The sequence below is a fragment of the Emys orbicularis genome, chromosome 10, assembly GCF_028017835.1.
Source record: "Emys orbicularis isolate rEmyOrb1 chromosome 10, rEmyOrb1.hap1, whole genome shotgun sequence".
Classification (NCBI taxonomy): Eukaryota; Metazoa; Chordata; order Testudines; family Emydidae; genus Emys; species Emys orbicularis.
This window is the reverse complement of record NC_088692.1, coordinates 36,104,945-36,165,892: the sequence shown is the minus strand read 5'-3', so window position 1 is coordinate 36,165,892 and position 60,948 is coordinate 36,104,945. Positions and strand designations below refer to the sequence as shown.

Here is a 60,948-nt window from a genome sequence, read left to right as displayed (position 1 = left end):
ACCTCTTGCTTTGCAGGGGCACAGAGACTGAATGGTTGGTCTCAGGCCGAGCCCCAAATCGCTCGCTGTTAGATGCTGCGTGAGCACAGTGGTTTATTCATTCTACAGGCCTGGAGGTACTCACAAGCCAAAGCTCCCTATAAGCTGATGGAAGCGAGAGGTTTCCCGTTAGAGACCCACTAATGCAGGACACACCAACCATCCTGGAGCTTACTCCAGGGAATGTGGTGAACCTCGGGAGCAGAGATTTGCGTGGCCCTGCCATGTACAACCCCAATGGGATTAAATGGCCATACAGCCGGCAGGGCTGGGTAATAATGATAGGAGGGAAGCAGCTGCCTGGCGAGTTTCCGTGCAGTCCAGTCAAACTGTATAAAGAATTCTCAGCAGCTGGCTCTGCGGGGGTCTCTCCGTGGTGGGAGCTCTGGGTCTACCTGTGCATTGAGAGCCTCATGCTCACACACCGAGGTACACACAGCACCAGGCCCTACACACACCAGGCTGTGAGGTGGGGACATTCTGTCCTGGAGGGACGGGCTCAGCAGTAGCAGGGCAGGAGGGTTTCTCAGTTACAGGGATAAGTGAGGTGGGACTAAATTGCTGGCACTGTGTCCCTTCCATCCACATCCCCACCGCACCCGTCCTGCCTGCCTTTTAACAGTCACGGCTGCCGCAAGCTCATTCCTCAAGCCCGGCAGCCGTTGGAACAATGGTGCTGCTAAGAGAGACGCGTCCTTCTACACCTGCAGGAACAGCCTCAGCGGCAGCTTTCATTGCTGCCCCTAGGCCTCAGCACAGCTGGAGCGAGCGCCTCCATCACCCCACGCAGCACTCTGAGCCAGTCAGAGTCCACGGGGGCATTCCAGGCCCAGGAGGCCTCAATTGGCCGTGTGGGTCGAGCTGGGAAAGCGGCTCCCTGCGCTGCCACGCTCTGATGTGGGGAACCCGCCAGCTGAGCTGACCCGGCGCTGTCATTAAAGCGAGTCTCTGCACCATCCCCTGCCTGCTGCTGACTCGTGCTGGCCATTCCTGGTGCAGCTGGCCCTCACATCTCGACGATGCAGCGCGGAGAGTTTGTTCTGATGGCGTCAGCGATCACCTTGGCGCCGGACTGGCCGATGCGATTCCCCTGCAGACTGGGAGAGGACAAGGGACAGGCATGACCTCAGCGAGCGCACAGCTGCACTAGTTCCCAGCACGGTCTGCCCGGCTGGCAGGGGTATGGCCACACTGCGCACTAAGCCCCTGGCCGTGGGACTCGGTGTCCCCATGCCCACACTGCATTGTAAACCTGGGCTGACAACTGCTGGAGCCAGGTCTCACAGACGTGCTCCGTGGCCACCATGCAGGACCTCCTGGCTCGGGTCTGTGGGTTGAGCTGCATCCACACTGCAAACTGACAGGGCTCGACCACCCCCACCCCCCCCGCGCACGGTCCTGGGCCCTGGATCCTGAGCTCTTGCTGACCTGAGTCAGACTGATCTGTGTGGGGATGGAAGGTGCTTGGGCTTAAACCTGAGTCAGAGCCTGGGCTCAGTGTGCAGTGTAGACATGCCCCAGGGGGCTGGGAGACCCCGTCCCCATTGGCATGACCTCGCATATGCGGTGTGTGCAAGCTCACGCCATACATAGGCAGAGCAGCACCCTCTTCAAAACGGCGCCCCGTTTGTTACCAGCCCAAACCACGTCCGGCTTTGGCTCAGGACCAGATGGGGGACAGCTTGCAAAAGCAGGAGTGTCTGACGTAACAGCAGGTGAAGGGCCTATGGTTGGGGCTCCCACGGGGCAGGCGAGGTCGTCCAGTCCTGCAGGCACAAGGGCCCAGCGGGAGCAAGGGACGGTCAGGGAAGGAAAAGCGCTGCTCCCCACTTCTGCTGCCTTCAGCCTCCTGCTCCTCATCCTCCGCCCCCTCCTCCAGCCCCCCAAGTCAGCCCGCCCAGGGAAAATCGCCCTCCCCCACTGCCTCGGCCCAGAAACGACGTTCAGCCCACGTGTGCTGCGTGAACTTTCAGGCCAGGGCCCCTTCCTTGTCCCTAGAGGCCCACTGCCGACGCCAGGGGCCTGGCACAAGCTCCAGTTGGCCTGGGGAGCTTGCCCCCAATTCCAAGGCAGCTCTGGGCGCTGAGCCCACCCATCAGCTGGGAGGCTGGAGTCCGTGGCCCAGCATCTACCTGGGCATTGTTGGGGACACTGCCAAGGAGTAGCCAGTGAGGAGGCCAGCCCAGGCCACAAAGGAGCTGGAGGGACCCAGGGGTTGGCACAGCACAGCCCTGTGGGCGTCCTGGAGAAGGTTTGGCTTTCAGGAGGGTTCCACACCTTGGTGACCCCATTAGCCCCAGTGGTGTTTGGCAGGGACTTGGGGGCAGGGCTTCACGCCTCCTGTGGAGTTTGGGCGTTCCATTGTGAGGCAGCAGCCTGGGCCAGGTCTGGGGTGGAGGAGTGGGTCTCACAAGGGACGCTTTATGCTGCCCACAGAGGGACACTATAGCACAGCCGCCATGGTCCCAGAGGCTGGTGAGTTCACGCTCTTTCCCCACGTCTCCGTCCATCTGCCAACCACGCCCGCATGCACTGGGCACTCAGCTGCTACTCACTTGACGTAGGTGAGGCCATGGTTTCCGGTCAGAGCTGTGGCAATGCAGATAGCTCCATCCATGCCTAAGGAGTTCTCCTGGAGGCTGAAGGGGAGACAAAGACTCGTCAAGAAGTGAGGCCTGGAGAAAGCATCGGGCAGATCTGTCAGGGTGGACTGATTTAAATCAAAGCAATTCAAAACACCAGTTGTATTCATGGGTTTCAGTCAGCAAGCAGGAAACCTTGATTTAAATCATTGATTTTAACCTTGTTTTTTATTTGTGCTTTTTAGTTATTTTCCTAAAGAAAGTTTGAGTCTCATTGGTTGGTACCATTACAACTATTTTAATGTGCTAGATACATAAGAAAAAAACGATCAACATTTTGCAACTAAAACAAATTGATTTATTAAACATCTGAACTATTATCTGTAGTTAGTGAACAGAACTGATTGTTTCTGGTCAGTCTTGCAAGATTTTAGAACTAGCAGAGCTCGTCATTTTTATTCATAGATTGGAAAAAGAAAACAAGCTTTCCCACTTTTCTAACGTCCAATCACTTTCTTAACTTAGAATGAACTAGTCATTCAACCAAACTAGTTGACTAAACTGAAATGAAGAAAATGTTCTCTCTGCACCTGAAAAAAAGGCGACTGTTATCCAAAGCCGCTTTAGCATTGCATCAGCCTCTGGTTTCAGCTGCTTAGCCACTGTCTTTCAGTAGGTCGGTGATATGGCTTTCTTAAAGACTTCGGCAGCAAATATATACTGCTTAATATATTTTTTTATTTAATTTTAAATGATTTTAACAGAATAGAGTAAGTTTAGGCCTTAACACCGGTTTTCATAATTTCAAATTTAATTTTAAATAGGCTTATTGTTAAAAATAAACCTGTATTTAATTTAAAAATTAAAAAAGTCTGATTTATTTTATCGGTTAAACTCTCTATTTTTATCCATACTGGAATTTGTGTATTGACTTGGATTTCTTCCTTCATAGCTGGCCTCTTCTCCCTGCCCGATTCCATCCACGTCACAATAGAGGGTTAGTAACAATGATGTCACAATCCAGTGATTGTGACATCACAGCTGCTCCTTTGATGATGAAATGTGATAGAACAATCTATCACTAGCAGTCAGATCAAAGGAAGCCAGTTAGGGCCCAAGCTGCTGTTTAGATACAGAAAAGATACATGACAGTTTGGAAGCATTTTGGTGACTCATTGTAGACAGTGCTGGTGGCGACGCCTCTAGTTAAGGTTGCCTGACACTTTCCATTATAAGACTCCATTTTCAATTATAACTTTGACCATTTGGATTGATATTTCCCATGCTGGGCATCAGCCTCAGGCTGAATTTGTTTGGAACATTTCAGCAAACGCAGTTCAGCCATTTCCAAGACAGATTGAGGGGATTAGATCGGATGCACTGAATGAGGCAGGGGTCCAGTGGGGGAAAAAATAGTATGTGATCAGGTAATTAAAGCCTGTATCACGATGCATGTGCACAAGGGAGCCAAATTAAGATTGCACAGGGAACCTTCATTCTGGCACTTCCTAACTTTTGAGTGCTGGACTTTGCCACCTTTCCAGCCTTTTACTGTAGCTTTGGAATGCAGGGTTTTTTTTAGCGTTTGCTCCAGCATGGCAGCTACTTACTTCAGAACGCGGAGACTGCGGTTAACCTTCAGCGCGTTGGCCATAGCTTTGGCTCCAGCCACACCGATGGAGTTTCCTCTTAAGCTGCAGGGAAGCCAGGAAATACAGAAGGGCGATTAGGACAAAGAGCGCCGAAAGCTAATACAGGGATTCCATACAACCACAGAAGGCAGGTTGAGGGACAGTGGGGGACACAGAGCACATGCCAGCTGGCCTGGGGCTTAGACATGCTGGAACTGAGGGCTCCCAAAGGATTTCCAGCCTAATGAGCTGTTGGAGACTGGACGTGCTACAAGCTGATGGATTTGTCTCCCGGAGGGGCCCAAGGAGAGGTAAGTCGCAGGGACTGCTTGGAAAAGGGGCGCAGCTGGGGAACACTTACTCCAGAGTTGTGAGGGTTCTGTTAACAACTAGGGCCTCTGCCAGGGCTTTGGCCCCGCTCACCCCGATCGAAGCCACCTGGAGGCTGCAAGAGAACAAGGAACATTCAGTGCAATTCACAGCAAGCTATCCCAGCCGGCCTGCACCCAACAGATGCGCGTTATACTGAGCTGGCAAACCGGAGCCCAAGAAACCCAGGCTGCCGGGGCCGGCTTCACAAACCAACGCCGTTCTTCTCCGAGCACATTCATCCTGCGGAGGAGTGCGGCAGCCCGGGGAGACGGGGTCTGATGTGAGGGCATTGATCCAGCCAAGGATGTATTGATGAGCTGGGCAGATGGCAGCACATTCTCTATTAAAACACTCGCCCCACCGAGTGACTCGCAAATAAACAAAGAGGAAGCTGTGAATGGAGTCCAGCACAGACAGACACAACAGTCTCTGTGAGCTAATTGACTACAAAGCAGGGCTGGTTCCCTGCTGCCGGGCGGTCGGCTGGCTCTCTGCAGGACATGGTGCTGAAGTGCAGTGTGACGGGTACCTATAGCCATCCCCTAGCAGCAAAGGACTCCTGTCCAATGAATTAGCAGCCTGCGGGAGCCCCCCTTCCCGTAGGACCCTGAGGCAGACTTTATTAGCTCTGGCACATCACCTGGGGCAGGCCCAGCTAAACCCCCACTGTCTCTCTGCCTGTGACAATCCAACGGCAACAGAAGAGTGAGATTTCTAATGGTCTCAGCTCCCAGGAGACATGGCTCAACTATTCACCCCCAGGGAATAGCTCCCCTTTGCCTTCCCATGGCCACCCTCCCCTTCCCCATTCACAACACACCTCCCAGCTCAGCCTGGCACACGCATTACTGCCATTCTAATGAGCAGGATCTAATGTCACTCTACAACCTGGCCTGCCTCGACCAGCCGTGCACCCCCATACAGCATGGTGACCAGGGGGCATGGCCCCATCACTTTTTATTAGCTGCAAGGGCGAGCGATGTGAGGAAGGGGACAGAGAGGTGTGAGCAGGGCGTGGGGTCTTGGGAGAAAGAGGAAGGGCGGGGGCTCAGGGAGAAGGGGCAGCACAGGGGTGGGGATACAGTTCAGGCACTAGTGCTGCCCCCTTTAGGGAGCCCGTGCTCACTAGTCAGACTGGGAGCCCTTACCTAGCGGGACAGGTGCAACTGTCTAGTTACCAAACTCTCCAAAAGTCCAGCAATTGGAGGACTACAAGGGGCTGGGGAGCAGCAGATTCCGTTTGCCTGGAGGGTCTCGGACCAGATTGGCCAGCAGGCTGAATGCCCCTGCTCTGCACACCACTACACATTTCACATACGGGGCATATTCCCGCCCCCCCACGTGGACACTTACCAGAGGGTGGTGAGAGTGGTGTTCACCTTCAGAGCAGCAGCGAGGGCGATCATGCCTTCATCGCCAATAGCGTTCTCCTGCAAACTAAAACACAGCATGTGCCACGTGACGGCATATATGGCCCTTGTCCCCTAGAGCACATACATGGGGAAAGGGTCACGTGGGCGAGGGTTAATGGCTCCTCACAGGGTCGGGACACAAGCTGGCTCCCCTGAGTTGTATGCCCCAAAATGCTGCAGCTTCCAGGCGACCCACGTGGACCACTGCCCCATGGCGAGATAGGGGGGTGCTGTTAGCCCATGGAACTGCCCAGTGACGGAGTCCAGCCGCTTGGAAATCAGGTGTACATTTTTAAGTGAGGGTAATTAGCCACTGGGACAACTGACCAAGGGCTGTGGTGAATTCTCCGTCATTAGCCATTTTTATATCAAGATCGGATGTCTTGCTAAAAGCTCTGCTCTGGGAATTATTGTGGGGCAGGTCTCTGGCCTGTGGGATACAGGAGGTCGGCCTAGTTGATCCCATCCCTTCTGGCCCTGGAGGCAGAGTCGATGGAGCCCAGAGGGGCAATGAACAGGTCTCTCTCAATAGGGTGAAATTCAGAGGGTGCCAGGTAATGAGATATAAGGCAACAAAAATATCCAATACAGGGTGACCAGCTGTCCAGATATTAGGGGCTCTGTCTGTATATGCAAGTATCCCCCCTCCTTGATGCAACATTGTGGCATTACGACCCTTTCCTCCACCACCCAAGGGATGATGGCAGCCCCCCCCCCCAGCCAGAACACCGAGCAGGCCGAGTGGCCACGAAGGGGATGCTGCAGGACCTGACTGCGTGGGTCACGAGCGGTTTATTGGGGGGGGGGGGGGGTGATGCTCCAGGAGGGCAGACCCGGGGGTGAGAGGAGCTGGTTGAGGGAGGGAGTGGGTCCCTGGAGGGACCTGCAGAACAAGCGAGCTGGGGAACCACTAGTCTAGAGTGTGCTCAGCAGGGTCCCCTGCTGGCTCCAGCCGGTCAGAGGTAAGTGACTGGGACACAGCGAGATGGGAGCATGTCCTGAACAGAACCTCCTTTGCTGGGGGAGCGAAGGCGCAAGAGCCCCCAGAGAATCTTCCTCAGCAGACAGCTGAGCCCACGAAGGGTTGGTCCTTCTTGCTTGCCCCATTCCTGCGTGGCCTCCTGTCCTCCCCCAGTCCACAGCTCAGCCACACATGCCACATGTGGTCCCTGCCAGCGAGTCACTGAGCCAAGCAGGACGTGCTCCCTGAGACAGCTCTGTGATGCCCCCACGGTGCAGGGCTTTGGCATTGCTGGGGGGAAGTTAGGGGGTCCTGATCTGCTCCTCCAGCGCAAACTCCTAACTCCCCCCCGCAAACTGCTAACTCCCCCCCCGCCCTGGTGCCCTCGGGCCCTGAGCCAGCGATGCAGCCAGGCAGGGAGACGTGCTGCATCGTCACTTACTCGAGGCTGGTCAGGCTTGTGTTGGAGTGTAGTGCTTGGGCCAGCGCCTTGGCCGCCTTCGACTGGATGAAGTTCCACTGCAGGCTGTGCAAAGAGAGTGAGCAGTGAAGGATTACCACTGGGGGGTGGGGCGGGACTCTGCAAACAGGGAGAAGCCCCCGGACAAGGGGAACGGACCCGTCTCATCAGGGGACCAGCTGGAAGAGGGGATACCTCTCCGCAGGCTCTTCTGGAGTAGCTGCATCCCACCCAATGAAATCCCCCCGGGTTTGTACCAGACACAATAGCCATCTGCACATCCTGCCCGTAACTGTCGCTTATCAGCCTTGGACAGTGCTGAACAGCTGTTGCCTTTGACCCCAGAAGTAGCAGCATTGTGGTGGAAGGTGAAGGGCTGTGATCTCCAGGGGGATACATATCTAGTTTGTAATTCTGTAAACCCGCATATCTGAGGTTCCAAACACCGCTATGCAAATCCATCCCTCACACTACTGTGCACAATCCATTGGTAACGTGGTAGCTTTGATTAATCAGACATTAATAAAAGGGCCAGAGGAATTGTAGCACATATGGCTCTTCAGCCTTAAAAAATGACATGGTTGAAGGGCTGGTGAAAGTTGCCAGCCTGACAGTGCTGGAGAGAGAGGACGGGCTCCAGGCAAGAGGGGTTCAGCGCCTAGGGCCATTCAACTTTTGCCAGCAGTGGAAGGGGTCTGGGATTTCGACTCCTATTCACCATTTACAAAAACTATGTTGCTCTTCGCCAATATATTGTGTTTATCTATGTGTCTGATAATTCTGTTCTTTACTAAAGTTCCAACCAATTTGCCTGGTACTGAAGTTAGGTTTATCAGCTTATTGCCAGGATTGCCTCTGGAGCCTTTTTTAAAAATTGGCATCACGTTAGCTATCTTCCAGTCACCTGGTACAGAGGCTGATTTAAGCGATAGGTTACATATCACAGTTGTTAGTTCTGCAATTTCATATTTGAGTTCCTTCAGAACTCTTGGGTGATACCATCTGGTCCTGGTGGCTTATTACTGTTTAATTGAGCCATTTGTTCCAAAACCTCCTCTAATGACACCTCAATCTGAGACAGTTCCTCAGATTTGTCATCTGAAAAGAATGGTGCAGGTGTGGGAATCTCCCTCACATCTTCTGCAGTGAAGCCTGATGCAAAGAATTCATTTAGCTTCTCTGCAATGGCCTCATCTCTTTTAAGTGCTCCAGTAGCACTTCGATTATCCAGTGGCCCCTCTGATTGTTCGGCTTCATACTTCTAATGCACTCAATTTTTTTGCTGTTAGTTTTTGTGTCTTTTCCTAGTTGATCTTCAAATTCTTGTTTGGACTGCCTGATTATAGTTTTACACTTGACTTGTCAGAGTTTATTCACGTTTCTATTTTCCCCAATAGGATTTTACTTCCAATTTTTAAAGGATGTCTTTTTGTCTGTAACCACCTCTTACTCTGTTGTTCAGCTATGAGGGCATTTTTTGGTCTTTTTTTTTTTTATTATTTGGGGTATACATTTAGTTTGAGCCTCCATTATGGTGTTTTTCAAAAGTTTCCATGCAGTTTGCAGGCATTTCAGTCTTTTGACTGTTCCTTTTAATTTCCAGTTAACTAGCTTCCTCATTTTTGTAGTTTCCCTTTTTGAAGTTAAATGCTACTGTGGAGGGTTTCTTTGTTTTTTTCCCCCTTACAAGAATGTAAAATTTAATTACATTATGGTCGCTATTACTGAACAGCTTAGCTATATTCACCTCTTGGACCAGATCCTGTGCTCCATTTAGGACTAAAACAAGAATTGCCTCCCCCTTGTGGGTTCCAGGACTAGCTGCTCCAGGAAGCAGTCATTAATGGATTTATGGCTCATTACAACAATCTGTAACCCAGTAACCCCACATTTTTGTCATGATTGCAGCGGTGTTAACAGGCCACTTCACCTCTGAATGGTCTCTTAGAATACATGGAAACTATTTATGCTAAACTATCTGTTCCACCTTGTATTTGGCTCTGAGTATCTTTCCCACCCTGAAGAAGAGTTCTGTGTAGATTGAAGGCTTGTCACTCTCACCAACAGAAATTGGTTCAATAAAATATGTGACCTCCCCCACCCTGTCTCTCTAATATCCTAGGACCAACAGGGCACAATCATAAAGTAACAGTTTTCAGCCTCTACTGGCCTGGGCTGGATCCGAACCAGTGAGCTAGATGCAGACTGTACAGTGCTGCCCATGACGATAGAATTCTGCTGCTGATGCCATTGTGCATGGAGCCCTCCCCTCTCCACTCAGCTGGGACATGCTGAGAGGGACTGAGGCCCATGAAGGATGTTGCAGGCTGTTCACTCACTGCAGGGACAGAGCAGCTAAAAAGAAGGAACCAAAAATCAGGGCCAAGGTGAAACTCACTGCAGGGACATGAGCGCCTGGTTCTCTCTCATCGCCAGTGCAATGGCCTTGACGCCTTCATCATACAACAGATTCGCCGCTAGGCTAGAGGCAAAGTACAGAGAAATGAGTTAAACATGGTGTGATGCATTACACCTGCCTCTGGTGGGTTGAAGTGCAGTGAGACAAGTGCAAGGGGGGAGGGAGGGAGGGACGAGACAATAGGATGACATTAAAAGGCAATTAATGGGAAACAGAAAAAAGGAAATACACATGGTTTTTACACTGTAATGGGTGATTAATCTGTGGAACTCACTGCTGCAGGACATGGAGGCAAATACCTTCAAGGTTTCAAAATGGAACTAAACATTTTTAGGAACAAGAAGAGTGTCTGCACTGGTACTAGTCAGGATAATATTACAAGGGCTTGCTCCATCCTCATAATTCAGGGCATCTGCTATTCATTAGCTGGAGTAAGGAAGATTCTACCCCTTCTTCCCCTGCCCCCAATGGCAGGATATTCCACACTGGCTTATGTCTTCTTCTCAAGCACTCATTGGTAACTTCACTGGATGGATCGCTGTCTTATCTGCCGAGGCAAAGTGCTCCAGAGGGATCATTAGTCAGGTCCACACTGGTTATTCTGCATTCTGCTTTCCACAGAACTCCAAGTTACAAAATGATTAAGCCAAGCACAAGTTCTTTCGGTCTGCTTACATACGTGAACCACAGGATCATCAGGCTAGATCACGCCTAGCGAGAAACCCCAGGAGCTTAAACTAACAGAGCTCCTGGAGTATCATGTGGGTGGGGTTTGCCACTGGAAAACCTCCACCCTCCCCCATGCTCCCCAGCCTCCTGCCCCTCATGGCCTGCTCACCTGTGTTTGCGCCCAAACAAACCCTCCAAGAAATCTGCCAGGGCAGACCTGGAGTCTGCAGACATTGATGCTGGCCCTGGAGGGGGGATGGCGCTGTGGAGAGCAGCTGTCTTGCCCCGACTCCTCCCCACCCAAGTACAGCGCCCCCAAAAGCAGCAGAAGCTCAGCCACGCAGCGTGCAGATGGAGGAACGTCTGCAGAGCTGGAGGGAGGCGGGAGGATGCTGGTTTGGGGCAAATCCCTTCCCTCAAAGGGAAAACAATGGAGGTGATGATATGGCTCCAGAGATTTGGACCTAGAAAGGCTAACCCACCCCACCTCTGATGAGCCATCACAGCGCTGCTCCTTGTCACGCCTTCTCCTTGTCACGCTGCTCCTTGTCACGCCAAACTCACCTGATACCCAGCCTGAGTGTTCCCCATTGCCCCAAGGGACACACCCTTGGCCACGGGTATTCCACCAACCTGTCCTCCCGCACAGGAGCAGCCCCTCTGCACCTGCCTGAGGGCAGTACTGGTGCTGAGCGCACAGCGTAAGCTGGGGAGAGGATTTGGACTTTGAAAGCCGGCTGACTTACTCTAGGTTCCTCAGCGTGCAGTTAGCGCGCAGAGCGTTGGCTATCTCCGGCGCCCCCTCTTGGCCGATGGAATTCTCCCGAAGGCTAGGAAAAGACAAGAGATGGGACAGGTCACTGGGATTCCCTCCTTCCAGGGCGAGGAGTGGGAACAGCTCAGGACATTTCTCATTCTCTTCCGGGCACTTTTTGTATTATAGGGCAAACAAGACAAACCACCTGGTGGCTGGGCCAGCAGGGGGCGGTAGCATCTAGGCGAGGGCTCTCCAGGGCAGAGGTGGGAGGGCGAGGCCGCCTGGCATGTGCAGGTGAATGTTCGATGCATGAGCAGCTGCTGCAGTCACACACATGTCTCAGGCAGAAAAAGGATACCCCTGAACAACGCCCCTCTCTCTCCCTTCACCCCACGCACAGCCTCCCTACGCCAGACCCTGCTCTTTGTAGGCTGGCAAAAATCCCCCCATTAGGGGACAGAGCAAAATACCAGACTGGAATGATCAGTGATGAACTTCTAGGCCAGCCCCTGGTTTTCCTCTTGCGCTGCTCTCATGCCCCTCCCCAGGTCATGCGGCTGCTCCCCCCAGTTATTGCCTGCTCCCCAAGTCAGAGGTGGTTAGAATTTCTGTCTCACTTTGGGAATGACTCACAGACTCCCTGCCCCGTGCCTCGGACACAGCGTGTTACTCCAGTGCCATTGTTTTATCCTCGAGGCGGGGAGCAGCCGCAAAGGAGCGGCTGAGTTTGAGCTGGGCTATTCAGCAGAAGGAGATTTTTATTTTTCCCCACCTCCCCCGAATATACACCATACTCATTGCCTCGGGGTTTCTGCTGGGCAGAGATTGCGCAGCACAGGGCCAGATGTTTCCTGTATCTGCGTGGGGGTAGCCGTGGGAAGGATGCAGGGAGTGGGCAGAGTCCCTGGAGAGTAATGATAGCATGCTCAGAGGTGCCGTGCCCCGTAAAGGGGAAGTGGCTGGGTGGGAAGGGGTGTGGCCAGGGGTAACAATCGCTGCATCTCCAAATCAGGAGCCATGGTACATGCAGCATCAATGTGTGCCTCTCTATGATCTCTGCCGACCTCGCAGACAAAACCCCTCCAGCAACTGCTACTAGGGCAGTATCCTTCAGCAGGAGGTTGCAGTGCAGCTCTGCCTTTCCAAGCCACAGTAGTCTCCACAAAGGTGCTTAGCACATCTGTTGTGGGACCCAAGTGGCCTGAAATATTCTGGAGAACACCCATGTGCCAAAGCCATCGGGAGCAGACTGCAAAGACTCTCAGCATTGGCTCACTTTTGCTAGAACTTTTCATTCCTTCTCATTTTGTTTGTATTCTTGTAATTTAAAATGGAATGTTCTGGAAAAAAACTCCAGTAATGGCCTTTGTATTCAGTGGAAGCAATCAGCCATGCCGGCTAGGAACGGAATGCACGTGGGAACTCATGGCAGCATTTCTGGAAGAAGCTTAGTGGGTCTTCATCTGTTACCAAGCAGCCCCTGCAGGCCTTACTGTCCTTTCTATGGCAATAATCAGTGAACAATCTTAAAGATTTGTGTCTCCATTGGTGTCTGATCTGTGCAGGAAAATCTACTTTAGAAAAAGCACCTTTGTGATTTAGCCTATTTCATTTGGTTTTTTAAGAGGGGGAGAAATGCATTGTGATCAGTTACACATAACATCGCAGCAGGAAATAAATAGCCCAGGTTTCAGTCTGTCACATTGTACTTTCTAAATGTAACAATAGAAACATGTCATTCCACTTCGGACGTTTGCCCAGAGTGCTCACAGACATCTTACTTCAAACTCACAGAGTTTGGCAACACAGTCCAGTGCTCCTTGCTGGGGATTCTGAAAAAACTCCCTCCCTAATTTTGTTAAATCTCTCTCTCTCTCTCCTTTGTAAGTGAGTTTAGCATTGGACTGATGGCTTGTATTTATCCCCAGAACTGGAGCAGGGCACGCGCCCCACCTATCCCTGCTACCAATGCGCCTCACCTCTGAGCCACCCCCTGCAGGAGTTCATGCCCAGCAGAAACCAGGGGGTCCAGTAGCACCAATAGTGGCCCTGGTTTCTGTCTACTCCAAGGCCAGCAGGGACCCTTGTGAGCAACTAGTCTGACCTCCTGTGTAACACAGGCCAGAGAACGGCACCAAATAATGCCTAGAGCAGAGCTCTTAGACAAACATCCAGTGAAACAGACTAAGACCCAGCAAACCCATTTCCCTGACTAGCCATCAGGGAGCAGGCTGGGCTGGACTGGAACTGACCTACAGATGGAAGCTACTAAATCATCCCCAGTCCCCTGAGCTGTCCAGCTCCTCAGTTGCACGCATAGGCGTGCACAGCCCATTTCATTAGGGTGTGCACCCAGGGAGCCCCGCCCTAGCCCCGCCCCATCCACTCCCTCCTACTTCCTGCCCCCTGACTGCCACCCTCAGAACCCCCAACCCCCCTGCTCCTTGTCCCCTGACTACCCCCTACTGGGACCCCTGCCCCTAACTGCCCCCCAGGACCCCACCCCCTACCTAAGCCTCCCTGCCTCTTGTCCCCTGACTGCCCCCCTAGGACCCTACCCCCTACCTGTCCCCTGACTGCCCCGACCCTTATCCACTCCCACGCCTATCCAACTGCTCCCCGCCCTCTGACAGGACTCCCAGAACTCCTGACCCATCCAACCCCCTCTGCTCCCTGCCTCCCCCAACCCCTCTCCACACCCCTTCCTCCTGACAGCCCCTCCCCAGAACTCCCAACTTATCCAATCCCCCCCAGCTCCTTGTCCCCTGACCACCCCCTCCAGAGCCCCCCCCACCCTAACTGCCCCCCAGGACCCTCCTTGCTCCCTGTCCCCTGACCCCTATCTACCCCCCACCCCCTGACAGACCCTGGGACTCCCATGCTCCATCCGACCCCCCTGCTCCCTGATTTCCCCCTCCAGAGACCCCCTGCCCCTAACACCCCCGCCCGGGATCCCACCCCCATCCAACCCACCCTGCTCCCTGTCCCCTGACTCCCCCCACCCCTTATCCAACCCCCCTGGCCCCGGACTCCTTACCATGGCATGAGATGAGGCTCCTAGCCTCCCCGCAGAGCCAAACGCTGCCCCGCGGGAGCTGCACGGCGGCAGGACTCATGGGGAGGGAGAAAGGCGGGGGAGGGGCCGGCAGCTTGCTGCGCTCGGCCGGGTGCTCCGGCCGGGGAGCGCAGACCCCGCGGCTTGCCGCGCCTGGAGAGGGGGGCCATTTGCCCACCCCTGCATTAGGGTGTGCCCGGGCACACCCGGCACACCCCGTGCGCACGCCTATGGTTGCACATGGGTGTTTTGGAAAATGTTAAGTGTATTGGCCAAGGGAGGGTTACCATACGTCTGGGTTTCCCTGGACACTGCCTCTCTTTTGATCCTCCACCCTCTGTCCAGGTGGATTTTTCAACTCAGAGGCAACATCCGGGAGTTTTCAAGCAGACGTTGCAGCTCAGAAAGAGCTGGCTCCACATCCGATTGGTCCTTGCAACTGCAGCTGATTGGTCCCTTCCCTGTAGCGGGAGCTGCCAGATCCCACCCACCCAGGCCCCAGCTCCCAGCCCTGGGGTGTGGGAAAGCCCCGCAGGGAGGCACTGATGGACGGGCTGGCGCTGTGTCCCGGGTCTGCACCAGCTGCCCTGCCACCATGACAGGGAGCGACACTGCCCCCCTCAAGAGTGAGGCCACAGGTACCCCCTCCAACACTCCCCCAATACTCCCTCTCCAGCACCCCCTAAATGCCCTCTCCTGTCCCAATATGCATACACCCCTCCAGCACCCCCCAAATGCCCCTCCTGTCTCAATACGCATACACCCCTCCAGCATCCTCCTGTCCCAGTACACACACACACACACCCCTCCAGAACCCTCCAAATACTCCCTCCAGCAACCCCTAAATGCCCTCTCCTGTCCCAATACACATACACCGCTCCAGCACCCCCAAAAGCTCCCTCCAGCACCCCCTAAATGCCCTCTCCTGTCCCAATACATACACTCTTCCAGCACCCCCCAAATACCCACTCCTGTCCCAATACCCATACACCACTCCAGCACCCCCAAATACTCCCTCTTCAGCACCCCCTAAATGCCCTCTCCTGTCCCAATACACATACACCCCTCCAGCACCCCCCAAATACCCACTCCTGTCCCAGTACACACACACACACACACACACACACACACCCTCCGGCACCCCCCAAATATCCCCTCCAGCTCTCCCCCACTCCCCCACCCGGCAGTGTCCTCTTTTTGAGAACCTGAAATATGGTAACCCTAGGCCAAGGTGACTCCCACACACACACACACACATTTACTTTCTTTGGCTTGCAATGTTTCACTGCTAGCAGCAGGATTAGGAAAAGCACAGCTGAGCTGATACATTTCACAAGGAGTTAGAAGAGAAGCTCAGCTGTATGAAGAGGCGACACCCACCAAATTAAGATCCAGACCAATGAGCTGGGTGCAAACCTGTTGCCCCCCTGGGCCTGTCCCCCCTCTCCGCCATACTGGTCCCATTCGCCCAGGAGCTGCAGGGTGGGGGGCCCTGCTTCAGTAGCAAGGAACTCAGGCTGTAGCTAGTGCAAAAAACAAGATTACTGCCCAGGGCCAGCTCCAGGTTTTTTGCTGCCCCAAGCAAAAAAAAAAAAAAAGCCGGAATGCCGCCCCTTGAAAATTGCCACCCCAAGCACATGCTTGGAACACTGGTGCCTAGAGCTGGCCCTGTTACTGCCAGAGAGACCTGGGAGGTGCTGCGCCGAATGACACAATTCTTGTGGTGACAACACGTGGCAGCTCTGGCCAGATGCCCGGCCAGCCAGTGTACGTGTTCACGATCTGAGCATTGGGGCAGAGGGGCAGCATTGGGAAGAGCTGAGACCAAGACTTACTTGAGGCTGATGAGGCCCCGGTTGGAGCGCAGCGCTCCTATCAGCGCCGTGACCCCCGTGTTACTGATCGAATTGCTCTGGAGGCTAAAACACAAAGAGATACAGCAGAGAGTCACCACAGGAACGACACGGTGGGTGTTCGTACCAGTCCAGCACTGGATACGTTCACCTTGTGTGGTTAAGAGTGAATTCATCATGGCAAAATGTGCCGGCCTGTTGGAAATCCTGGACAGGTCGGCAGAGCCCGGCAAGACCAAAAGCCCCGCCCCACACCAATGGAGGAGGGGCCACAGAGCCAGCAATCAGCTAAGCAGTGGGGACACCAAATGATAAAGCAGGAGGAGGAGTGAGGGTCACAGGTTCAGAATGAGGCGGCTGGGGACACCAAGCAGAGAGCCCCAGACAATGCCCCCGGCTCCCCAAAGGAGTCCCAAGAGCCAGTGGATGCCATCCAGAGGAGCTCTGCTTGGAGAAAGGAGGTAGGTAGAGGCCAAAAAATAGGCACCGTAGGTGCAGGGCACATGCCTGTCAAGTTTCCTCTTCTGGGACTGACAGACCCCCCTCAAGAGGCAGCTGGCTAGGGGGCCCCTGGACTGCGTGGGGCCATACATGGGGAGCGTGTAAAGGAAAAGAGGTGGGGAAAGTTCGGCCAGAGCCCCAGCAGGCAGTCCTGGGGGAGCTGGGAGAAGGGGTGCACCCTGCTGCACTGGAGAGAGGTGTGCGCTGAGGTCCCCCTCTTGGCACAGAAGGGGCACGTGCTCCCAGTGAAAGGTGCCAGACTGAGAAGACAAAAGTCTTCCATTTGCCCCCGGGACAGGGACAGTACAGGCAAGAGCAACAGGCGCCCTGCCCTTGGTGCCAGGTTACCCTGCCCCACTCCTGAGCAGGAAGGAACGCGTCCGTCGGGGCAGAGGGCTGCTTGGTTTCTAAGGCGAGTCAGTCTGCGGCCCCTCCGCTGAGACTCCTAACCAGGGTGGAGAAGTTTTGTGATGGAGCCCACAAGGAAGCAGCCAGTGGACAGCAACTCATTTCCTACAGGCCACCAACCTCTAGCAGGGAAATAACTCTGAGCACAACAGATGAGGGCTGGTTGCAACGGGGGATGCCGAGGCTCCTTATGCCACCCCCAGTCCTCCTGTCTTGTTTGCTGAATCTTCCTGCTACTACCCTCCTCTGAAGCTACCAAGACTTCCAGGGAGACCCCCTGGAACTGATCCCCTGCAGAAAATGCTGCTGTGCAGTAGCCATGAGGCCATCACGCCCCTGGCCATTCCCCTCAGCCCTGCAGTTCGTCAAAGGGAAATTTCCCCAAAGGAACCTACCGGCCCCTTCCCCACAAAGGCCCCTACTGCTTTCCATGGACATGAGTTGGGGAAACAGACAGGGATAGGGTAGGAGGCAACCCCAGATCACTCTGGATCACATGACGCTGCCCTTGGGAGAGCTGAGCGGTGGAGCATTAACAAGCGCCCCTTGGCAGCGAAGAACAATGCGTATGGGGTGCTCTGGGCACTCGAATGGCAAGGGACTTACTCCAGGGTTGTGAGACTGTGATTCACTCTCAGAGCTTCGGCCAAGGCTACAGAGCCAGTGTCCCCCACACAGTTACTGGAGAGGCTGCGACAAAGAAAAGGAAGATCAGTCATTAGCAGCTGTGAAATTGCAGTCAGAGCCCAGAGGCAGGGGATCCCAATCAGCCTGAGAAAAGCCAGCAGGTGCCCCCACCCGTGGCCCCCTAGTGAGGGAGTGGCTTGGTTTCCTCACGGCTGCCAAGTCTCACAGCAGGAAAAGCAAGTGTTCCGCAGTGACGTGTCAAGGCCGAGTTCCCAGCAGGCCAGCTACATCCCGAGAAAGGAGGAGCTAAGCTGGCGACAAGGCCCAGCACTTTAGCAGCAATATGAACACCTCCATCTGGATTCTGCATCTGATCACCCCATCCCAACATAGGACAAAATGACAGTAGAAAACTGACCTGGAAAAGGAAAAGCCACAGGCACCAACTACATTTACAGTGCAAGCCAGAGCAATGGAGACCTCGCCCACCCACAGAGAACGGCTGTGTCTGCTCAAGCTCAAAGATCAATTGCCCATTCAGTGACACTGTGTCCCTGTCAGCCGCCAGGGCTGTAGTACCATGTGACATGGGGCAATCCCATCCCGTACCGGTGGGGTGTGTGGAATGTTTGCTCTGTGAGCCCTCACCCACCTATTCAAGGGAACTTGGGCGCTCTTCTGATTTATATTGTGCCCGTTGCTGTGTTACCTGGGCATGGCTGAGAGATTAAAGTGAATTGATGCCAACCGCTGGCATAAATCAGCAGCTGTTCCTTCTGCACCCTCACCCATTAGCAGGGCAAATGCTATCTGGCTGCATGCCCACATAAGAAAAAGACAGAGCAAATAAACGCATCTTGCACTGCTTCCTAATTGTTTCCACACTTGCACCTTGGCAGAGTGTCGGAGGAAGTTAATTCCAAAGCTGAAAGCGCTCCAAAGACAACACCCTTCTGCCCATCCCCTGGAGATCAGCCCTTTTAAGAGAATCAGAGAAATGTAGGGCTGGAGGGGACCTCGAGAGGTCATCAAGTCCAGCCCCTTGTGCAGATGCAGGACCAGGTAAACCTAGACCTTCCTGACAGGTGTTTGTCCAACCTGGTCTCAGAAACCTCCTGTGATGGGATTCCCCAACCTCCCTTGGAAGCCTGTTCCAGAGCTTAACTATCCTTATGGCTAGAAAGTTTTCCCTACTATCTAACCTAAATCCCCCTTGCTGCCAATTAAGCTCATTACATCTTGTCCTACCTTCAGTGGACCTGGAGAACAATTGATCATTGGCCTCTTTATAACAGACCTCAACATATTTGAAGACTGTTATCAGAACCCCCCATAGTTTTCTTTTCTCAAGACTAAACAGGGTTTCTAAACCTTGTGGCATTTTTGTTGCTCCCCTCCGGACTCTCTCCAATTTGTCCACATCTTTCCTAAAGTGAGGCACCCAGCACTGGACACGGTATCCAGCTGAGGCCTCACCAGTGCTGAGCAGAGTGGGATAATTTTTGGAGTGGGAGGCTTTTTTTAAACAACTAACAAAATCATCCAAAGCCCAAGATTTGGTGGTGATGGGGGACTTCAACTATCCGGGTATATGTTGGGAAAATAACACAGCGGGGCACAGACTATCCAACAAATTCTTGGACTGCATTGCAGACAACTTTTTATTTCAGAAGGTTGAAAAAGCTACTAGGGGGGAAGCTGTTCTAGTCTTGGTTTTAACAAATAGGGAGGAACTCGTTGAGAATTTGAAAGTAGAAGGCAGCTTGGGTGAAAGTGATCATGAAATCATAGAGTTTGCAATTCTAAGGAAGGGTAGAAGGGAGAACAGCGAAATAGAGACAATGGATTTCAGGAAGGCAGATTTTGGTAAGCTCAGAGAGCTGATAGGTAAGGTCCCATGGGAATCAAGACTGAGGGGAAAAACAACTGAGGAGAGTTGGCAGTTTTTCAAAGGGACACTATTAAGGGCCCAAAAGCAAGCTATTCCGCTGGTTAGGAAAGATAGAAAATGTGGCAAAAGACCACCTTGGCTTAACCACGAGATTTTGCATGATCTAAAAAATAAAAAGGAGTCATACAAAAAATGGAAACTAGGACAGATTACAAAGGATGAATATAGGCAAACAACACAGGAATGCAGGGGCAAGATTAGAAAGGCAAAGGCACAAAATGAGCTCAAACTAGCTACGGGAATAAAGGGGAACAAGAAGACTTTTTATCAATACATTAGAAGCAAGAGGAAGACCAAAGACAGGGTAGGCCCACTGCTTAGTGAAGAGGGAGAAACAGTAACAGGAAACTTGGAAATGGCAGAGATGCTTAATGACTTCTTTGTTTCGGTCTTCACCGAGAAGTCTGAAGGAATGCCTAACATAGTGAATGCTAATGGGAAGGGGGTAGGTTTAGCAGATAAAATAAAAAAAGAACAAGTTAAAAATCACTTAGAAAAGTTAGATGCCTGCAAGTCACCAGGGCCTGATGAAATGCATCCTAGAATACTCAAGGAGCTAATAGAGGAGGTATCTGAGCCTCTAGCTATTATCTTTGGAAAATCATGGGAGACGGGAGAGATTCCAGAAGACTGGAAAAGGGCAAATATAGTGCCCATCTATAAAAAGGGAAATAAAAATAACCCAGGAAACTACAGACCAGTTAGTTTAACTTCTGTGCCAGGGAAGATAATGGAGCAAGTAATTAAGGAAATCATCTGCAAACACTTGGAAGGTGGTAAGGTGATAGGGAACAGCCAGCATGGATTTGTAAAGAACAAATCATGTCAAACCAATCTGATAGCTTTCTTTGATAGGATAACGAGTCTTGTGGATAAGGGAGAAGCTGTGGATGTGGTATACCTAGACTTTAGTAAGGCATTTGATACGGTCTCGCATGATATTCTTATCGACAAACTAGGCAAATACAATTTAAATGGGGCTACTATAAGGTGGGTGCATAACTGGCTGGATAACCATACTCAGAGAGTTGTTATTAATGGTTCCCAATCCTGCTGGAAAGGCATAACGAGTGGGGTTCCGCAGGGGTCTGTTTTGGGACCGGCTCTGTTCAATATCTTCATTAACGACTTAGATATTGGCATAGAAAGTACGCTTATTACGTTTGCGGATGATACCAAACTGGGAGGGATTGCAACTGCTTTGGAGGACAGGGTCATAATTCAAAATGATCTGGACAAATTGGAGAAATGGTCTGAGTTAAACAGGATGAAGTTTAACAAAGACAAATGCAAAGTGCTCCACTTAGGAAGAAAAAATCAGTTTCACACATACAGAATGGGAAGAGACTGTCTAGGAAGGAGTACGGCAGAAAGGGATCTAGGGGTTATAGTGGACCACAAGCTAAATATGAGTCAACAGTGTGATGCTGTTGCAAAAAAAGCAAACATGATTCTGGGATGTATTAACAGGTGTGTTGTGAGCAAGACACGAGAAGTCATTCTTCCGCTCTACTCTGCTCTGGTTAGGCCTCAGCTGGAGTATTGTGTCCAGTTCTGGGCACCGCATTTCAAGAAAGATGTGGAGAAATTGGAAAGGGTCCAGAGAAGAGCAACAAGAATGATTAAAGGTCTTGAGAACATGACCTATGAAGGAAGGCTGAAAGAATTGGGTTTGTTTAGTTTGGAAAAGAGAAGACTGAGAGGGGACATGATAGCAGTTTTCAGGTATCTAAAAGGGTGTCATAAGGAGGAGGGAGAAAACTTGTTCACCTTAGCCTCTGAGGATAGAACAAGAAGCAATGGGCTTAAACTGCAGCAAGGGAGGTCTAGGTTGGACATTAGGAAAAAGTTCCTAACTGTCAGGGTGGTTAAACACTGGAATAAATTGCCTAGGGAGGTTGTGGAATCTCCATCTCTGGAGATATTTAAGAGTAGGTTAGATAAATGTCTATCAGGGATGGTCTAGACAGTATTTGGTCCTGCCATGCGGGCAGGGGACTGGACTCGATGACCTCTCGAGGTCCCTTCCAGTCCTAGAATCTATGAATCTATAATTACCTCCTGTGTCTTATACAAGACATTCTTGGTAATGCACCTAGAATAATATTTGCCTTCTGCAACTGCATCACATTGTTCACTCATTCTATTTGTAATCCACTATAACCCCGAGATCCTTTTCAGCAGTACTCCCGCCAAGTCGCTTATTCCCCATTTTGTAGTTCTGCAGTTGATTTTTGCTTCCAAAGTGTAGAACTTTGCACTTGTCTTTATTAAATTTCATTTTGTAGATTTCAAACCAATTCTCTGATTTGTCAAGGTCATTTTGAATTCTAATCCTGGCCTCCAAAGTGCTTGCAACCCCTCCCAGCTTGGTGTCATCTGCAAATTTTATAAGCATCCTCTCCACTCCATTATCCAAGTCATTCATTTAAATATTGAATAGTACCAGACAGAAGACTGACCCCTGCAGGACCCCACTAGATACACCCTCCCAGTTTCACAGTGAACCACAGATAATTACTCTCTGAGTACGGTTTTTCAACCTGTTGTGCACCCACCTTATAGTAAATTCATCTAGACCACATTTCCCTAGTTTGTTATGAGAATATCATGAGGGACTGTATCAAAAGCCTTACTAAAAATCAGGGTATATCATATCTACTGCTTCCCCGCATCTACTAGTCCATGAGTAACCCTATTGAAGGAAATTAGGTTGCTTTGATATAATTTTTTCTTCTTTAATAATTTGCTCCAGTATCTTTCCAGGTATTGATTTCAGGTTGTCTGGTCTATAAATCCCTGTGTCCTCTTCAGTGTTCCCTTTAATTTTTCCCATCCACGTGCGGAATGAATATTGTTATGTGCACCAATATGGAGATGATGTGTGACACATCACCTTCATATTGATGCACATAACAAAATTCATGTGGTGGGGGTGGGGCCGAGGGCTTCGGAGTGTGCGGGGGCTCAGGGCTCGGCCAGAGGGTTGAGGGCTCTGGCTGGGGATGCGGGCTCTGGGGAGGGGCCGGAGATGAGGATCTCAGGGCTAGGCAGAGGGTTGGGGTGTGGGGGAGGGGGAGGGCTCCATCTGGGGTGCGGGATCTGGGGAGGAGCCGGGGATGAGGATCTCAGGGCTGGGGCAGAGTATTGGAGTGCATAGGGTGAGGGCTCCAGCTGGGGGTGTGGGGCTGGGGATGAGGGGTTTGGGGTGCAGGAGGGTGCTCTGGGGCTACGGTGAGGAGAGAGGACTCTGCCCAGCTCTCTCTCCCTGCAGCAGCACCTGGGCTGGGGGCAGGGAGAGGTGCCTCTCCACCATTTGCAGCAGGTCCAGGCTGGGGCTGGGTTGGGGCCAGGGCTGAGTTGGGGGCGGGGGAGGGGTGCCCCCATAGGCACTGACTCCATGGGTCTCCAGGGCTGGAGCACCCACAGAGAAAAATTAGCGGGTGCTGCCACTCCTCCCCCTCCTTCTCAGTGCCTCCTGCCCACTGCGAACAGCTGTTTTGCGGCATGTAGGAAGCTCCCCAGGAGGGAGGGGGAAGAGTGGGGATGGGGCGCGCTCGGGGGAGGAGGTGGGGAAGAGGTGGGACAGGGTGGGAAGAGGTGGGGTAGGGCCTGGGGTGGAGGGGGGGATCAAGCATCCCCCTGGCTATAGGGGAAGTCAGCGCCTCTGGGCACCCTTCCCCCGGCTGTGGCAGGTTGGGGCTGGGGAAGGAGCGCCCCTCCCCTGGCAGCAGCAGGTCCCAGCTGGGCGGGTTCCTTGAGCGCCTGCCCAGTGCTAAATAAGCTGCTGCACGACCAGCAGCTTATTTAGCTTACAGAGAACTTAGGTCCTCTTTGTCCCCCCTTCTAAAGACAGGTGCTGTGTTTGCCCTTCTCCAGTCCTCTGGGACTCACCCATCCTCCAGGAGTTCTCGAATATAATCTCTAACAATTCCAAGATTGCTTCAGCTAGTTCCTTAAGTACCCTAAGATGAATTTCACCAGGCCCGGCTGGCTTTAATACATCTGATTGAGCTGAACATTATTTAACCTGTTCCTTCCCTAGTTTGGCTTTTCAGAGAAATGCCGTTGGGAGGGAAGCTTTCCAGGGAGTTGCAAAGCATGATCCCAGACACGTGTTTAGTTCTAGTGCTTGTCTGATTTGTGTTCCCTAACTACGGCGGTTCGTATTTCTGGGGGCACAGTGTGTATTTCTGGGGGCACAGCTGCTGTGAGCAGCTGTACTTCCAGTAATGGGTGTGTCCAGGCCCTCTCCAGGGTATGTTATTAACGTAAGAACAAGTGTGGCCAGACTGTACCCTTCTGGTTGGCATGCAGAGGGTCCCCTTCAAACAGATCTCTCCCTCCCCTGGTGGAAAAGGGGCCATGGAGGTGTGGCTCTTCACAGGCCCAGTGAGGCATATGGGGGGGATGGGGCAGGCAGTGGGTACACTGGAGTAAGGTGGCCACTCACCCGTTCCCAGAATACCAGACATCCTGGTACTTCCAGGAACAGCATGACCCCACCCCCGCCAACATGATCCTGCCCCTGCTGGCAGGACAGTGTGTGTGAGGTCACACTGCCCGGGTGGGGCCATTTTTAAGAGCCGCAGGGTGCTGAGCAGCATCCCCCATCCTATATCAGAGAAAACCACGTCTGGTTCTGTCCCGGTATCGCACAGGGACAAACCTCTCAAAAAGGGGCCTGTCTAGTTTGGTACCTACACTGGAGGAAGGAGTGGGAGATGCATCTCTTCCCCCCGGCACCTAGTAGAGATTCCTCCGGAGATATAATACAGTCAGCTGCCCCTTCCACAGTGGGAGCCCCTCTCCCCTTTAACGGGAATCCCTGGCAAGATGGCTGCCAAGTGGCCATGCAGTCAGGAAGCAAAGCTATAGCTGCAGAGTGCCCAAGCTGCTGCAGAGCCCCAGATGGCCTGCGTGGATGGCCCTGTGCCCATGCAGCTCCCAGATATCCCTTCCAGTCTCAAGGTATCCACAGGGGTTTGGGGCCACATGCTGCAGGAGGGCACTCGGCAGCGAGCACGGGATGAGCAGAGGTCAAACCCTGGCCTCCCGAAGAAGAATGCACAGGAAACCCTGCCAGGGAAATAGGGGTGGCAATATCTGGCCTTTCTTGTACAGCATAATAGGTTGGGACAGATCCTAAGAGGACTCAGAAGTTAGTGTCACCCACAATCACTGTTCATCTCTCTATTAACATGTATCCTTTCTGTCAATCCTTACATCAGTTCCCTGAGATTCCTGTTCTGCTTCAGTGCTTCTGCTATTTTCTTTGCACCTTGGGGTCCAATGGAGTTCTTCTGAAGGCTGTGAAGAAGACAGAAACACCCATAAACTTCAAAAAGAGGGAGTCAGCTCTCCATCAATAACACACTTTAACTTTCTTCTTCTCACTTGAGCTCTCCCATCTCTGGCTGAGGCACTTCTGCCTCTGTATATTTTGTACTCCCCTAATGCATACAGGTAGCTTTGGTGCACACTCTTTTGCTATTTATACCTTCACCCCATCTCTTATCACGGTCTACTAGACCTAGATCCTCAAATTCTCTGTGGATAGCTGCCGCAGGTAAGCTGGTGGGTGGACTTTTCCATCAGAGTAGAGGATGGCAGACTACCTGGCCTGGTCACATCAAGTAACGGCCATGATCGTGTTGTTATCAGCCATTACCATATCAACAGACATCATTATCATCAAGGAAAATCCTTGCCGATCAAGCATCACACTGACATCACACTCTGTTACATGCCCTATTCGACCTGACCTAAAATCATAGTGAGATAGGGCTGGTAGGGACCTCAAGAGGTCATCTAGTCCAGCCCCTGCACTATGGCAGGGCCGAGTAAACCTAGACCATCCCTGACAGATGTTTGTCCAACCTGTTCTGAAAAACCTCCAGTGATGGAGATTCCACAACCTCCCTTGAAAACCTGTTCCAATGCTTAACTGTCCTTATAGTCAGAACGTTTTTCCCAATATCTAACCTAAATCTCCCTTGACTGAGGCTGAGGGAAGTGGGATTGTTTAGTCTGCAGAAGAGAAGAATGAGGGGGGGATTTGATAGCTGCTTTCAACTACCTGAAAGGGGGTTCCAAAGAGGATGGATCTAGACTGTTCTCAGTGGTACCAGATAACAGAACAAGGAGTAATGGTCTCAAGTTGCAGTGGGGGAGGTCTAGGTTGGATATTAGGAAACACTATTTCACTAGGACGGTGGTGAAGCACTGGAATGAGTTACCTAGGGAGGTGGTGGAATCTCCTTCCTTAGAGGTTTTTAAGGTCAGGCTTGACAAAGCCCTGGCTGGGATGATTTAGTTGGGAATTGGTCCTGCTTTGAGCAGGGGGTTGGACTAGATGACCTCCTGAGGTCCCTTCCAACCCTGATATTCTATGATTCTATGATTCTTGCTGCCAATTAAGCCCATTAGTTCTTGTCCTGCCTTCAGTGGACATGGAGAACAATTCATCACAGTCCTGTTTATAACAGCTCCTCATGTATTTGAAGACTGTTATCAGGTCCCCCCCCTGTCTTTTCTCAAGACTAAACTTGTCCAGATTTTTTAAACCTTTCCTCATAGGTCAGGTTTTCTAAACCTTTTATCCTTTTGGTTGCTCTCCTCTGGACTCTCTCCAGTTTGTCCACATCTTTCCTAAAGTGAGGCAACCAGAACTGGACACAGTATCCAGCTGAGGCCTCACCAGTGCTGAGTACAGCAGGGCAATTACCTCCCATGTCTACATATAACATTCCTGTTAATACACCCCAGAATGATATTAGCATTTTTTTGCATTTGCATCACATTGTTGACTCACATTCAATTTGTGATCTACTCTAACCCGCAGATCCTTTTCAGCAGTACTATCACCTAGTCAGTTATTCCCCATTTTGTAGCAATGCATTTCATTTTTGCTTCCTAAGTGTAGTAGTTTGCACTTAGCTTTATCTTCTTAGTGGTTAGAATAAATAAGACAGACTGGGCATGAACCAGGCAAACAAGCCAGACACCATCTTCCTCAGAGTCCACCCCACCATCTATCATGTTTCCTTCAGATTGTCTCTATCCTGCCCCCTCCTGCTCCTTGAACAGAAGAGCATCTCTCTCCACATACAGCCTCTGCCCACTTTTGGGCACTGCAATTGCAGTAGATTTAGTGCATTGTAGGTGAATGGGTTTGTGTGGAAACCAGCTTTGACGTGAGCAGTGCAGGCTTCCTTGTGTGAAATGGTGGCACCCTTGCAACTGGGGTCTGGGCACAACCTACCAATGGAGGAGGAACCATGTTTAGTGGAGTGCAAAGACATGATTAAGTGTCTGAGTAGAGACACGGAAAACGGTCAGATTGTGGGGCTGAGAAGAACTGCTCCATCTGCTTGTGCTTTCAGCTGGCCCTGACCAGGAGGCCAAGCCAAGAAGGGGAATTAGCAGCAGGCTGCTTTGACCATGGAGATGCCCTTGCAGATGGCCATGGAAATGAGCAGACAACAAACCATAGGGGAGCTCGGGGGTTAGAATCACTCACTGCAAAGTTGTCAGCTTGTGGTTGGTTAAAAGGGCCTCAGCCAGGAATTTAGCACCATCTTCCTTGATCATGTTATTCTGGAGGCTGCAGAGATAAAACAACACAATTATTGTGGAAAAACTGGAAATTAGAGCAGGGATGCAGCCACAGACTGTCCCAGCCTGTCTCACATTAGCCATGCCGTCTCCTGAGGCCAGAGGCAATAGTATAAAAGAATGAACCCCCATGCGCCTGAACTTCCTGTGCTGTTCTTTTCCTAGTGCGCCTCCTGAGTCTTGCCCCCCGCCTTTTGGGACTGCCTCCTGCCCCCTTAGCAGCCTACCTCTTCCAGACACCTCTTGCCCTTTCTCTTCTCCTCCCTTCTGTTTAAGGTGCTAGGGTTGAGTCACATGTTCCAATCTCCTGAGCACACCTACCAGCCGTTTCAGGGCTCATGTTGCCCCAGGACGTTTTGCTCCAGACACAACAGTGCCTCGTGGAAATATCACAACGTCCTCAGTCAGTCATTGATTTGAATCTCCATGGGGCTGATTCACAGTTGCACTAAGGCCCCTTCACACCACTCCAGCATGGTAAAGAGTCCTTGAAGTGGCTGTAGATTACACGGACATCCACTTTACAAATCTGCCCGCACCTGATGGCCCTCACGCTGCCAGAGCCGGGTAAAGCAGCCTGAGGGTAACTGAGACATCAGGCTCTTTGTTGTTTATATTGTCTTATAGGCCACTTCTATCCCTCCATTTCCTCCTCTGCCTAGTCTCCCTTCTGCCTGCCTTCCTGCTCTTCTCCATCCCTCAGTGCAGTCAGAAGAACATAAGAACAGCCATATTGGGTTAGACCAGTATCCTGTCTTCCGACAGTGGATGGTACCAGGTGCATCAGAGGGAATGAATAGAGCACGGCAATCGTCATGTGATCCATCCTCTGTCATCCAGTCCCAGCTTCTGGCAGTCAGAGGTTTAGGACACCCAGAACATGGGGTTGTGTCTCTGACCATCTTGGCTAATAGTCATTGACAGACCTGTCCTCCAGGAACTTATCTAGTTCTTTTTTGAACCCAGTTATACTTTTGGCCTTCACAACATCCCCTGGCAATGAGTTCCACAGGTTGACTGTGCGTTGTGTGAAGAAATACTTCCTTTTGTTTGTTTTAAAACTTGCTGCCTATTTATTTTTACATAATCATGATTTTTAAATAGCAGTTGAATCTCAATATGGAGAATAATTAAATAAATATAAACAAGACAGTAAGTCAATAGATATTGTACTGAATAATAAGACATACATATCAGCATGTACACCCCAACCAGATGCATTCCAATCCTTCAGTCCATGTACTAAGTTATGCTCTATGACTTCTACAGAGAGAAAGGGGGAGGAGGGAGAATTCAAAGTAGTTCTGGATAGTTGGTTCAGGGCAAGAAGATATAAGTAGACCTGGGCTGCAGCCAGAATTCCTCAGCTTGACTCCATCACACCTCAAACTGGGGAGGAGGATATTCAAAATCCGATCTCAATTTTGTGGTTTGAGCCAATCTCTAGATCTATTGGGCTTGATTCTGATCTTCCCTTGGCTTCTCATTGGCATAAGTTCATTGACTTCCTATTCCTGATTTACACCAGCAACTCGGAGAGGTGCACCAGACCCACTGGATCCGTAACCTATGAAATACAAAACTCAACAGGTTCAGTTGCTAGGGAATCACGTGAACAATTCCTTTGATTTCCGTCCACATGGGCCCAAAAGTCCAACAACTCCAAAACCTCAGAGTGCAACTCAGTCAAAACCACTGAGTTTCTCCTCATTCCATAGCCAAAGTGCAAATGCAGTACGTTTATAGGTACAAACAATTTGCCCTGGACCTGACCTCATCTTATTAAAGAAGAGGGATAGCAGAGAAAATCCAAGAACACAACATAGATGTTGCTGTGTCCCTCACTGCAGGGAAGCCTAGAATTAGCCCACGACAATGACAATTAGAGACCTCTGTCGTTCTGACGCACCTTTCAACCCAACACCACATGCAATGTTTCTAATGCTGGGACAGCCCTTTTGACACGACACCATAAAGCACAGCATCACTGTAAAGAGCTAGCAGCTTCAGTGAGCGCATCTCCCACTTCAGCTGGGCATCTGGAGAGAACTAAGTAGCATTTCCAAGGTGGCTTCTCCTGGGTCCCCTGTAAAGTTAAGATGGACTCTCAGGAGTTGTCTGCCAAAGCCCTGCCAGGAAAAGGTTGTTCCTGGACATTGCAAGTGACACATCATTTCTATGGCTACTGCTCTTGTGACAACCACCTGCTGCAAGCTGACTGTACTTGTACTGGGATGAAGGCAGCCGTTTACTACCCACAATCTTTCTGGTCTAGTCATTTGAACATCTGATAGCCAGTGAGATGAAGACTGTTCACACCCACACAGCGGTCTCTCGCATATACAATTATGTCTATTAGGAATTAGCTTTCAGAAGAAGCCAAGGAAGGGAAACCAACAGCACTTACTTCAGGGAGAGTAGGACTTGATTTATTTTCAGTGCATCAGCCAATGCTTTTGCCCCTGTGGGTCCGATGGCATTACTGCGAAGGCTGGGGAGAAGGCGGAGCGAGGATAAAGAGAGACAAAAACGCTAAAGTTAGAAAATCCGGACAAGAACAAAACTGGTCTGACAAGGGAGAGTTAAGGGTGGGCGTTCAGTTTAAACCTTGATCTTCCAAGCCACTGGGGCTTAGCCTCTGTTACTGGATCTCAGGGTGTCTTTAGTGCAGTTTAATAGATCATCATGGGAGGAGTCAAGAGTCAACTGTCCATCATTCCATAGATTCACAGCTAAGGCCAGATGGGCCCATTGTGATCATCTAGTCTGACCTCCTGTAGGACACAGGCCAGAGGTCTTCCCTGAATTACTGTAGTTCCTGTCTGAACTAGAGCAGAACTTTTAGAAAATACATCCAGTATTGATTGAAAACTTGCCAGTGATGGAGAATCCACCATAACCCTTGGTAAGTCATTCCACTGGTTAATTACCCTCATTGTTAAAATTTGTACCTTATTTCCAGTCTTAAATTTGTCTAGCTTCAACTTCCAGCCATTGGACCTTGTTAGATCTTTGTCTGCTCGACTGAAGAGCCTATTGTCAATTCTTTGTTCCCCATGTAGGTATTTAACAGATTGTGATCAAGTCACCCCTTTACCTTCTTTTTGTTAAGCTAATTAAGCTCAAGGAGCTCAGTCTGTCACTGTAAGGCAGGTTCTCCAATCCTTTAATCATCTTTGCAGCTCTTCTCTGAACCTTCTCCAAGTTATCAACATCCTTCTTGAACTGGGGACACCAGAACTGGACACAGGATTCCAGCAGTGGTTGCACCAGTGCCAAACAGATGTACTATAACCTGCCTGCTCCTCCTCAAGGTTCCCCTGTTTGTGTGTTCAAGGATCGCAATAGCTCTTTTCAGCACAGCGTCACACTGGGAACTCATCATCAGCTAATTACCCACCATGACCCCCAAGTCTCTTTCAGAGTCACCGATTTCCAGGGTAGAGTCCCCCATCCCATAAGAATGGCCTATGTTCTTTGTTCCTAGATGTATAGCTTTACATCGAAAAGTTGAGTACATTTCACACGAGTTTGGTGTCCCCCGACTATTATTCTTGAAAATTATTTACATCACAAATAAATAACTGCGAAACTGAGGTTGTAGAGAGAGTTTTTCACACCCCAGGAAGGAATCATACAGAGTCTTACATTTCCTGGATGAATAACTTTTTGGGCTCCCTCATTTTGAATCTTTGTCACAGGTCATGTTCCACATCTGGGCCAGGGCAGGTTGCAAGATATGCTTGGCATGTTTAATATACTAGTAACTTGTAACAGGCTACTGACTGCCACCGTTCATTTCCATGTTCCCAGGGTCTGCTTGAATGTCCACTAAAGACAATGGAAAGACTCCCATTGCCTTCAGTGGACATTGTATCAGGCCACCAACGAACTAGGAATGAATGTTGCTCATATGAGATGGACTCTGCACTGTCACACTCATTAGGGGATGCACTGATGGACGTCAGAGCTGCACTGCCGGCACATCCCAGGAGTGGGAATGTGCAGAGGCTACTCCAAGAAGGATCTTGAAATCTGCAATGTCGTTCATTCTGAACGTGGGGGGAGCAGGGAAGGGATTTTAACCTTTCATTTTTTCACAAGAGGGCATCACATGAGCTTTCTTACTGGATTTCAGCTGTTCAAGCTGCTTTGGGGTTGAAATCTTTGAAATTTGGTGACAGCTGATTTCAGAAAGAGAAAACAACCTTGGCAGCTGACATTTCTCTCATTAGTCACCAGTCTAAAATACTACAACAACATTATGCATCTCTTCTGGGAACTGATTACGGTGGGCAGGAGCCATCCTCCAATGTGGAGAAATTAAGGTCAGCTGACATCACCCGTTCTATTTAATCAATTTTCATGAAGGAAACAGCTGACAGCACGTGAGTGCGCTGCAGGCACCCATGTTTGCTCACAGGGTGGATGACATCAACTAGGAAACATACGAAACTTACTCAAGTACTGTCAGGCTCCTGTTGACCATCAGGGATCTGGCGAGGGCTTTGGCCCCTTTGTTACTGATCTGGTTTTCTGCCAAGCTGTCCGGGAAAAGAAACTGGAGTTAGCCTCTAGTCTAAGGAGAATAAATACAGTTCCTAGCCCATTACATCCCTCCAAGCCCACTGCCAGCCACAGAAACTGCCAAGGACACAGCTGAGGAATTTGCATGGAAGAGGAATACTGTTATAACATGGAGGTGACCATATTACGTTTGACAAATACAGTTCCATTGGTTCATTATAAGATCATGTTAACCCTTTGGAAACCAGTTGATCCCTAGGTATATGTCATCTGGGGACTGAGGGCAATGGCAGGTGCAGGGAGAGGTGCTGGCTGTTGAGAGACCACCTCGCTGGACTGGAAATCATTCCTGCAACAAGTCCCACAGCCCCAGCGAGCCATCCCTGTCCTTGGCTGTGCTCTGCGGCTGTGACTGACGGCTCTCGCTGTCTGGGCCCCAGGAGGGCAGTGGGAAGGTGCTGTACCACACTGGGGCAGGCAATGACTCATGTGGAAATGAGAGGGAGTCTGGGCAGGGGCACAGAGCTGGAGGAAGGAAGAGGTAGGTGGGGAAAGGCAGACTCTGCTTGCTGGGGGCCCGGTGCTCCCAGAGAGGTGAGGGTCTCCTGCTCTAAGGGGGCAGGAGAACAAGGAGCCACGAACTCATCCTCAAGAGCAGTGCTAAGCGGAAGAACACTATACTCAGCATTGGTGTCCTACAGGGTTATCCATTTGCCCCACAGTTTTCAGACATGGGCCACTAACCAGACCCGACTTTAACATTCCAGATAACTCCCAGACTCAGAGATCTGGGCCAGAAGGGAGCATCATGAACCGCTAGTTTGACCTCCTACATGTCACAAGCCCCACCCAATCCTGTAACAGCCCCCTCACCTTGGGCTGTGTCATCCAGGTCCTCAAACCTCGCCTGAGAGACTCCAGTAACCTGCCAGTGTATGGTACTGGGAATTATCTGCACCGCTGACTTTGAAGGCATCAGCACTGCTTGTGGCCTGGCGACTTTATGAATGCCTTTTCTCAGAAGAGCTCAGAGTGCGCCTCCACCAGCATTGCAAAGCACTCTGTCTGCACTGGCACTTTAGTGTCTGAGACCACGGGAACCATTCCTTGTTAATTCTACATTTCAGATCCCCCCGCCCAAGAGAGCTGGGAACTGCAATTTGGGGAGCAAAACTCCAGTAAAACTTAGTACAAACCACAGTCCTCACTTCCCTGCTTTCGGCCACAATTTGCCGCTCAAGCAGCAGGCTTCGGAAAAAGTCAGAGGCTGAAATCTAGCTGAAAATAACTGGTCTAGGTGGCACTGATCACAAGTTTTGAGAGTCGAAGTCTGCCCATGAACTGCAATTAGCTGTGTAGAGAGACAGTGTGGAAGTGGGAGACCTGCCCTGCTCACCTACCCCTCTTGACAAACGTGTGCTCCCAGAGCCGCCATCCTGACTGTGATTACAATAAACATCCATCCTCATACCAGCAAAGGACATCATCATCATCTTGGCCAATCAGCGTTGTCCAGCAGGGGAGCCTCCACCCTGGAAGTCCCCCTGTTAGAGGAGGCGTTTGCTGGTCAGTTAAGGTGGGATTGAGCACCAGTTTAGCAGGCAGGTTGGTTACCCAAACTTCTGGGGGGGGGGGGGTGTTAAACAGTTACCTGTATGCATTGAACTACTAGAACATATCTCAACGGGCTCTACAGCAATATTAATAGAGACAAAAAGGTCAAATTTAGTGTGGAGAAGATGATTAGTGTGCGGCCAGGGCTTGCAAGTCAGACATAAGAATGGCCATACTGGATCCATGTAGATCAATGGTCCATCTAGCCCAGTATTCTGTCTCTGACAGCAGCCAGTGCCAGATATTTCTGGCAGTCAAGAGGCCTAGGGACATCCAGACCATGTGGTTGCATCTGTGACCATCTTGACTAATAGCCATTGATGGACTTGTCCTCCTTGAACTTTCCTAATTCTCTTTTGAACCCAGTTATACTTTTAGCCTTCACAACATCCCCTGGCAACAAGTTCCACAGGTTGACTGTGTTGTGTGTGAAGAAATACTTCCTTTTGTTTGTTGTAAACCTGCTGCCTATTAATTTCATTGGGTGACCCCTGGTGCTTGTGTTATGTGAAGGGGTAAATAACACTTCCTTATTCACCTTCTCCACACCTCTCATGATTTTGTAGACCTCTACCATATCCCCCCTTAGTCGTCTCTTTTCCAAGATGAAAAGTCCCAGTCTTATTAATCTCTCCTCGTATGGAAGCTGTTCCATACCCTTAATCATTTTTATTGCCCTTCTCTGCACCTTTTCCAATTCTAATGTATCTTTTTTGAAATGGGGTGACCAGAACTGTGCACAGTATTCAAGGTGTGGGCGTATCATGGATTTATATAGTGGCATTATGATATTTTCTGTTTTATTCTCTCTCCCTTTCCTAATGGTCTCTGTTCTGTTCTCTTTGTTGACTGCCGCTGCACACTGAGCGGATGAACATGCGGAGACACATGGTGCAATGCTGTGTTGAGGGCACATCTTACAACACGGCTTAGATCATGTGAATGTTTAGATGTTTAAATGACCACTGCAGTGACACCCCAAAATATTTTATGAATGCCAGCCAGTACCTCATCTTTTGAATCTGACAATCCTTCCCGCTCAGCACGCTGCCCAACAGCTCCATCACATTGTCCTTAAACTTGTTATTGTCCAGCCTGGCCAACAAAGCAAAAGAAGAAGAGATGGCTGAGAACAAAGCATTTTGATAATACGAGGAGGAGGAGAAAATGTCCATTTTGAGCTGCTGAGAGTGAGAGCTCTCAGAAAAAATGAAGAGATCCTGATCTGTGTAGCTTCTATGCTCAAGAGTTCACAGAGCGACCCCCATCAGAGGTAGTGTGTTCCTTGAGATGCTGACTTTCACAGTGAAGCTGACCTCCCCCACTATCCCCCAGCAAGGAGCCGAGAGCCCATATGCTGCTGATCCTCATGACTAGAGAATATTCCATATGCACAGCGCCGGAAGAGTCTGTTCTCTCTAGGATAACTCAGTCACACTTACCAGCATCCCAGGATAACTCTAGGAGGCCCTACTCTTCCAAAGAGAATGTCCTCTAAAAACTTGGAGATGCTTCACTTATGCAAAAATCACATTTAAGTCCTTTGGGTTCCTCCAATGAAAGATAGGGCAGGAGTGTAAAGCCTATTCCAGGATAGCGATACAGGACTCTGCGCTGCCCCGGGGCCTCTCTTTATAAGTCTTGTAAGATGGCACTAGGTTGTAGCTGCCACAGGTCATGTCATGACCATTAAACACATGCTCTAGGCATGCACAACACTAAAATGCACTGTGTTTAAGCCAGTGCCGGTCCTTGTCATCTGGTCGTACCTTGTCCACTTGTCGCTAAGTCTGATATTAGCGACAGGTGACTTTTGGGGATGACTATCCAATGGGCAGAGGTGAAAGTAAGCCGGTCCGGTCCGGTCCAGTGTACCGGCAAGAGCCGGTACGCCGTGCTGGACCGCACCGGCTTATGCGCAGGGATTTAAAGGGCTTGGGGCTCCCCGCCACTGCCCTTTAAATCCCTGCGCATGGAGCCCTTTAAATCCCCCCCGCAGCTCCGGCAGCTGGGCTGGGCCTGGGATTTAAAGGGCTCAGAGCTCCGCGCCACTGCGGGGAGCCCCGAGCTCTTTAAATCCCTCCCGCAGCTCCGGCGGCTGGGCTGGGGCTGGGATTTAAAGGGCTCAGAGCTACCCGCCACTGCGGGGAGCCCCAAGCCCTTTGAATCACGCCCGCAGCTCCGGCAGCTGGGCTGGGGCCGGGATTTAAAGGGCCCGGAGTTCCCGCCGCTGCAGGGAGCCCCGGGCCCTTTAATTTGCCCCGGGGGCTCCCAGCCACCTCTGCAGCTGGGAGCCCGGGGTTGATTTAAAGGCCCTGGGGTTCCCAGCCACAGCCGGTGCCCCAGGGCCTTTAAATCTTGAGAGGCCCCGCCTCTTCTGGATGAGGCCACGCCCCCCTCATGACTCCAGCAGTACCGGTAAGTCCTGTAAGTTACTTTCACCCCTGCCAATGGGGGTACTAAACCAGCCTCAAATGGTATAAAGATCCAATAGACCCCTGGATTGCTCAGGGGACTGTGAGTGAAACACAAAATCTTCTACCTGTGAGTTGCTGATTCTCATTCATCCAGGCCAGCAATAACTAAAGATCTTTTAAGGGCTGTCCATTGGCCAATGTGAAATGAGTTGGGGATCTGAGTCCAAGTCCTAGTGGAGAAGTGCCCATATCATCCCTCACCCAATTAAATTGACACCTATTATGGTAACCTCAGCAGACAGGCCAAGTACTATAAAGTGAAGGCAACTGAATTAGCCTCTGCTCCTCAGAGGTGAAGGTACAATGTGAAAGTAGTTCAAGTAAAACCACTTGCCTCCTATTAGTCTTGTTATCTCTACCAGCCTACAAAGCAAAAACCCCAGTTCCAGACTCCGTGGTCTCCTAAGTGGCCCCCATAATGCAATACTAGTAGCATCTCAGGATAGCTCATCAGCCATTGATATACATAGGTAATAACAAACACAGCATGCTGTTTGGCATATTAGCACTGCCACTTCCACTTCTCCCGCTTCTTTCACCCAAAGAACAGATGGCATTTTGAATATATTAGACTAATAGACTTTAAGGTCAGAAGGGACCATCATGATCATCTAGTCTGACCTTCTGCACATCGTAGGCCACAGAACCTCACCCACTCCTGCAATAGACCCTGGATTAACCAAGCCTCACATCACCCCTGCGAAGTAGGTATTATCCTCTCCCTTTACAAGTGGAGAAATTGAAGCACAGAGCTGGACTGACTTGCCCAAGGTCATACAGCAGGTCAGTGGCAGAGCCAAAAATAGAATAATAGAATCATAGGACTGGAAGGGAGCTCAAGAGGTTTTCTACTCTAGTCCCCTGCACTAGAAGACCCCAAGAGTCTGGACTTTCAGCCCCCTGCTCTGAACATGACACATATTTCTCAGTACCACATGACCATCCTATCTTGGGTGACCAGATGTCCCGATTTTATTTGGGGCTTTTTCTTATATAGTCACCTATTACCCCCACTCCCTGTCCTGATTTTTCACATTTGCTATCTAGTCATCCTAATACCATCCTCAGAGTATATTTCTGTTTGCAGGACAATAGTCATGAATAAAATAATTGCCACATATCCTTTAAACAGCTGCTACTTTCTACCGCATGTCACAGAAACATGGAAATAGTCCCGGTCCCTACACAAAACCCTGATCTGACTTACCGGAGATTACTGCAGAAGAGGAGCTGGGAAAGCAGACTTTTGCAGATATTGTAGGTGAGGCAGTTGGAGAGGTTTGTCTCCTCCATGCACACCTCAGAGACCTGCAGGAGATAAGCCAGGGCAGAGCAATTCACTGGCGTTAACATCCCAGCTAAGCTCTCGTTTTTCATAGCTTCCTCCACAGTCTTGGCCAGCTCCATGTGCTGCACTTCATACAAGCACTGCATGACGTTCACAGTCCTGGAGGAGATGACATAGTCAGTGTTCAGGCAGCTCTGGAGAAAGCTGATCACGTGGCTTCGGAAGCTGTTATGCTCATCCTTTATCAAGAGCCAACCGGACAGCAATTTGTTCACCTGCGGGGAAAGAAGTCCAGAGAGAAAGCGCACAAAGATATCCAGCTGCCCGTCCTCTGACTGCAGTGATCTCTGGACAGCGTTCTTAAAGTGATTGAGGAAACCAAACTTAGGCCAGGACATCCCGCTCTCAGTGAAGAGATCAAATATTGCTCGCTTTGCTGAAGCATAGTAATAAGTGGCTGCCAAAAACTCCTGAAGGGTTAAATGGGAGAAATAGTAGACAGTGGAAAACTGCATCTCTTCCTTGAGTAACATCCTACTGCACAAGCTGCCTTGTAGTGATGAGAGGTCTATGCCATAGGCTTTCATGTCTTGTTCGTAAAATACGTACTTCTTCTTGAGCAGACCATAAAATGCCAGCCGACCCAGGTTACCAATAATTTTTTTGCTGTTGTTTATAGCTTGTTCTATCCTGGGAGTCTCCTTCTGTTTTTCCTGCCAGTCACTACTCAGTGCCATTTTAAAGTAATAGGAGTAGATTTCTGATAAAGTCTTAGGAACAGTTGTCATTTCTTGGGATTGATCAGTGCTGTTCTTTAGGAAATAGCCCATTGAGGAGCCAGATATCCAGCAAAAGGCAGGAACCGTACACATTGTGTACAAAGATCTGTTAGCCTTGATCTGACCCAAGACTTGACTGGATAAGTCTTTGTTCTCAAGGAACATCTGATCCAAGAAGTCCTTGATCTCCACAGCTCCAAAACCTCGTATTTCTGTCATCCGGTCAACTAGGCCACCTGGGATTTGGCTGGCTGCTGTGGGCCGTGAAGTGACCCAAATGGAAGCTTCCTGGAACAGGTTGCCACGGATAATATTGGTGATCAGACTATCCACTTGAATTTCCTTTTTGGGGTCCGTGCAAACGACTGTGTTGGAAAAATCTAAAGGAGTCTTAAACTCATCCAAGCCATCCAGAATCAGTAAAATCCGGGCAGTGCCATTGGAGATAAAGCTGGGTTCAGTGATATGAGGGAATGCCGACCGGATGAGCCTCTCAGCAGAGAGTTTCTCATAAGTGTTCAGTTCCCGGAAGGTGAGAGGCAGCACGAATATGATGTCCTTATTGACCTCCCCTTTGGCCCACATGCAAACAAACAGTTTCACCAAAGTGCTTTTGCCGATCCCAGCCACGCCCACGGTCACAGAGATACGAGGAGGAATGCTGACTTTAGACAGAGGTAGGAAGAGCTTCTCCAGGGGGATTTTCTTGGCAACATTTCTCATGCCTTTGGTGGCCTCAATCTGCATGACATCATGCTCTTTCTGCTGAATATCTGTCAAGCCTTCCACCAGCAGAAGATTAGTGAGCCTCTCCAGCTGCCCAAGTTCCACACCAGTTCCATAGCGGTTCTGGAGACTTTCCAAATGCTTTTGCACCATAGGGTCTGTGTAGAGAAAAGCAAAATAGGTTAAGAGGGAGACAGACAATGACCACAAGCATAAGCAATAGGCACAGCCTGACTTTTTCTCATTATTGCAGGGAAGAGAAGCCAGCTGGAGCTTCTGGAGGTCAGGAAAACAGGTTTGAAAACTTGCAACCAAGGGGGAGGGTTGCACTGGCTGTGGATGTGATTGTAATGGGGAGCAAGGTTCTCATTACTCAGACACATCCACCAGCTGACCAGAAGGACGGGGCTGGAACTGCTTTAGTTGCTGGTTACCTCTACTTTGTCGAGTAATGTGTAAACTGAATGTCAGGGCAGGAGACTGCACCTCTCACTGAATCACTGAAGTTAGAGATGGAGTCATCTACTCCAGCCCCCAAGCAAATGCACAACTGTCCCTACTGTACGTGCTGTAGGACTTTGTTCAGTTTAGTTTAAAATGTTTCATAATGAAGTTTAAAAAGCCTGAAGTGGCAAATCTTTGACAACAATGGTCACAAATTCTCCCAGCTGTGATCCCATCAATCTAGTTCCCAGTGGAAGAAGTAGCACTTGTCTTAAATTGCCTTGATAGAAAACGCTGGTTCAAATAAAATGGAACCATTGATTTCTGGGGGAGAGCCTCTCTCGCAGTCTGAGATTTGAACTGGTGCTGAACCTCAGGCCTCATACAAAGCTTTCCTGATATCCATTAGCGACCCTTTTGTTTTCATGGTAATGGTTCCCCTAGCTGCGCTAACACCTCGCTGTGCCTGCCAGTTAAGTCAATCACAGTTTCACAACAAACCAAAGTGAGTTATGGGCCGAGTTCAGCACAAGTTCAACTCCAAATCTTGGAGTGCAAGTTCCCCACTCAGAGTGTCCTTCACAGAAATAAGCAGCTCTGTGGCTTCCAAAGGAACGTGGTTTTTGCATCAGTGCAGTTCCACTGGCAGGTCAGTCAGAGGGTGGTGTAGGCTGGAACACCTTACACTGTCTCCCACTCCCTTAGATGGAGTATTACGGAGTCTAAGAAAGCAAGGGTACATTGAAGTAGAGGGTAATTAACTTACATCTTCATACACCCTTTCCTCTTAGCTGCTTTTCTTGCTAGACTCTCTTGGCCAAATTCAGAGCTGATGGGTAAGGAGGAGATGCAAACAACATGGTAGTGAGTGGGTCAGTCAGTCAGTTGAAGGCCTTGTGTACACAGGAAAGTTTTACCAGTTATACCAATATTGTTACTCATGTGGACAGTCTTATTCCAGAATAAGAGTGGCTTTTTTAGATTTAACTTCAACTCTTTCCCAAGCGAGAAAAGTGAAACTGACAAAGGCCATTCTTTTACTGCAGTAGGAGCATTCACGTTCGGATCGATACTGGTATAATGATAACAGTTTAAATGCACTTCTTAGATTATACTGAAAAAAATCTTTTCTGTGTAGACAAGGCCTAAGGGAGTCTATCTAGTCTATACAACGAGGAGTCCTTATGGCACCTTAGGCCTGGTCTACACTAGGAGTTTATGTCAAATTTAGCACCGTTACATCGAATTAACTCTGCACCCGTCCACACCACGAAGGTATTTAGTTTGACATAGAGGTCTCTTAAATTCGACTTCTGTACTCCTCCCCAACGAGGGGAGTAGCGCTAAATTCGACATGGCCATGTCAAATTAGGCTAGGTGTGGATGGAAATCGACGGTAATAGCTCCGGGAGCTATCCCACAGTGCACCACTCTGTTGACGCTCTGGACAGCAGTCCGAGCTCGGATGTTCTGACCAGCCACACAGGAAAAGCCCCGGGAAAATTTGAATTCCTTTTCCTGTCTGGCCAGTTTGAATCTCATTTCCTGTTTGGACATCATGGCAAGCTCAGCAGCACTGGCAACGATGCAGAGCTCTCCAGCAGAGATGGCCATGCAATCTCTGAATAGAAAGAGGGCCCCAGCATGGACTGATCGGGAAGTCTTGGATCTGATCGCTGTGTGGGGTAATGAGTCCGTGCTTTCCGAGCTGCGCTCCAAAAGACGGAATGCAAAGATCTATGAGAAGATCTCTAAAGCCATGGCAGAGAGAGGATACAGCCGGGATGCAACGCAGTGCCGCGTGAAAATCAAGGAGCTGAGACAAGGCTACCAGAAGACCAAAGAGGCAAACGGACGCTCCGGATCCCAGCCCCAGAAATCCCGTTTCTACGAGGCACTGCATTCCATCCTAGGTGCGGCCGCCACCACTACCCCACCACTGACCGTGGACTCTGAGGATGGGATATTGTCGACGGCCGCTTCCTCGGACATGTTAGCGGACGGGGAAGATGAGGAAGGAGATGAGGAGGACGAGGCAGTCGACAGCGCTTACAACGCTGATTTCCCCGACAGCCAGGATCTCTTCATCACCCTTACAGAGATCCCCTACCAACCGTCCCCAGGCGTTAACCCGGACACAGAATCAGGGGAAGGATCAGTCAGTAAGTGTTTTAAACATGTAAACATTTACTTTTAACAGAACAGGAATATTAACAATATTAACAATGGGTTTTGCATGATTACTTTGCCCTAGGCGCTTAACGTCTCAGTCCTTGGCAGTGCAACTACTGAAAAAAAATCTAACAATGTCCGGTTTAGCATGATTGTTCTGCCCTAGCCGCTCTACTGTTTAGTCCCTGCCAGTGCAGCTACAGTAAAATCCGGTCTATATGTCCGGGGATAGAGCTGAAATCCTCCAGGGACATCTCTACGAAGCTCTCCTGGAGGTAATTGGAAAGCCTTTGCATGAGGTTCCTTGGGAGAGCGGCCTTATTGGGTCCTCCGTAGTACGAAACATTTCCGCGCCAGGAGACAAGCAAGTACTCGGGTATCATTGCCTTGCAGAGCATGGCGGCATACGGCCCTGGTCTTTGCAGGCTTTCCCGAAGCATCCGTTCTTTCTCCGTCTCTGAAATCCTCATCAGAGTGATGTCGCTCATGGTGACCTGCTTTGAATTAGGTAGGGGAATGTTAGTATTGGGACTGCTTGCCTGTTCCTTTACAGAAATGTAACCGGCGGTTTACAGCCACGCGGTGGAGGCGGGAGAGGGGCAGCATACAGGGATCTTTCCCTGGGACAGCCGCGAGGGGGTGGGACGGGGCAGAGTTCATGCTTGCCGGATTGCTGGCAGCAGGGACTGGCATTGCTTTGAACGTGAAAGGAGGCCAGTGCTATTATTAAAGTTTTAAGCAGCCACAAGTCTACGGCTTACCATGTCGGCCTGCTACACAAATTCCGGTGTCCTGCCCCACTTCTCTGATCTGCACTGCAAGACCCCAGGCACTGAATGCGAAGGCCGAAAATTCGACCTTGTCCTGAGTGCGCATGTGATAAGTGCTGTGCATGGTCTTGTTCACAGAGAAAGACTATGTTCTTTGTTCACAACTAAATTTATCTTTCTGAGGAATTCACTCCCTTTTTCCCATCCCACAGCTGCGACTGTCTCCCGACCTAGCCTGGCATCACACTCCCAGAGGCTAGCGCAGATTAGGCGTAGGAAGAAGAGGACACGGGAGGACATGTTCTCGGAACTTATGGGCTGCTCCCGAGCCCAGGCAGCCCAGCAGACCCAGTGGAGGGAGAACTTGTCCCAAATGCACCGATCACACATGGAACGGGAGGAGAGGTGGCGGCAGGAAGACCAGCAGGCGACTTAAACGCTGCTTGGACTAATGAGGGAGCAAACGGACACGCTCCGGCGCCTTGTGGATGTTCTGCAGGACCGGAGGCAGGAGGACAGAGCCCCGCTGCAGTCTATCTGTAACCGCCCTCCCCCGCCACCAAGTCCCATACCCCCCTCACCCAAAGTCCCAAGAAGGAGGGGCGGCAGAGTCCGTGAAAACTCTCACTCCACCCCTGCAGACTGCTCAAGTACCAGAAGGCTCTCATTCCCCAAAATTTGATAAGTCCTTTCCTTCCCGCCTCACCCAAGCCCCCGTCCAAGTTTCATCCCCCAGTTTCATGTGTAGTTGCTAATAAAAAATACGTTTCTGTTAATTACTGTTTCCATCATGTTCTTTTAGAGGAGAGTCTGTCTGAAGGGGGGGAAGGGGGTTGGTAATTGGACAGGACAGTCACCTTTACCAGGGTACAGAGGCGGGGGCAGGTTCAGCAGCAGGGCACACACACATTGCAGTCACTAGTTACCCTGGTCAGTCTGGGAGGTGGTTTTCATGTTGTGTGTGTGTGTGGGGGGGCTATGTGACTTTGTGGTGGGGGAGGGCGGTTAGAGATCTTATGCAGCGGTCCTTATCCTGGATCACAGAGCCACGCAGCAGGGGATCTGTAACCGTCCTCCCCCTGCCACAAAGTCACATAGCCCCCACACACAGAGGCCCGAACAGGAGGGGTGGCAGGCTCTGTTGAAACAACCAGTCCACCAGTGCGGAGCCTGTCATTCCTGGAGTTTAGAAGCGTCCTTTGCATCACTACACTACACCCACTCCCCACCACAGTCTGCGTCCCAGGTTCAACACTTTACCGAGAAAACAGTAATAAAGAAAACGGTGTTCATTAACAAAATTCAAGTGATTTTATTTTTAAACGTGTATTGGAAGGGGGGGAACGGAGTGAACGGGGTATGTAACTGGAGAGGATAGTGAACATTTACTGGGTAAAGAAACGGGGGCAGGTTCAGCTTCTCTGTAAACAAACTTAATAGTCACAGGTTACCCTACTCACTCAGGAACCTAGCTTTCAAAGCCTCCCGGATGCACAGCGCGTCCCGCTGGGCTCTTCTAATCGCCCGGCTGTCTGGCTGGGCATAATCAGCAGCCAGGCTATTTGCCTCAACCTCCCACCCCGCCATAAAGGTCTCCCCCTTGCTCTCACAGAGATTGTGGAGCACACAGCAAGCTGCAATAACAATGGGGATACTGGTTTCGCTGAGATCACAGCGAGTCAGTAAGGTTCTCCATCTCCCCTTGAGACGTCCAAAAGCACACTCCACCACCATTCTGCACATGCTCAGCCGGTAGTTGAAGAGTTCTTTTTCAGTGTCCAGGGCGCCAGTATAGGGCTTCATGAGCCAGGGCATTAGCGGGTAGGCTGGGTCCCCGAGGATGACTATAGGCATCTCCACATCCCCAACAGTTATTTTGTGGTCCGGGAAGTAAATACCTTCCTGCAGCCATCTAAACCATCCAGAGTTCCTGAAAACACGAGCGTCATGAACCTTGCCTGGCCATCCGATGTTGATGTTTGTAAAACGTCCCCTATGGTCCACCAGTGCTTGCAGCACCATTGAAAAGTAGCCCTTTCGGTTAATGTACTGGCTGGCCTGGTGGTCCGGTCCCAGGATAGGGATGTGAGTTCCATCTATAGCCCCACCGCAGTTTGGGAATCCCATCGCAGCGAAGCCATCTATGATGACCTGCGCGTTTCCCAGGGTCACTACCTTTGAGAGCAGTAGCTCAACGACTGCGTTGGCTACTTCCATGACAACAACCCCCACGGTAGATTTGCCCACGCCAAAGTGGTTCGCGACTGACCGGTAGCTGTCCGGCGTTGCAAGCTTCCAGAGGGCTATGGCCACTCGCTTCTGGACACTCAGGGCTGCTCACATCCGGGTGTCATTGTGCTTCAGGGCAGGGGACAGCAACTCACAAAGTTCCATGAAAGTCCCCTTCCGCATGCGAAAGTTTCGCAGCCACTGGGATTCATCCCAGACCTGCAGCACTATGCAGTCCCACCAGTCCGTGCTTGTTTCCCGGGCCCAGAATCGCCGTTCCACAACATCAACATGACCCATTGCCACCATGATGTCCTCGGCGCGGGGTCCCGTGCTTTGTGACAGGTCTGTGCCACTCTCAGACTTCAGGTCCTCACCGCGCTGCCGTAGCCTCCTCGCCCGATTTCTCAGCATCTGCCTCTGGGAAAGGTGGATGATAAGGTGCGAGGTGTTGACAACGGCCATAACTGCAGCGATGGTCGCAGCGGGCTCCATGCTCGCAGTGCTGTGGCGTCCGCGATGTCACTGACCAGAAAAGTGCACGAACTGATTTCCCGCCGGCGCTTTCAGGGAGGGAGGGCGGGAGTGACGGTTGGATGACGACAGTTACCCAAAAGCACCCTCGACACATTTTTTTACCCAGAAGGCATTGGCGGCTCGACCCAGAATTCCAATGGGCAGCGGGGACTGCGGGAACTGTGGGATAGCTGCCCACAGTGCACCGCTTCCAATGTCGACGCTTGCCCCGTTAGTGTGGACTCACAAAGTCGAATTACTGTCCTTAGTGTGGACACACACGTTCGACTTTGTAATATCGATTCCACATATTCGATTTAAGTAAAATCGAACTACTCTCGTAGTGTAGACATACCCTTAGAGACTAACAAATTTATTTGGGCATAAGCTTTCGTGGGCTAAAACCCACTTCATCAGATGCATGAAGTAAAAAATACAGGAGCAGATATAAATACCTGAAAGGATGGGGATTGCGTTATCAATTCATTCATCTTGTTAGACTGACCTCTCACTTGGTACAGCAACACCCGTCCTTTCATGTATTTATACCTGCTCCTGTATTTTTCACTTCATGCATCTGATGAAGTGGGTTCTAGCCCATGAAAGCTTATGCCCAAATAAATTTGTTAGTCTCTACGGTGCCACAAGGACTCCTCGTTGTTTTTACTGATACAGACTAACACGGCTACCACTCTGAAACCTATCTAGTCTATGTTGATGGAATATGCATGTCAAGGGGCTGGAAGAAGATATATGTTGCACCAGATAAGACTTTCCCAGACTCATTTAGACTCAGTTGTCAATGACTCCAGTTTGCCATAGCATGGCTTACAGTAGCAGCCCAATGTCTGCACTGTATGTTCCATGCTGGATTTAGCTTGTAAAACCCCTGGGATGGGGACTGTGGTACTCAGTAAATCATCATCAGAACATGGCCATTACTTTTTAAATATAGCACAAGACTTCTTGTTTGGAGGCTGCATGATGCTGACACACAGAAACAAAACAGAACGAGACTTTAACTCGTGATCCCTTCACCATCATGTTATTGAGTGCTTTTCTGTGCAATTATCATCCAGACGGTAGAGCCCTGATTGAATTATTCAAACTTTCTCACTTGAAGCAGCGTTTCAACGTCTAGGTGGCAAATTATTAAGCAACCTGATTTACACTGAACTGCTGCTGAGGCAGAGAAATGAGAAGACAGACAAATTGGGTGTGTGGGCTAGGAGGCTTTGATCAGCTCCCACAGGAGAGACAGAGCTAGGTGCCTGCTCCTGGGGGTGCAGCTCCGCATGCACAAAAACTCAGTCCTAGATTTCTTCCCCATACTATGCTGGGGAGGGCTTTTGGAAGCCCCTTTGCTCTGTCCAGGTGCTGTCACTGCCAGATCCCTGAGCACTAGATTGTTGTGGTTAGCCGCAGCCCTATATTGAGGGAAGTGCACCCTTTCATTGTACAGTATTTGTAACATAATATGACCCAAGCCATTTTCTAAGGGTCTGGCCATGCACACTGAGCCCCAGCCCTGTCTTGGGGCCAGTGTGGAGCTGCACCACCTCAGGTGGGGCTCCTACACCAGACATAATCCCTCCTGCAGCTCCCAGGCACACAGGTAGAACAGGCCTGAAGGGGCTGCAGCATGCTCATCCTGTGCATCTAGACAGCCCTGCTGTCTGGGACAGGGTTCAGGTCCTGACATGACCTCCTCCTCATCCCCAACTCCACCCATGGGCCATTGCACACCTGGGGGCAGTTGTAGGGGCTGAGCTCTGCCACCATGCTGGGGGTGCAGAGACGCTCCCTGCAGCCTCCCCAGTCCCACAGACCCATAACACACATAGGACAGGCAGATCAAGCAGACCGCAGCCTGGCAGCCTTGCCTCCCGTGGTGAGGAATTACCAAGCTGGGGCATGTACACTCCAGTCTCTCCCCCTACTCCCCAGAAACAAGCATTTCAGCAACAACATTTCACCCACGTTCTTTTTCCTTATTCTATCTTCTAACCTGCTCCCGGTCAGACAAGATGACCCCTCTCCCTCAGAGCCAGTTAAAGAATGGGTTTTTAACTGCCACGGCTGCCAGCCCCACTTGGGACCCGAGTCGAGCTGACTGACTGAGCTCTCTCTGTCTCCTATATCACTATCAGCAATGGCTGCTGCTTCTCTTGATGCTGCTTGAGGCAGCAGAGGGTAAAAAACTTGTTCTGTGTAGCCACGTTGGCTCTAAGATGCTAAAACTTGTTTTTCCAGTAAAACGGGCAGCTAAGGTGTACCTTCCTGTAGCCCCGTCCATCTCAGAGGATCCAAACATGCTTTACAAACTTAACAAGCAAAACTACTGAGATCACCTTGCCACCCACTGAAACGCAGCTACCTCTTGAGTACAACACAGCCATAATTCATGTATGAACTGGAAAAGGGGGTAAACAGTGAGGTGGCAAAATTTGTAGATGACACAAAACTACTCAAGAGAGTTAAGTCCCAAGCTGACTGTGAAGAGTTACAAAGGGATCTCACAAAACTGGATGACTGGGCAACTAAATGGCAGATGAAATTCAATGTTGATAAATGCAAAGTAATGCACATTGGAAAACTTAATCCCAACTAGACATACAGAATGATGGGGTCTAAGTTAGCTGTTACCACTCAAGAAAGAGATCTGGGAGTCACTGTGGATAGTTTTCTGAAAACATCCACTCGATGTGCAGCAGCAGTCAAAAAAGCGAACAGAATGTTGGGAACCATTAGGGAAGGGATAGATAATAAGACAGAAAATATCATGTTGCCTTTATATAAATCCATGGTATGCCCACATCTTGAATACTGTGTGCAGATCTGATTGCCCCATCTCAAAAAAGATCTACTGGAATTGGAAAAGGTACAGAATGGGCAGGGGTGATGTCCCTCGCCTCTGTTTGCCAGAAGCTGGGAATGGGCAAGAGGGGATGGATCACTTGATGATTATCTGTTCTGTTCATTCCCTCTGAAGCACCTGGCATTGGCCACTGTCAGAAGATAGAATACTGAGGTAGATGGACCATTGGTCTGATCCAGTATGGCCGTTCTTATGTTCTAAACCACCGCCAAAGAGCACACAGCAGCACAACTTAGCAGTGATGGCTGGAAGTGAAGAAGATTCAACTGCAAATGCCATGGTGGGCAGAGTGTAGTGGAATTGCACAGGTTAGAATCTGCTGCCAGGACTCCAGGACATGCAGGAAGCAGATATACTACATAAGGTGCCATCTCGTACAGCTGTAACTCTCTCAGTGACTGTCTCCAACGTGCGCCTCATCACCACGGAACACTAAGCCCCCATAAATAATCTTCCACTGACATTGTGGTGATGGCAGTGCCACTATCAGAAGAAAGCAGCTGCAGGCGACGGATAAGCAGGTCTGGTCCTAATCAACAATGATCCTCTTTTCATGCAAACGTCCCTAGCAACTGACAAGGGTGAGAAATACAGAAAATGAGGTCATTCCTCAGGGCAGGTCAGACAAAGGAGGGGTTTCTCCTTGCAGCGGGGCCCACATTTTGGGTCCTGATTCTGCAGGTTGTTCCACCTTCTCCTCAACACACTATAGCCCCGTCTTGGCTCTGCCATGCCAGAGGTGGGGAGGGTGGATCAGAGAGCAGTGGCTCATAAGGGAATGTGCCTAGAGTTGGTGTGTGTGTTTTTCTCAGGAAGTTCAAGTTACCTGCTCACAGGTCTGAGTCAGGACAAAGCAGCTGGTACCCCAAACCAGGAGCAATGTATGAAACATTCCATTTGCGAGTACCTGGAGGATGAAGGGGTGATCACTAGCAGCCAGCATGGATTTACCACAAACAAATCCTGCCATACCAGCCCAATTTCCTCCTTTGACGCTGTAACTGGTTTAGTGGATAGGGGGAATGTGGTGAACATAATATACCTGGACTTCAGCAAGGCTTCTGCCACAGTCCCACATGACGTTCTCATAAGTAAGGTGGAGAAATGCGGGCTCAACTGAACTACCATTAAGTCGATACAAAATTGGTTAAATAACAGCAAACAAAGAGTAACTATTCATGGACTGATGTCAGATTGGAGGGAGGTCTCAAGTGGGGTTCCACAGGGATCTATTCTGGTCTGGTGTTGTTTAACATCTTTATTAATGGTCTAGATGTAGGAATAGAGAGCAGACTGATCAAGTTTGCAGATGACAGAAGGCTGGGGAGGTTGCTAATACTTTGGAGGCCAGAGCTAAAATTCAGAGGGATGTTGATAAATTGGAGAATAGAAAACAAAATGAAATTCAACAAAGACAAATGTAAGGTGCTACATTTAAGGGAGAAAAACCAAATGCACAAATACAGAATGGAGGATAACTGGCTTGGCAGCAGCACCGCTTAGAAGGATCTGGGAGTTGTGGTGGATCCAAACCTCAACATGAGTCAGCAATGCGATGCTGTTGCAAAAAAAGCAAATGCAATTTTAGGTTGGATTAACAGAGGCATAGCATGCAAGTCACGAGAGGTGATAGTACTGCTCTACTCTCCACTGGTTGGGTCTCAGCTGGAGTACTGTGTCCAATTTTGGCCACCAGTGTACAGAAAGGACGTGGTGAAACTGAAAAGGATCCAGAGGTGAGTGACAAAGATGATCAAAGGGATGGAACGCAAGGCAAAGGCTGAAAGAACTGGGGATGTTTAGTTTGGAAAAGAGGAGATTAAGGGGGGAACATGATAGTGGTCTTCAAATACTTGAAAGGCTGCCATAAAAAAAGATGGAAAAAAGTTGTTCTCTCTTGGCACAGAGGGCAGGACAAGAGGCAATGGGTTCAAACTACAGCACAGCAGATTTAGATTGAATCTCAGGAAAAACTTCCTAATTGTAAGAACAGTAGGGCAATGGACCAGACTGCCTAGGGAGGTTGTAGAAGTTCCTTCACTGACAATTTTCAAAAGGAGGCTGGATAGCCACCTGTCTTGGATGGGTTAGACGCAACAAATCCTGCATCTTGGCCAGGGGTTAGACTAGATGACCCTTGCGGTCCTGTCTCACCCTATGGTTCTATGATTCTATGACTTCAATATCTCAGCCAGAAGTTAGGGGGTCTATTACAGGAGCGGGCGGGTTAGGTTCTGTGGCCTGCAACATGCAGGAGGTCAGACTAGATGATCATGATGATCCCTTCTGACCTTAGAGTCTGAGTGTCTTAGTGGTAGCGTCCTTAGTGGGCTCTCTTAATCAACAGGGGTCAGACCCAGAGGTCCTTTTTTGTCCTTACTCGGGCAAAGCTCCCCAGGGTACACCTGGCTCTGTGAATGCTACAGGTACACATCTGCTAGCACGCAATGCCGACGCGTGTGCGCACACACACAGAGGCTTTTATGACACACATGCACACAGACAGAAGACAACGAACAGCATCTCCTACCATAGACGGTGATGTGGAGATAGAGCTGGGAGTTGGTTGTCTCTATGTAAGTCTGCAGGGACTGAGAGGCATAGCTGCCCTTTCCAGCCAGAAGATCCATGACTGCCTTCACCTGCTCCGACAGGGAGCTCACCTCCTGAACCTGGCCTGCCTCCTCAGCACTGAGGAGATCCAGCTTCCTCATGTAGCAGATGATCTCTTCCAGGAACTGCGACGAGATGGACCTCACCAGCTGCTTCTGGTAGCGGTTGATCCAAACCCCTGTGAGGAAGAGGGGGGGGGTGATGAGTGTGAGGAGTCACTGACAGTATCTGGATCTTCTATGTGCTGAGGATGCATTGTTCAGGGGTGACAGGAGACGGAAGGGTGATAGGCAGGTTTCTTGGAGATCACACAGCTGTGGCAAGGCGCTGCTTGGACAAGGCAGTCTCTGTATAGACTCTGCACCATAATGAACAGAACATGCTGCCCAGAAATGAAATACATAAGGAGATAAAACTGAAACTGACTAGGTCTGTCCAAACAAGACACTAGGCTGAAGCCATCAGGCACCAGTGAGAAAATCCCAAACCAAGTCCAGCACCAGCTGAGCTTCTAAGTTCCTGCTCTATTATTTCTGCTTCATCCATTAGAAGAAAAATTCCAAATACAAATGCATTGGTGGCAATCAAACCTCTTTCTCAAAGGGAGAAAGGTTTAGTGGACAATCTTGAGAAATACAAATGCTTCCCAACGGGGCTGTGCAAATCAGTTTCAGCCAATGTGAGCTTTCACCAAAAACTCACGTCAAACTCAAACTATTTCTGGGCATTTCTGCATAGCCTGGATTGGGCCAAAAGCCAAAATACTGGTGCTTAATTTGTGCCACGGCTGAGCCCTGGCACCTCTAGGCTTGGCAGTTCATAGCCCCGGCACCTCTGGGCTTGCTGTATCAGTTATGAAAGTAAAAAAATTGCTTGAGCCCTGGCACCTCTTTCATTACAAAGTAAGCAACGCAAAATACCATAAGAAAGATCATTCTGGGAAGATTTCATCCCTAGTGAAAAAGTGAAGCACCAGAAATCTTACTAGAAAGTCTTATCTTCCTGGGATTTCCACCTCCATTTAAAAACTCTGATCAACTTGAGATATGCCTCCCAGTCTGAATGACACCTCCATAAATATAAAGGTTGTCCTTCATTGCTTTACAATTCCCATGGCTGTTGTAAAGACAAGGAGGGTGAGGCAATATCTTTTATTGGACTGACTTCTGTTGGTGAGAGAGACCATTCAAGTTACACAGAGCTCTTCTTCATGTCTGGGAAAGGTACGACATTTCAAACATGGCTGTTGTCACATTTCTGATTGGTTAAGCTGGACAGTCACATGTATTCACCTCTCTGGCCACGTTCTGAACATCTCCTTCTTATTTAAACTGGACTTGGTGTTAGGGAACACGGGGCTCGTTTGGATATTTGGTTACATTAGGAGAGGAAATGACACCTAAGCTAAGTCCCTCAGGAACCAGCCTAGTAGAAAGGGGCTCTGCAGGTGCCAGCTTCAACATCAGAAGACTTTATAGCAACATACGTGTGTCCTTTTGTGGTCATTAATCCCCACCCCTCATCCTATGCACTGCATGATACTGTATAGGCCAGCTATACTGAATGGAACAAAGGCTGTGAGAGAATGTATCCAATATATCCCAGCACAATACTGGTAACTCTGGTCCAGCCTTTGAGGGGTTAAAAATTGTGTGGCTCAATTTTCAAAAGACAAGCTAGGAAGGATTCGTCTGCACTTAAAACACTACAGTGGCACAGCCGTGCTTCAGTGTAGACACTACTTACACCGACGGGAAGGGGTCTCCAGTCACTGTAGTTAATCCACCTCCCTGAGAGGAGGTAGCTAGGTCAACAGAGGAATTCTGCCATGAGCCTAGCGCTGTCTACTTAGGGACTTAGGTCAGCTAAACACCACCACTCAGAGGTGTCGATTTTTCACATCCTGACCGACGTAGTTAATCAAACCTAATTTTCTAGTGTAGACCAGGCTGGAGACCCTTCCCCTCGCAGCCTCATCTTTTCCAAACAGGTCGTCATTGAAAATGGCCCCTTCACACCAAGGAAATCTCGTCAGAGAAAGCTCCCCATCTTTTCCCAGGAGTCAGAAAGCAAGGTTACCTTTTGGCTCACAACAGCAACCCCTGGCAGCTGCCACCAGTGACAACCCAAAGACGAACTTCTGCTGAGAGAGAGCCCCAATCATTATGCACACTCGCCTTTCACGCCCCTGCTCACCTTCCATCAGGGGGTCCCAGTGGCATTAGAAGCCTTCTTTCCGACTGCAGCGTGACGACTGGCAGACAGACCCCACTGCCTTCCCATTGACTCTGCCCGTTGTCCTCTCAGGCTGGGGACCCGGTGAGGGCACACCATTCACGGCTCACTCTGCGACAGTTAGCCTTTTTCCATGTTTCTGAGGGAGGGAGAAGAAAAGCATCAGTAGCAGGGTGGGAGCCAGCACCACTTAAAACCTGACCCACAGGTGCATTTCCTTGCAGCCTGTTGGGAAAACATGAGGGGAGGAACCTTTAACGACAGGAAAGGTTACCCTGCCATTGTGACATGAGCCACTTCCAGCTGAGACAAGCTTTTGCAGCTACCAGGAGAATATCCTGCACTACAGCCAGTGAGGCTGCTGACTGAAAGTGTGGTACTCTACTGAAAGCTTATAATGGAAGCCCTTCCCAGAGCGACTGCCAGAGACTGAGCAGGCTGCAAGCCACTGAAATTCTCATTCACAGTCATGCCACAGCTCGGGGCCCCAGTTCAAGACCCATGCCAGGATGCTGCTGCCCAGATCCATGATGCTATCACCTGATCCCCACGATACTAAGAGCTAAATATCAATCTGTCCATGCGCCACTAGGATCAATGCTCCCTGTGTTATGGAGCTGGCATCCTGAGACATTATGCCAGGATGCTAGTACATCATGGTCTGAATGCACAGACTGCCTATGTCAGCTTTCAGTGCCTATGCCATAGCACCAGTGCCAAGACTACTGTGCCAATGCCTTTCTTGGCTAGACCAGTGACGCCAGTTCTCAATGCCACCCGCAGAGTGCCCCCCAAGTGTCTGAGTGAAAATCTAAGCCTAGCCCCCTAGGGACTGCTGGGTGGGGATTTGACTCTGGTTTGGAAAGGAAGATGCAAAGCCAAAAAAACCAAAACACACAGCTGCAAGGGGCCTCGTTCCGTTTTGAGCAGGTCTAATCAGAGCCCAGAACCTCTGCCCAGCTTTGTTAATTAGCAGCAATTTCAGAGCTCTGTACTCGCTCTGTTTTCAACTGCACAAATTAATCATGCTCCAAGTAGGCTAACGAGCACCCACCTACTCCTTCTCATTTCGGTGCTACAGTATCGCTGCCTAATTGCTTTGCTTTGTGAAAATGGCCACTGAATTCAGTAACTTCCAGTGCCGCGAGCACTGGGAGGGAAGGATCGCTTAGAAGAGAAAAACGTCTGGTTTGAGAAGTCATAGAAAACCAGGCCCCTTTTGATCCATGTGGAGGGGGTCTCTGCACATGCATCTCCCCACCCCCAGGTGGAAACTGGTGCGGGGGGGGGGGGGGGGGTCAGCTGCCTTCAGAGCTATGTTCGCCTATCTGCGGGGCTTGCATGCAGGCAGGCTGGGAGCCGGAGGTGTTCCAACCAGAGACTGAGTTTCATTTGCACACATCCTCCTCCCTAGGGCGGGATCCCCACTTGCAGGGGGTTCCTGGAGACAGGCAGACCCAAGGGAGCCCTTCGCAGAGCAGTTCCAATGGCACAGCCTTGCCAAGGAGCAGGGCTAAATCTTCCTCTCTTCTGGTGGGGGGCAAACCCAACCCTTCCCACAGAGGCATGCAAAAGAAACTCTCTGAAGGGAACTTGAGGAGGGTCATGCTCCCATGTGGCTAAGATCTGGCCCTTTGTGAAGCTGCCGTTGCAGACATCGCTACTAGTTCTCATGCCAGGAGCTGAGAGATAGGGCTGTTCCACCAGGAACAGCAGAGGGTTCAGCCTCCCAAACTAGTGCCTGCTTTCTCCTACCCCCCAGGAGCTGTGCAGATGTTGGGAAATCTGCAGAGGGCAGGGACATCCACCCAAAAGCCTTGTCCCTGTACAATGGCTCCCAGTCCGGCTTTGTCCCCTGGGGCCTTCATCAGCATTCTGGAAGGGTCTCTCCTGTGGGCTTTGGCCCCAGACCATCTCCAGAGGGTCACAGGCACAGCAAATTCCCTTGAGGTTGGCGAGAGGACAATGCCTCCTCCAGACAACCCTGAGCACAAACCAGCCTGCACCCCAGAGAGCCACCGCAAAGGGGCTTCCATTGAGTCAGGAGAAGGGGAGAGAGGTTCTTCTGGAGGTGCTGCCTTGGGGCTGGGATTAATTGGATCCCCGTTCCCTCTGCACACGGAAGGGGAGGGTACAATATAGCACAACAACAACTTTAAATAAGAACCCTACGTAGGGAGCGTCCCCACCCCATTGCTTGGAGCATGGCACGACAGAACAAACCCAAACACAACACAGTCAAACGCCAGTGCCAGAAGGAGTGCTGCAGTGAGCGCCCTGGCCTGACTTCTCAGCTCCATCCAGGTCAGGGAAGCACAGAGCTCAGTTACTCACCTGAACCGAATGAAAAACAAGTTGAAATCAGCAAGAAACGTTTCCATTTTATCAACACGCAAGGTTTCAATCAACCCCCACTGTGACAGGGTCCCACTGCGCCCACCCTTTATGTGCAGCCCCTCAGAGACCTTCCCTGCCGTTTATCTGCAGGGATTCACTTGCCTGCCTTTCACACGTGAGTGCCGTCAGAGTATTTACAATATTACCCAGCTTTACTCCCCCTTCTCCAAAAAGCAGGGTGGGGGGAGCCAGGGCCGGCTCCAGGGTTTTGGCCGCCCCAAGCAGCCAAACAAAAAAAACCAACCAAACAAAAAAAAAGCCGTGATCGCGATCTGCGGCGGCAATTCGGCGGGAGATCCTTCGCTCTGAGCAGGAGTGAGGGACCGTCCGCCGAATTGCCGCCGTACAGCTGGACGTGCCGCCCCCCTCCGAAGTGGCCGCCCCAAGCACCTGCTTGGTAAGCTGGTGCCTGGAGCCGGCCCTGGGGGGAGTGTCTTCTCTCAGAGCACTCCCTTTTGACAGGCCCTTTTAGCCTTTTCTTTTATCTCTCTCTCCTGCATCCTCCCCCTTCCCCTCCCTTCCTTCCTGTGCTCTTTTATCCAGTCTCAGTGTTACTGAACTCAATAGCTACTTCCACCCCAATCTGATCCCATAATCAGGAATTCCTCTCCTTAACCAGACCCTCCCCAGGAGGACGCATGGGTTAAACAGTGACCAGAGTGCTGTGTCAGTGGCTGATTCCCAGCACTCTGTCACCACCACCCCTCCTCCGGCCCCCACACAAGTCAGAATTTTGTTTCACGGGAGATTTGGAACATTTTTGGTTTTGTTCCGATTCTGAACAAAAAATGGGTTGAAATCGCAGACTTTTCCTTGAAACAGAAAATCCAGTTCCCCCAGCTCTATTCTCACCCTTTTGATCTATACTGGATCTCTCCATTTGGGGGTTTACAGTGGTTTGAATTTGGCCTCATGCCTCGGACATGTTTTGAGGGTATGCCCATCGCCTCTTCAAGGAGTTTTATTGGTGGCCTAAGAGCTCCTTATTTTTTTCTCAGTGGCTGATGAGTTGTCTCATCTCGTATTTCTTTTTGCCCTCGAGCCATTGACTTGTGCAATTAGGATACATGATCAAATTAAGGACAGTCCAGCGAGTCAGCCATTCTCTGGCTAAACCGTCACTCCTTGTGGCTGTCCTGTTAGATCTAACCAGGCTGCGAAGTTCAACTCAATCTTTGCTTGAAGTAATCACTGGGTTTTCCTTCTTCTCTGGGTAGACGCTAACCAGGCTACAATCAGAAGCTCTTCTGCTGCATGCAATACTCTTGCCTCATCTCTCTTTATCTTCCGCTCCTGGAAAACCTAAATGGATTGAGTTCGGCCACTGATTGTCAATGACTGACTCTGATACCACAGATTATTTACCCACATGCCATGCTGCGATTTCCCAGACCTGGTGCTACTCTAAAAATGTAATATTCTCTCTGGGGAAACTATCAGCCTCACATTAGCAGAATTCAATGAATTCCACTGGAGGGGTGGGAGGGAATAAAAAACATCAGACATTTTTTCTAATTCCACTACAGCCCTGGGATATTCTGTAGGATGTTGGGATATTCTAGGGTTGCATTCCTCTAATGGCAGTAAGGTAAATTGTTCCACTGGTTAATTACTCTCGCTGTTAAAAATTTACACCTTATTTCCTGTCTGAATTTGTCTAGCTTCAACTTTCAGCCATTGGATCATATTAGACTTTTCTCTGAAAGATCGAAGAGCCCATTATTAAATATTTGTTCCCCATGTAACTGTGTATAGATTGTGATCAAGTCTCCCCGAACCTTTCCTTTATTAAGCTAACTAGATTGAGCTCCTTGAGTCTATCTCTAGAAGGCAGCTTTTCTAATCCTTTAATCTTCTTGTGGCTCTTCTCTGAATCTTCTCTGATTTATGAACATCCTTCTTGAATTGTAGACACCAGAACGGGACACAGGATTCCAGCAGTAGTCGCACCAGCGCCAAACACAGAGGTGAAAACCTCTCTCCTCGTACTTAAGATTCCCATTTATGCATCCCAGGATCACAGTAGCCCTTTTGACCACAGAATCTTACTGGAAGCTGATTATCCACCATGACCCCCAAATCTGTTTCAGAGTCACTGCTTCCCAGGATAGTCTCCCATCCTGTAAGTGTGGCCTGCATTCTTTGTTCCTAGATGTATACACTGATATTTAGCCATATGTTATGAACATACAGCTAAGGGTAGCATAAAATTCCTCCTTTACCTGTAAAGAGTTAAGAAGCTTAAATAACCGGTTGGCACCTAACCAAAAAAACAATAAGGGGAAAAGATACTTTTAAATCTGTGGGGGAAGGATTTTGCTTTGTGCTTTGTGTTGTTGTTCTTTCTGAGACAAAGAGAAAGACCAAGCAAGTAATCCAGTTTCTACTGAAATGATACATTTAATATTACAGAAATAGTAAGTAATAGCAAAAATATGTGTTAAATTATCTTTTGTTTTAGCTTGTGAATTTTCCCTATGCTAAGAAGGAGGTTTATTGCTGTTTTTTGTAACTTTAAAGTTTGCCTAGAGGGGAATCCTCTGTGTTTTAAATCTTATTACCCTGTAAAATTACCTTCCATCCTAATTTTACAGAGGTGCTTCTTTTACTTTTTTCTTTATAATAAAGTTCTGTTTTTAAAAATCAGATTGGGTTTTTAGTGTCCTAAAAACCCAAGGGTCTGGTCTGTGTTCACCTTGGTTACCTATTTGGTTGGTATATTATTCTCAAGCCTCCCCAGAAAAGGGAGTGAAGGGGTTTGGGGGGATATTTTGGGAAAACAGGAACTCCAAGTGGTCCTTTTCCTGAATCTTTGTCTAACTCACTTGGTGGTGGCAGCAATACCATCCCAGGGCAAGAAATTTGTGCCTTGGGGAAGTTTTTAACCTAAGCTGGTGTAATATAAGCTTAGGGGGTCTTTCATGTGGGTCCCCACATCTGTACCCCAGAGTTCAGAGTGGGGAGGGAACCCTAACACCATATTAAAATTAATATTGTTTGCTTGTGTCCAGTCTACCAAGCGATCCAGATTGCTCTGTAGTGGTTACCTGTCCTCTTCATTATTTACCATTCCCTCAATTTTTGTCACCTGGAAACTTTGGGTGATGATTTTATGTTTTCTTCCAGGTCATTAATAAAAATGTTAACTAGTGTAAGGCCAAGAACCAATCCCTGCAGGACTTCAATAGAAACATGCATTCAATGATGATTCCCCAGTTACAGTTACATTTGGACACCTATCAGTTAGCCATTTTTTAATCCATTTAATGTGTGACAATTTTATATCTTTCTAATCTTTTAATCAAATGTAATTTGGTACTGAGTCAAACATCTTACAGAAGTCTAAGTATATTACATCAACACTATTACCATTATCAATTAAACTTATAATCTCATCAAAAAGGCATCATGTTAGTTTCACAAGAGCTGTTTTCCATAAACCCATGTTGATGGACTATTATATTACCCTCTTTTAGTCCTTATTAATGGATTCCTGTATCAGCTACTCCATTATCTACCCCAGGATTGATGTCAGACTGACAGGGGTATAATTCCCAGGTCATTCCACTTACCCTTTTTAAATACCAGCACAACATTAGCTTTCTTCCAGTCCTCTGGAACATCCCCAGGTTTCCAAGACTTATTGAAAACCAGCATTAATGGACCAACAAGCTCAGCCAGCTCTTTTAAAATTCTTGAATGCAAGTTACCTGGACCTCCTGATTTTAAAATGTCTAACTTCAACAGCTGCTGTTTAACATCCTCTTGAGATACAAGAGGAATGGAAAGAGTGTTATCATATGATATGACATCATCTGTTTTTCCCAAATACAGAACAGAAATATTTGTTGAACACTTCTGCCTTTTCTTAATTGTTATTGATAATTCTACCGTTTTCATCTAGTACTGGACCAATTCCATTGTTAGGATTTTTTTGGTCCTAATATACTTTTTTTTAAAACCTCCTTTTATTGTCTTTAACTCTGCTGGCAATGGTTTTCTCTTTGTGTCCCTTTGCTTCCCTTATCAATGTTCTACAATATCTAACATCTGATTTATATTCATTACTATCAATTTCCCCTTTCTTTATTTGTTATATATTATTTTTATTTTTCATAGCTGCCTTCACTTCCCCTCTAAATCAGGTCCATTTTTTAACTAGTACAGCCTTCTTCCTTGTGGGACTTTGCCTTTTGGTGCATCTAGTAAGGTGTTCTTAAACAATTCCTATTTATCACTCACATTTTTCTGATTAAATTCTTCCTCCCAGCTGATCTGGCTCATAACTGTTTTCATATTTGTGAAAATGGCCCTTTTAAAACGCCAAGTATGTACATCACTGGTTTGGACTTTATTCTGTTCACATATTATAAATGTGATCAAGTCATGATCACTTGTACCTAAGTGGCAGTTCCCTGCTGAGGTGCACAAGAGGAAATCAAAAGGTCCTGGCACAGTCTTCTCCCACATTCTCACCCAACCAGGACTGACCATTTTGGAGTCCTTTGATTTCCCCATTAATCCACTTTTAGGTTTGGGTATGGTGCGGAGATTGCTCTGGTTTTATTGGGTGATGATCATTAAGCACTTTACTAAGGCTGGGAAGTGCCCAGGCAGAGCGTACAAGGTTAAGTAAGAGGTTAAGATGAGTCAATGAGGGAGTTGGGAAGAGAACCCAGATTTCCAGAGATCATAGTCCATTGCCAGAGCAAGCTGTTAGAGCCAGGAAAGTGCAGCCCCAAAGTATTCATGAATATTCATCCAACTAAAATCTACCAGTTTGCTTTCTTGGTATTTGCAGGTGGCGTTAGTTATTAAGCCAACATCAACTCCACTGGGATGTGCAGTCGACACTATGTTCTGTTATTCTCTTCATGTCACAGAAGACAGGAACAGCTAGACAAGACAGAGGCAGCTCTTCACTAAGTTGCTTCCTCTATGGATGCATTCCTTCGGATGCCTAGTAGAACTGAGCAGGAATTTTGTGAAAAATTCCAATTTTTGTTGTTGTTCCATAATGGAAGAAAAAAATCTTGGAATTTTTCACTCAATGGCTGCATGACTCCCCGGCTGCCTGGCCAGCAACCTGCCCATCTATCTTCCAGGATGGCAGCCAGGCAGAGAACCAGCTGCCCTGCTCCCTGGCAAGTCAGCAGCCCTGGAGAGCCCCGGGTCTGGGAAAAGTTCTCCTGGTGGGCTGCTCTGGAGATAGGAACCTTGGGAGCCTGGGCTCTGAGCAGGCAAACTGGGAGGAAACCAGGCAGGTTTAGAAACCTATGCAAGGGCTCTGCTGGAAATCTGTTTCGTTTGTCGGAATTTTATTAAAAATCGATACATTCCCACAGAACGTTTACATTTTGACAAATCAGCCCTTTCCAATGGAAAAGTGTTCCCTCCGAAAATTCCCACTGACTTTCATGCCAATTCCTGAATGGAGCTTTGACTCGACGTCACAATTAAATAAATACCAATCAACAGAGTGTCATTAATGAGACTATTTGAACATTCCTAGTTATCGAAGCTAAACCTCACTTACAGGGCTACTTTGGCATTCCAGTGCTTCAATTGAGAGACTGGCCCCATCCACGATACTGGATCCAAAACCATCCATGACCATACTCATGGGCACACATCCAAGGATCAAATATCCATGCACGTTTTTCCCTTTGGGAATATCAAATTCAGATCCAGTTCACAATCCAGGCATCAGGACTTGGATCAGAACATCCTGACCTTAAGGAAATGCAGATTTGGATCCAATTCCAGATGCAAACTTTGCTACTGGAGCCAATTTCCACTTAAATTATGTAAATGTGTCCACCTGGTCATAAAATAAAGACTTTGGGAGTGTCTAAACCTGAGGAATAGTTCTGGTGCAGTTTGGTGCCAGAGCAGACATGTAATTGTCCTGTAATACTCCAGCTCTCATTTTTGTACCTCAGTGATCCTCCCCAGGAAGGACTCATTTT

At 49.5% G+C, this 60,948-nt stretch overlaps 1 protein-coding gene across 1 annotated transcript; it reads right to left on the bottom strand.

The window, feature by feature from the left end:
* Positions 1-1,045: 1,045 nt before the first annotated feature.
* Positions 1,046-52,617, bottom strand: NLRC3 (NLR family CARD domain containing 3). The gene is made up of 18 exons (XM_065412431.1): positions 52,544-52,617; positions 50,265-50,525; positions 37,140-38,883; positions 34,464-34,550; positions 31,775-31,858; positions 29,722-29,805; positions 27,220-27,303; positions 24,924-25,007; positions 17,726-17,809; positions 16,193-16,276; positions 11,292-11,375; positions 9,856-9,939; positions 7,440-7,523; positions 5,978-6,061; positions 4,614-4,697; positions 4,232-4,315; positions 2,595-2,678; positions 1,046-1,136 (listed from the first exon to the last, which is right to left on the bottom strand). The coding sequence occupies exons 1-18, from the start codon at positions 52,548-52,550 to the stop codon at positions 1,046-1,048; spliced, it is 3,282 nt and encodes a 1,093-aa protein (XP_065268503.1). The 5' UTR covers positions 52,551-52,617.
* Between the last annotated feature and the right edge of the window lie 8,331 nt (positions 52,618-60,948).

What these genes read in the sequence shown, in the direction of transcription:
- NLRC3 (XM_065412431.1), bottom strand. An exon ending in CACAAGCTGACAACTTTGCA is followed by an intron (nt 25,008 to 27,219) that starts GTGAGTGATTCT and finishes TCTTCTTCACAG; the next exon opens with CCTTCAGAAGAACTCCATTG. An exon ending in AGAACCCTCACAACTCTGGA is followed by an intron (nt 4,316 to 4,613) that starts GTAAGTGTTCCC and finishes GCTTCCCTGCAG; the next exon opens with CTTAAGAGGAAACTCCATCG.